Here is a 72089-nt window from a genome sequence, read left to right on the forward strand (position 1 = left end):
ATTCATTAGTAACAACTCATACGTATTCCCAGAGCTACCTTTAACAGTGGGGCTTTTCTGAACCACAGGGAGTTTTGCTCATGTGTAGAAAATCTGAGCCTGGTAAAACGGTCCTGGCTTGATGCTGAAATGCTCAGAACAAAATTTCTCCAACTAAGTCTTCCCTTTATAAGGAAAAGGAGAAGCTCATTTGTTTTGTTCCCTTTTTTTTTTTTTTTTTATTTTCCTTTGGTTTCAAAAGCTATGCTGAATTTCCCCATGCTACTTCATATGCAAATTTTGTAGATATCTCTGAACCTTTGCATTTCCTATCTCCGGCTGGCAGCCTAGACAGCCTGCTGGAAAGCAGGGAGGGTGTGAAAATGGGTGGGCTTAGAAGAGTGGCTGGAGTACATCTCTGCAGTTGCTTCATTGAAGCCAGCAGAGCTTGATCGATTTAAGGCCAGGTTTGGCTCATGATTTAATTTTTTATGTCTTCATAGCCAACACTGTGCATAGCACATGAAGCAAAACAGAGTACAATTATTGCTTTTCATCTCAATCTATTTCTTGCTCTTCCAGAATAGAGAGATAATGAAAAGCATGTACATATGTGCCTGCACACATGTATACACCCAAATCCTTTTCTTATAAAATTATCAATACTTTATTTGCACACTCAGAAATTCTGGATAGTTCAGATGAAGTTTCAGAGAAGCTTCAGAGAAGTGTAATGAGATTTAGATACTTATTTTAACCAGCCTGAACTTGGATTTTTCCCATGGCTCAGGGAAAGCTTTCCCTAGGGAAGCCTGCTTAGGGGGCAGCATCCATACAGGGAACAAGCTCTGGGTTCAGAGCTGTGGCTGTGAATCATCCATTACTTTGGGGAAGAAAGCTCACCATATGGCTGTTTTGTTTCCAGTAGCTATGTAATTGAATCAATTGCCCTCATATGATATGGGTGTACTAACTGCTCATACATCATTTCTTTCTGGGTTTTGAGGCTTGTAAAGAGTGGAGGGTAAGGCCCCTGAGAATAAATCAGTCTAGTTTGTCTTCAAGAAAAATGGGTTTAAATCTGACCTGTGGTACAGGCACAAATCAATTCAGTGCTTCTGACAGTCCCACATGGATACTTTCCTCATTTGGAAATTATCCTCTGATGAAGGTTGCTGTCAGTCTTTACACAGCAAGGCTACAAAAAGCAGATATCTTCTGAAGTGCAGGTCATCAGTAAATAACATGCAAAATTCAAATACAGCTAACCTAAGCTAGGTAAAGGGATAGCAGCAATTCTTATGATACTGTTAGAAAGTAAATCATGAGGTGAGAGGAGGGGAAAGAGAAGAGGAGGCTGCCAAAGGCTAACTTCTCATGCTGCTGAGATGTCCAGCAACTAAGGCAGCAGGCTGTGCCTGTCTCCCATTTTCCTGTTGCAGCAGGACCCAGGTAAGGTCAGTGTCTAAACCTACTGTGCCCTAGTTTTCCCAGCCCTCCACTGCTTCATCTCAGCTCCTCTCAGTAAGATAACTGGGGTTTGTGGTTTTTTTTTTTTGTTTTTTTTCTCTGCTCTCCTCCAGCTCTGTACCAAGAGCTGGGGTAAAAGCATTGCTCTGATCTCTCTGGCCAGACACTGATACTGCTGCCTGCTTTGTGTCTGCTTCAAGCTCTGTGAATCTTTCCAAGCAAAACCAAAGTGAACATCACTGCTTTTTCATTCATTGAAAAGACAAAATTTAGGCCTGCAGAGAAACAAGGCCAAATCCCAAGAAAAGATGGGACAGCTTTTGGAGGGTGAAGAAATGAAATGTCTGAACATGTCTTATCTAAGGTAACCACCTGGGCCTTGGGAATTAGGCAGCATGGGATGAGTTTCTTCCTGCAGGTGTTTTTATTGAAGTGGGACAATGTGTCTTCTGGCAGTGCCCATTTCTTTCTATTTACAATTAATCCTGGGTGGCTGGCTTCACAAAGTGCCAGCTAAACAGTTGGGTTAGTTGCATATATCTTGTGGTTGCTGATAAAGGGGTTATTCTTTGAAGTCAAATCATGGTTTCATGGGATTTTTGTTCTAAAGGTGAAGGAAGAAATCTGGGTTTAAATTTTCATATCCCCTTCCTTAGCATTTAAGGGACTCCAAATTTGGAGTGGACCATTTTAGAGCTGGAGACTATCTATCAGCAATTCATCACATTGCCAGGGAGTTTGGAAAATGTTTTTCAGATCTTTCAGCTATATTTGTGACCAAAGGATTGTTTTCTGCAGAATGTGTCCTGAAGCAGAAATTGAAAATCTATCCTTTCATTGCTATTATTGAGTATGTCCTGCCTTCTAATTTATTGACATTCTTGCTTTCCTATATGATATCTGGTAAAAACCCATCTTATTTTTTCTCAACTCTTCTATGCACCTTGCTGGTTAAATATACTTCTTCCATTTCTTGCTTCTTTCCTGCCTTGGTTAATTCCTTTCAGACCTTTGAGTTTTGTAGCCCAACAGCAGCAATTTGCCAACTGGCAAATATCTGTACAGCACAGAAGTCCTTACAGGAAAAAAGTTGAAGGTCATTGTGGAGAAGAGACAGCATTTCTGGAGAGACGGGATTGAAATACCAGCATATGGATAGCCTCTGGCTTGGAGCATAGCTGATGCTGCAAAGCTGCAGAGTAGGAGAAGACAGAAGCAGGGGAAGACAGAGCCAGCCCCTCTGCAAGCTTGTGAGAGTCTAAATTCCAAGGTCATACACTACTTCAGGTCAAGCTAATATAGTTTGTGCTTTCTTGGTAAATTTATGCCTTCACACCATTTCTTGCATTTATTTCTCCATTTCACTTTCCACCAAATTGAATTTTTTTTCTATTTCTGCTTCCTGGAAACTTAATTTTCTGCCATCTAATACCATTTTAGTGCAATCCCTGTACACATTAGGTCAGAGAAGAATTACACAGATGCCAGACATAAAACCTGTATCAAAAAAAATCATTTCTAGATGGTTGTGGACAAAATATGTTGGTTTAAGGAAACAGAAAAGAAGTCCAGTACCAACTCATGGCAGTATATGGTGTGTTATTACTAAAAATTGCATACTGCAAACTTTTCTGATTTTGTGTAATGTGGTTTTTTTTTTTTTTTCTTTAACAAAAGGCAGCATTTTCCTTTGAAACACCTTCCCTTTTTTTCATCTCTTCTGTCCTATTTTTTGTCCAGAGTAGCTCAGAGTGTATCTCCCCCAACAGGCCTCAGACCTATCCCCAGTCTCACTTCAAGACACTCACTTGAAGTGTCATTGTTCACAGTCACTTATTTGAAGCTGCACTCTTATTCATCTTTGTTTGTTTGTTCCCTACCTATTGATAAGGAGTAGAACAAGGGATGGCTTCTTTCCCAAGAACAGGCAAATAATACTTCTTCAAAATCAGGCCTGCATGTCTTCAAAAGTCTTTTCTGGCCAGGGATCCTTGATGTGCACCAGGGTATTGACTTGCAATGTAGAGTTTTCTCAGAGGGGTGAAATAAAAAGATGGATTAGTTGTTTTTGGGGGGGATCTGAATGTAATTGGCTCCCTTAAAACATCATCTAGCATTAAATTCTGCTCAGTAGTATAGCACTGAAGCGTAGGAATTTTTGAAGGCACTCTGCTAAGTCAACTGTGCTTCTAGATAATTAATTGAAATGAGGAAAATAACACATACCAAAAAAATAAAAGAATCACAGATTTTCAACTGTTCTTCATAGACAATGTTACAAAGACTAATTCACCTGATAGGAAAGGAAGTATCCCACTAAACAATTTGTTTCTTTGTCTCAAGCATCAGGTTTGGCAACCATTTCCTTTGGAAAGCCTCACACTTCCAAAGCTGCAAGGAAGAATTTTAAAACTACTGAAATATATTGAGCAAATATGTAGTGGTTGTATGTACATTTCAGTGGGTTTATAGACATTTTAGATGGTTTTATAGGTGTTTTAAACTTTTGGAAACATAGTTTGAAAGCAAAACACAAACATTCCCATTCTCTGCTGTTTATTTCTTGTGGTTCATGTTTGGATTTGTCTTTATGTACAGCAGTTCTTTTGACACTGATCATCCCAGGATCATTTAACATTCTGTGTAATTGTTTTCTAAATGTTTGTATTTATCCCATTCATAATCCTGTGCTAGAAACCCTTGTCCATACTAGGTTATATTCTAATATTGATTTTGTTTCCCTTTCTTGTGGTCTTAGTTACAAATTACACTGGCCTTTTTGCTTGGAATGTTTTAGGGTGATTGATTACTGAATGAATCAAGTGCACCCACAAGCTGAGGCTTGATTTAATCCCCTTAGCGCCAGGGATTTCAGAGCTAAAATTATAGTACCCTCTGGAAATAAAGGATGTTTTTCCTGGATGCTGGAGAGCTGTGCCTCTGAGTTCGCCACTTGGGCTCAAGTACCCTTTGAAGGAACAGAGCTGAACCACAGTTTCTGACATGTCAGTGGATTTCTGTGGCTGTCTGAGGAGAGTGAGGTGCTTGTTTGCACTTTATATGCATGCATCACTTTGGGGCTTTTGTAAAGAAGAGGGAGAGAGGCAGGGAGGAAGGGAGGCAGGGAGGGAGGCAGGGAGGGAGGGAGGGAGGGAGGGAAGGAAGGAAGGAAGTTGCGGAAGGAAGTTGCGGAAGGAAGTTGCGGAAGGAAGGAAGGAAGTTGCGGAAGGAAGTTGCGGAAGGAAGGAAGTTGCGGAAGGAAGTTGCGGAAGGAAGTTGCGGAAGGAAGTTGCGGAAGGAAGGAAGGAAGTTGCGGAAGGAAGGAAGTTGCGGAAGGAAGTTGCGGAAGGAAGTTGCGGAAGGAAGTTGCGGAAGGAAGTTGCGGAAGGAAGTTGCGGAAGTTGCGGAAGGAAGGAAGTTGCGGAAGGAAGGAAGGAAGGAAGGAAGTTGCGGAAGGAAGTTGCGGAAGGAAGTTGCGGAAGGAAGGAAGTTGCGGAAGGAAGGAAGTTGCGGAAGGAAGTTGCGGAAGGAAGTTGCGGAAGGAAGTTGCGGAAGGAAGTTGCGGAAGGAAGGAAGGAAGTTGCGGAAGGAAGGAAGTTGCGGAAGGAAGGAAGTTGCGGAAGGAAGGAAGTTGCGGAAGGAAGTTGCGGAAGGAAGTTGCGGAAGGAAGGAAGGAAGGAAGGAAGGAAGGAAGGAAGGAAGGAAGGAAGGAAGGAAGGAAGGAAGGAAGGAAGGAAGGAAGGAAGGAAGGAAGGAAGGAAGGAAGGAAGGAAGGAAGGAAGGAAGGAAGGAAGGAAGGAAGGAAGGAAGGAAGGAAGGAAGGAAGGAAGGAAGGAAGGAAGGAAGGAAGGAAGGAAGGAAGGAAGGAAGGAAGGAAGGAAGGAAGGAAGGAAGGAAGGAAGGAAGGAAGGAAGGAAGGAAGGAAGGAAGGAAGGAAGGAAGGAAGGAAGGAAGGAAGGAAGGAAGGAAGGAAGGAAGGAAGGAAGGAAGTTGCGGAAGTTGCGGAAGGAAGGAAGGAAGGAAGGAAGGAAGTTGCGGAAGGAAGGAAGGAAGGAAGTTGCGGAAGGAAGTTGCGGAAGGAAGTTGCGGAAGGAAGTTGCGGAAGGAAGTTGCGGAAGGAAGGAAGTTGCGGAAGGAAGGAAGTTGCGGAAGGAAGTTGCGGAAGGAAGGAAGGAAGTTGCGGAAGGAAGGAAGTTGCGGAAGGAAGGAAGTTGCGGAAGGAAGGAAGTTGCGGAAGGAAGGAAGTTGCGGAAGGAAGGAAGTTGCGGAAGGAAGGAAGGAAGGAAGGAAGGAAGGAAGTTGCGGAAGGAAGGAAGTTGCGGAAGGAAGGAAGTTGCGGAAGGAAGGAAGTTGCGGAAGGAAGGAAGGAAGGAAGGAAGGAGGAAGGAAGGAAGGAAGGAAGGAAGGAAGGAAGGAAGGAAGGAAGGAAGGAAGGAAGGAAGGAAGGAAGGAAGGAAGGAAGGAAGGAAGGAAGGAGGAAGGAAGGAAGGAAGGAAGGAAGGAAGGAAGGAAGGAAGGAAGGAAGGAAGGAAGGAAGGAGGAAGGAAGGAAGGAAGGAAGAAGGAAGGAAGGAAGGAAGGAAGGAAGGAAGGAAGGAAGGAAGGAAGGAAGGAAGGAAGGAAGGAAGGAAGGAAGGAAGGAAGGAGGAAGGAAGGAAGGAAGGAAGGAAGAAGGAAGGAAGGAAGGAAGGAAGGAAGGAAGTTGCGGAAGGAAGTTGCGGAAGTTGCGGAAGTTGCGGAAGTTGCGGAAGTTGCGGAAGTTGCGGAAGTTGCGGAAGTTGCGGAAGGAAGGAAGGAAGGAAGGAAGGAAGAAGGAAGGAAGGAAGTTGCGGAAGGAAGTTGCGGAAGGAAGTTGCGGAAGGAAGTTGCGGAAGGAAGGAAGTTGCGGAAGGAAGGAAGTTGCGGAAGGAAGTTGCGGAAGGAAGTTGCGGAAGGAAGTTGCGGAAGGAAGGAAGGAAGTTGCGGAAGGAAGGAAGGTGCGGAAGGAAGGAAGTTGCGGAAGGAAGGAAGGAAGTTGCGGAAGGAAGGAAGTTGCGGAAGGAAGTTGCGGAAGGAAGGAAGGAAGGAAGGAGGAAGGAAGGAAGGAAGGAAGGAAGGAGGAAGGAAGGAAGGAAGGAGGAAGGAAGGAAGGAAGGAAGGAAGGAAGGAAGGAAGGAAGGAAGGAAGGAAGGAAGGAAGGAAGGAAGGAGGAAGGAAGGAAGGAAGGAGGAAGGAAGGAAGGAAGGAAGGAAGGAGGAAGGAAGGAAGGAAGGAGGAAGGAAGGAAGGAAGGAAGGAGGAAGGAAGGAAGGAAGTTGCGGAAGGAAGGAAGGAAGTTGCGGAAGGAAGTTGCGGAAGGAAGTTGCGGAAGGAAAGGAAGGAAGGAAGGAAGTTGCGGAAGGAAGGAAGGAAGTTGCGGAAGGAAGGAAGGAAGGAAGGAAGGAAGGAGGAAGGAAGGAAGGAAGGAAGTTGCGGAAGGAAGGAAGGAAGGAAGTTGCGGAAGGAAGGAAGTTGCGGAAGGAAGGAAGTTGCGGAAGGAAGTTGCGGAAGGAAAGGAAGTTGCGGAAGGAAGGAAGGAAGGAAGTTGCGGAAGGAAGGAAGTTGCGGAAGGAAGGAAGTTGCGGAAGGAAGGAAGTTGCGGAAGGAAGGAAGTTGCGGAAGGAAGGAAGTTGCGGAAGGAAGGAAGGAAGAAGGAAGTTGCGGAAGGAAGGAAGGAAGTTGCGGAAGGAAGGAAGGAAGTTGCGGAAGTTGCGGAAGTTGCGGAAGTTGCGGAAGTTGCGGAAGTTGCGGAAGTTGCGGAAGTTGCGGAAGTTGCGGAAGTTGCGGAAGTTGCGGAAGTTGCGGAAGTTGCGGAAGGAAGGAAGGAAGGAAGGAAGGAAGGAAGGAAGGAAGGAAGGAAGGAAGGAAGGAAGGAAGGAAGGAAGGAAGGAAGGAAGGAAGGAAGGAAGGAAGGAAGGCACATGTATATAAAACAGTGACTTGTGATCAGTGGGAAAAACATGTGGCTCCAATTATCACCAAATTATCTTCTGAAGTCTCTTCCCCAAAGGTAATTCTGCTTGCTTTTATGCAAAGGTAGTCACTGTGACCCTGACATTGCAAACAGAGCATTTGGAAGTATTCAGTCTGCTTCCAACCTTTGTTGTGAGGTGGGGGACAAAGACACTGAGTGCGTGCTGAGGAGGACTGGATCAGGCACACAGGCATATGCAGCTGTCTCTGAAGCTGAGCTCTCAGGTAGACTCGGATGCAGAGGCAGGAATTACTTGGGGAATCCATTAGTATGGTTTCTGTGCTGCAGTGTGTGAAAGTAGAAGACAAACAGCACAGCTTGTGGGGACTTGTTGATGATACCCCTTTCATTCCTGTGGCTTGGCAGACTCTTAAAAATGCCATGTAATGTGCATGCCTTTTCCTAGCCTTTGGCTTGTTGTAACCACACTGTACTGAACCTTCAGTTACAAGTGTCATAATCATCTCCTCCTGCTGCTGCAAATGAGCAGAGAGGAAAAGTTCATCAATCAATTATCTGAATTTTGGAGAAAATCAGAGCTGTGATAGTCTCCTGTTTCCTAGAGATTTGAAATATGCCTCCTTCCTTCGGAAGCAGATGCAGCTCCAGCCTAAACAGGGAGTGGGGAGAAAAAGGAGGGGGAGAGAACAAAGGGTGCATACACTTCACCTGTCATCTTGCAAAATGCTAGGACAGAGAAAGGCCTGAAATGACCATATTGTGAAAATATATTTCTCACAAAAAATCTGATGTATGGATATATGAATGAGAGAAAAATCTTAGGAAATAAAACATCTCTGAAGAGCTTTCATCTTGTTACACCTGATGACCTGCCTTTGGAACTGGTTTTATGCATTTTACTTGCCAAAGTCTCTTGAACTTGGTGGCTTGGGAAGCTCAGCTTATTTTACTGGTTCTGTGAATACTTTATACAACCATTTCCCAGACCATTTCTCTCCTCCCAGCTGCTTTCTCTACCATTTGGCTTTGATGATGTGTTCCCACCTTTCCTTTGGTGGCCATTGTGCTTCAGCCTTGTTGTAATGTCCTAGCTTGCTTTGGTACCTCCATAGCATCCCAAGGATGCATTTACTGTGGAAGGGTTTTAGAAGAAATTGGAAAACTGCAGCTAAAAATTCAAATGGGCAATCTCAATGAAGATGTTAGGAGGAATTAGGATATTTATGTATCTCCATTTAAGAAGAAAGTACTGAAGCACTTCAGGCGGGATTTCTGGTTTTAGAGTAATATTTAAGGCCAAAGTTCAGCAACTGTGACTGGAGGCAATGACAAGTACATTTACCAATGTACAACATTGTGTTGTACAACAAACCAATGTAAAATACAGTGATTACTACTTAGTCCAAGTTTTAATGCAGTAAAATGCATAAGTTAAGCATGTGTTTAAGCACTGTAGGGTTCCAGCCAGTGCATGTTTTAGTGATGGGTTGAATTGATGGCTATAATAGGTACCTGCAGATACCAAATTCTGCTTTTTTGTCTCACACACTATATTTCTGTAGAGTCTAAATCCCCTCTATATTACATACTAAAAAAAAATGTGTTTAGGCTACACAATTAGTTACAGAAAAGTTGTAGAGAAAATTCTCTTTTTTCATCCAATCATTTTATTGTTACTGAAATAGGAAGAAATACAGTGCACTATAATCTGGCAAAACATTATGTGCCTTAGTTCTTTATATGGACTAGGGAATGAACTTCAAGTCTAAATACAAGAAAAACAAGAGGGTACAGTGGAGGCTACAAAGATGATTTGGGCTCTGGAGCACCTCTCTTATGAGAGACTGTGGGAGCTGGGCCTGTTTAGTCCAGAGAAGGGAAGGCTGGGAGGGGATGTCATCAGTGCATATAAACATCTCAAAGGCATTTGTCAAGAGGGGGGTGCCAGACTAATATCTGTGGTGCACAGTGACAGGACAAGGAGCAATGGCCATAAACTAAAACACAGAAAGTTTCACCTCAGCATGAGGAAGAACTTTATGCTGATGCTGGCTGAACACTGGAACAGGCTGCTCAGGCAGGTTGTGGAGTCTTCCTTTCTGGAGACATTCCAAACCCACTTGGACTGTGTCTCCTGTTCTAGGTAACCCTGCCTTGGCAGGGATGATACCAGATCCAACCTTAACAATTCTGTGTTTCTGAATCTTATTTTCATAATTTTTAATCTCTCTAGTTCCTAAGTTTATCTTCTATTCATAGAACAATATTAGAGAATGAAAGTAACTAATTTAAATTACATAAATATGCATAGCTATTAACTAGAAGACTTTCTGGGGATAGGTCTAAAATATCAGCCTTAAATTTCAAACATTTTATAAGTGTACAGTAGTCAGTTCATATAGGGTTTATTTTTCTTATTTAAAATTCTTCAAATCTTTTATTCTCTCTGTATCAAATAGATCACTATATCTTCAATACTTAATTATTTGCACTAAAGAAAGAAATCCCCCTTGACAGTTGAGAAAATATTTAAACAGCTTTTTTTTTTGTTATTATAAATGAACCAAAACATGATATATGATGTATAAGGTAATCTACTGATGTATACATGGAGGTCCAAATAAGAATAAGAGAAATGTGCTTTTTCTGATCTTTGAAAATTTGCATTCCATTTTTGCATCATTTTATGCGTGGTTTGGGAATCGAGACAGATTTAGTTACATGAATTTATTTGCAAAGTCATGCCATTACCAAATAGTAGCTACATTTCTTTATTTTTACAGAAGAATATAGGTCTGTTAGACCTAACATGAATACCAGCGTCTCATTCCTGAAGTCATAAGCAGAAGCTTTTGAAGTTGTTGAGGGTGGGATCCTTACCTGAAGTCTGTGGTGAGACAGGAGAGCTTTTTCAGTTCAGATATTCTTGGAGGAAGAGAAGCTATTTGCTTCCCCTGGGAAGCAGAGGAGTCTGAACTGAATGGGAGTGGGACAGAAAAGTGGAACTTAATTTTTTCCATCGAAAATCTATTGTTAGAGATATCTTAAGGAAACTGTGGCAGAAATATTTTTTGGGGATGTAGCTTAGTTCTAGTCTTTAAGGTATTTATCATATTTAAGTTAGATTTACTAAGAGTCTGAAATGAGTGGAACTTCAGTGAAACTTCTGGGAAGTTTCCCAAGATACACTATGATTGTTCAGCCAGCTTTATTTGTTTCCTTCAGAAGTGAATGACCTCTCCATGTTGTATATATCCTCATCAGCAGGAGTGGGATTTCCTGTTTAACCTGCTGGGTGACCATTTCTATGGTATCTGACATTCCCTCTCCTTGGCACAAATCTTTCCCATGTAAAATACAGAGCACAGGAGTGGGTCACAAGGAATCACTGGTGGCCCTTTCCACATTTCCAGATGTGACAGAGGATCCCACATTGGCTTGGAGTGTCTGTGATGATGTATTTAAAAGAAGTGCTTGCTGTACAACAAGATGTCAGAAAGATAGACTTACACACACCAAAAAAAAATTGTAAAAAGTGTGGAGATGAAAGTATGCGAAATTTGATCTGTGGACAGTGAGAGCAAGTGGGGGTTTTGACATAAATTCAGGTTTCCAAAGAATCATGGGTATCCTCTGAGAAAAACCTGCCTGTGCTTATGCATTTTGATTTCTGTGCTTTCTTAGTTCTGCATAAATCAGATGTCAGTTTATCTGGGGAAGAGAAGAGAAAATGCTAGAAAGGGGTTAACTGTGAGAGCTTCAGGCTGTGTTCTCCCACTGCCTCCTACAATAGCACCTGTGAAATAAGGGGAGGGGCTTCCCACTGCTGCTTGACTCGAGGTGTGGGCAGGTAGGTAAAGATGTGCCCACAACAAGCCAAGAAAGTGGTGGGCATTCTCCTTCTTCTTAGCACTGCATCCCCCTCCATGGTTTGAGACATGTCCCAGCAGAGCAGAGGCTGCTGGAGGAAAGGGATTTCCACATTCTCACCCAGATTGCACCCACTCATGGAAACAACCAGTGTCCAAATAAAGTTCTGTAGCATATTATGAAGCTGTGTGGGGGTTTGTGTTGAAACACCCTCCTCTGGAGAGTTCTGAAACACAAACTATGAGTGTGCTTGAGGACATGTTACTCAACAGGCTTTGCTAGGATGTCTGTTGACTCCCTGGCATGGAATGTGTGGGGCAGCCTTGCCCACGTGGGGTAACACAGCCCCCTTTTCTTGCCCTATAGACTGGTGCCCGGGAGCAGGAGGCAGCTGTATTAAAACACCAGTCCTTGCTGTGGGACATCCTTGTGAGTACTGAAATACTCTGTAGATTTAAGCCAAAGAGAGCCTGACACACCTTTTGCTACCCAGAGGGTGGAGTGCAGCCTGGGAAGTCCTCTGGGGTGATTTTCTCCCTCTCACTGCCTCCAGTAGTGTGTGCTGGTGTGTGTGACCCCCTACTAATGCCCCTCCCCAGGGGACAGCAGGAGAGGCAGGATGATGCCAGGTAAAGCTGCCACGGAGGAAAACTGTGCTTTGAGAAGTGCTTTGGCACAGCACTGGCAGTGAGTGACTTGGTGACCTGGAGACAAGGGAGAGTGGAAAAGGCAGGAGACTGGCAGGGAGGGAACAGAGAGGTAAGTGTCATGCAGCAAGGAAGAGACTTGACAGATCTGTGCTGGCATTTTGTGTTTATAAGCCATACTGTGACTGATGAGCTCCACCATAAAATCCCTACTGGCTGCAGAGGCTGCAGAAATGACCCTTTTTGTTGGGGGGAAGAAAGCACAGACAAAAGAGGGAGGGGGTGAATTTGTATTTCTCAACTTTTCATCTGAGAGATGTCTCCAATGCATTCTTATGAAAGAAAAGGCTCACCATCACCCAGTGCTGTGCTGGCTCACCATGACACAGAGTGAAGGTGACCAGTGCAGGAAGAGCCATTCAGCATTTCAGAGCCCCAAGGAGTTTCTCTATGTGCCATTTTCAGCATAAGGCCAGAGAGGAAGGGAAGGTGGGGTCAGAGGCGAGCATAGTCTCATTTCTAACAAGCGTCAAGGATGGCCTCCACCACTTGTATCATGATGGGCTGTAAACTGGGGGGTAGCTCTGAGATCTCACTTCTCATGATCAGCAGTGATAGATAGTCCCTACTCACAGGGGCATTTCTGAGAGAAATTAAATTTCTGTTTGTTCAAGAATGTACCAGAGAGGAAGGTGTTACTGCCATGCTGGAGAGGACATTGTAATCTCCATCTTCACCGGCCATCCTGCAGCGTCACCCTCACCAGCTGCTCCACTCCCAGTTGAGTCATTCTGAGAACCTGCATTCAGGGAGACATCCTGAGGAACCAGTGAAAGAACAGCAGTCACAGTTCCTCTGAGCAGTTTATCTGTCTCCCAGTCACTACCCTGGAGGCAAAATCCCCTTCCTCCGACTCCAGGGCAGAGCTAAGTTACACTCATACCTTTGGTCTGCCATCAGAAGGGAAAGAGAAACAACACAGAAAATGCTATTTGCTGACAGGTTGTTAGAGACAAAAGAGATGCAGTCAAGAGCAAGAATATAAACAGAAGTTATCAAGTAAAAAGATGTGAGAAAAGAGAGAAGATTGATTGTTTAAGTCACAAAAGAGAAAAATGAAGAGAAAAGTAAAAAGACTCTTAAATTAAATATGCCTTCCCTTTAGAATAGGGTTGATAAAGACTGTGGATGTGAAGTGTAAAGGTTGAGACACAGCTAACTGAGGGTCTCGTCTGATAATTTATGGTTAGAAAATAAATAGATCGTTTGGTTGATGTGGATATTGTTTCTAGACTATCAGATATTAGAGGGCTGGAAGGAACACATCACTAGAAACATGAAGCAGGTATCTGAAGACCATCCAGCTATGGAAAAAAATAAAAAAAGAGCTTCTGTTTATTGCTTTGCTTCCTTTCTTGCTTCCCTGTCCCCTCCTGCTTGCTGCAGAGAAGTCAGCTCAAAACTAAGTAATGCAATACACATTTTGTGTCCCCTGTTATAACTGGCAATATGAGAAAAATGCTTTAATGATGTCTTAGATTTCTAATGAAGATGCCTGTTAAGCTTTATGGTATAAATCCAAAAAAGATTTAGTAGTGTTCCTTCTTCAGGTCAGCCTGGGTCAGAGAAGGTGAGTGCAATTAAAAGAAGCAAAAAAATATTAGAAAAACCTGGATAGAGACAGAAGTAACCAAGAAAAGATTGATTATGCTGAATGAGTAGACTCTTCTATATAGATATGTTAATATTGTAAATTGTGTGAGCCTGTGCAGTGGCCCAGCCTCTTGATATCTTGATAGCTGCATCTGTTTCTTTTCTATCAGCTGCAGAATCAAATACAGTCATCAGGAAACAGACACATGCACTGTCATTTCCAGAGTGCATTGTACCATACTGGCTGGAGCCCACCAAAATAGCTGGATCATTCCCTCATTGCCTCAAAGTTCCCTAAATCTCCCTGGTTTTTTTGCCTGCCACTTTTCAAGTCTGCACATACCTGCTCTCCAAATCATACACGACTTTTCCTTTTCCTTGGATTGCTTTTTTTTTTTTTCTGAAATGTTTTCTTTGAGGCCTATTCTATGCAATCCCTTCACCCCATCAAATAGGGAGAAAAATGCAAATCTCAGAGTATAATTTACAAAGACAGACTGTTGAATCATTCTCTAAGCTCTTTTGCTTGAAGCCTATAATTGTATTCTCTAGAAAGCCAAACTGATTTTGCTCACCTTGGAGAGCATTGTGTTGTAAAAAATCAAATCAGATTTCAGCAGTTGATAATGGGAATAACTTTCTTTACCTGATGTAGAATACATTTATGTTATGAAATGTATGTGATTACTATGAAATTATGTATTTATAATATGGAAATTCAGAGCCTTCAACGAGACACTTCCATTACAGTTTTTCCAGACTCTCTCAATTGTTTGTTTTGGAGAAGGTATCGAGCACAATAGTCTTTTAGCCAGGGTCCCAGCATCACTGAAAGAAACAGTCTGTCATTAAATGGAAATGTGTACCCCTTCTTGTCATCACTTAGGACACTGGGGTAGTGTTGGGGATTCTGCACCAGCTTGTCTTTACAAACTCATGAAAGAAAGCCTGATGGATATGTAAAACACATGACTTAGTGAACTGAACTGGCCTCTTATCCAGATACACCAATGATTTCCTATGAGGCAACATTTGTGTGTAATTACACCTCTCTAAATTGGTACTATGGTTTCTCACCTTCATAAGTCTCTGAGAAGGACAGGGAAACCCTCTGACCTCTACAAGTGTTTGGTGTTATTGATAAAGGCAGAGCCTCTTCCCTCCTGAGTTATGGGCTCTTCTCTAAGGCCCTGAGGAATAGGTGGTGCTCATGATATCCCTGTCTGATCATCACTGCACTAAAGGGTGCTATAGCTCAACACTGCAAATGGCCACCCTTCTGCATTGAAGGATTAAGTGTTTACTACCATTTACACCAGTTTTGATCCAAAGAAGCAGAAGTGTGTATGTATAAAACCTGTATTAGTGTGCACATTTGTGCATATGTGTGTGTAGGACAGAGAAGTGATGATTAGCATACCCTTATTCCTTGGATGACTTTAAGGATTTTCTGCATGATCTTCTGAACTGACTGTGAACTTTCACATTTCAGAGTTGGGATTTACATAGTGGTCAGTGGCTTTTACTTGTCAGTCCTCTGGATTTTCTTTTCTCTTTTCATTAGATGGCAGACTCTCAGTACTCTTTTCTTTCTGTTCACTTACAAATAGCAGGACTAACAGCCAGAAACTGCCTGAAAACTGACTTGGGTCTTCCTGAACTAGCCCCCAAAAAAACAGGGTATTGGCGGAGTTCACTACTAAGTTTGTGTTTTTTTGTGGTTTTGTTTGGTTTTGGGGGGTTTTTTTTGCCTTTTTGTTTTTTTTTGTTTGTTTTTTTTTTTTGTTGTTGTTTTTTTTTTTTGTTTTGTTTTTGTTTTTGGTTTTTTTTTTTTTTTTTTTGCCATTCTTTGAGGCCTAAAAGTAAGCTGACTTCTCAGCACAGGATATTTCTCCTAGTCCATAAACTTCTTGATCTTAGCTCTAACCAATTTGGTGCGACAGATATTTGTTGCAGGAAAAAACCCTAGCTTCCTGGATTTTATGAAGTTGGTCCAATTTCACTGAAAATACCTCCCAAAGGAAATTAGTCTCTTCTTCCTGAATTCTTTCTTTCTGCTATGAATCGTTCACCTCTGGGAACCCATTGTTCCCAATGTTGGAAATTTCTGCATCTTTCCAGTTATTTCATGCTTTTGAAAGTAGCAATTTCCCTTACTTCACTCTGCTTTTAGGACTTACCCAGTAAAATTCCCAGTGGCTTCCTCTACTCGCGTCATTGATCTCAGCTGCTGTGTCATCCTGCTTTGAGTTAGTATATGCTTCCCAGTATATTCTTTTCTCCAGAGAAAAGAAGAACCTGCTCAAGGCATGCTGCCAAAGTCAATGACCTTTATTTCCAAATAAATAAGAAAAGGTAAAAAACCCAAACCCAAAGCCACTGTGGAGAAACCACAAGCCAGTCAGCTCTGAACTGTGTGAGAAAGAGAACTACAATTTCAGAGGAGGATGGAGTAACACTCTGACTACTGGTTGCAGCTTCTTTTAGCATGGGAGGGAAGTGTTACTTGTCATTCAATCATATGTGATAACTGGAAAATACATGTTGCAGTATCAACCCTTTTGTGATGAAAAATTCGTGACTGCATATTATCTCCTGGTGATACGAGGCAGGCACCAAGAAACTTCCTTTATGTATTTGTGCTCTGAGGTCAGCATGTTTGGGTTATTTCATCCCTGAACTTTACCACTTTCAGTACTGATAGATACATTTTTCAGCTCAAATCTTTGTCCTCCTACAGTCTTTTCTCACAATATGCCTGTCCTCCTCTCCATTCCTCCCCTTCTGTGGCCTTACCTCTTACTCTCCACTGGAATCTCAACAGCCCTTCACCAGCATCCACTTCATGATATCCTAGTACTGGAGCATCTCAGACCTCTATGGTAGTGCATTTCAAATTACTTTCCCACCTCTGCCTCCCTCCCTAACATCTGCCTTTCTAGATATTGTTGCCAGTCACTTCATTGTGGCAAAAAATATGTTCCTTATTCATAATCCTCACCCATGCTCTTCAGATGTATTACCTTGATTTTCCCCCTCTCTTTAACTCTACATCTTCAGGACACTGCTAAATCCTAAGCCACATTCCTTTACATCTAAAATTTGCGTTCCTACTCCCCAGTCTTCTTCCAAAACCCACTGTTTCAGTCAGATTTGGGGTAAGATTTTGTTTAAGCGATATTTTTTTCTAGAAACATAGAACAAAGTGTTTGGGTGTGACTTTTGTGGAACACCACAATGAACCTTCATATTATTAATTAAGAGGAAATTGTAATAAAATAAAATAGAAAACTTTTTCATTTGAGCACAAAGTAAATTTAGTCCAGCATTAGAAAAAATCCCACCATGTAATTTTGAAGTTATTTTTTATAACACAGGATGCTGTAATAGTTATAACACCATTCCCAATAATAAGCTGTACAACAGATGGATGTAGCATAAGAAAGAATGGGGAAGTTGCTTTTTCTCATTCACACTAGCTCGGTTTGAACTGTGCCCCAAGGCCTCAGTTCCTACACCAGCAGATGTGTAGGTCACTGCCAAATAGCTCTGGGTCTGGTTGCTAGTTGCATTGTGCCATATGTCAGCTGCTGTGCCTGTGCAAAAGCTGATGCAGGCTTTTGCTCTCTCTTAATGCCACCAAGGTAGTTCTCCCCTTATGCCAACTATGTTTAGCTGCAATTTCACTGTTGAACTTTGCAAAATTGAGCTGAAGAGGAAGAAAAAAAATAAAAAGAGGGTGGTAGTCGAGTCAAATGGGAAGTAGTAAATAGCAAGGAAAACATCACTGTCTGCTATTATGTCCAGATGTAGATGAAGGCTTTGAGGCTGCTGTAGAAACAGGAGTGAAATTAATGCCTAGGGATTATGCTAAAGGCCAACAGTGCAGCATGCCTGTGGATGCTGTTTTGAGCTTCCCAGAGAAACAAATCTCTGACAATCACCTCTGCTTCATACTTTCAAGGTCATTTGTTTGGTCTTGGGATGGGGTTTGAAGCAGAACATGAGGCAGGGTTTGCCAGCGAACAGCTTAAGGTGGGAACTGAGATGTACTTGGCTCTGAAAGGGACTTGAACATTCTTGGGCCTGGGAGATGTGAGGAAGAGGGAAAAACAGCAGTGCACTAGGTCATCACTGCTTGGAATGTGCTTGGTTAGGAGAAGGCAATCCTCACTCTGCTTGCTAATGTGTTGTCAGTGCATTGTTACAGACTTTGGGAAACTCAAAAAGGAAATCTCTTCTAAAGCTGTGGTTGTGCTCCTCACACGGAATCCACATTTCCTTTCAGCAGACCTTTTGGATCTATTTTTCTACTCTGCCAAAAGGGGGTTTATTTCCCTCATTATATTTTATGAATTCCTCAAATCCCAGCAAGAATCCCAGCAGTAGCCAGGGGATAACAATGGTCCTGCAGACCACTGATGCAAAAACAGCTGCCTGGCTGTGTGCTCCACATTGCCCACAACCCAAAGAAACCAATTCCTGTTCCCACTTACGCAGCTCTGGCTGTATATCCCCTTTTGTAAACCACACCAGCTCTCTCTTACAACTGCAACTGTTAAGGATATCTCTTTTCTTGCAGTCCAAAATAAGTCCTCCACCTCCTGCAGATGTCCCCTTGAGTAAATCTGTACGTCCTCCCCCCCCTTAATTCAGTTTTATTATCTGCATTCATCCACAACTTTCAAAAGCCTGACGGTAAGCTCACTTTTCATCCCTCCTACTCACACAGCTAGGTGCTCCTAGAGAGGGAAAAATTTAGATTGGCAACTGCTTCCTGAAATGCTTACTATTATTTTGCTTATTTTCCTGTATGTGTGTTCAGAGCAAATGTTTAGTACGGGGCAGATAATGTAGTTACCGATAATGGATCCTTGGTGCTGGAAGATTTGCAGTGATTTACCTCCATCAAATTAAATCAGAACAGGTGTTGTCAGCTCATTTCCAAATCAGAAGGTGAGCAGGTGCCACTAAGTTGCATCTGGCAGTAGGAGCAAACAAATCTCAGCCAGAGAATTGTTGAATGAGATGGTTTTTTATTTATGTACACAACCTAAGCAATTAGAAGCAGCTTTCCAAGGGTTCTTCTGTGTTGCATCACGGGTTCTGCACACCCCTCTTGAATCTACTTAAGAAACAGTGGCAGAGGGACACTGTCAGAAAACAGTATTTGGATTAGAGAGCATTGCAAATATTGCCTCTGCCACTTGAGGCATTTTCTCTCTCCTTGGTAGGGAGATATTAACGTAGATATGCTTCAAAGTAAGTTTCCTCGTGTTGGAAAGGCTGAGGAGGGCAGACCGCTGGGACAGAGAAGGGAGAACACTGTGATAAGTTGCAGTGATTCCACAAATTGTTGGATGTGGGTCTGTTTCTGCATTGCAAACGGTCTCCTGTAAGAATGAAACTTCATTGCAGAAATGGAGCATATTACTTAGGAATGCTCTGACACTCTGTCATAGCCTGTGGGTGGTTTCAGGGCTAGACCTGAAATGAGACATGTTTCTTCCTCAGAATATCTTGGGCCATTACTTTGGTAATGAGCACAGTGTCTCCATATTTGGCTAAAATCAGTGTTTTTGAAAGCATGGATTAAGTCCTCTCCCAGCTGTATGTAAAAGCATTTTTGACTAAGTCATTTTCAACCAAACAGTGCTCACTCAGAGCAGTAAATCACACAAACAATCACTTTTAATGATTTAAAGTTAATCACTTTTCGTCGTGTTAATGGCCTTAAAATGCCTCAGAAATTGCTTCACCTAATTTTATTTCACTGGGGCTCTACAAGGGGGTCCAGCTGCAAGTAACCACTCTCAGAATCAAGACTGAATTACTACAAATATCCCAGTAAAGGTAAGAAGGCAGATCCTCAGATGATATAAATCCCTACAGTCTTGCTGATATCTGTGATGTTCTGGTGATTGATACAAGCAGGGCTGGTTGATACAGGTAAAGTAAATTGCCTACAGTTTTAAATGCCTGCTGCTAATGGGTTCCATGGTAAATCAGTGGCTGACTTATTAGTTTTTCTTTAAAATGGACTCAAGAGGTACATTAATGGGAAAAAAAAAAAACAAAAAAAAAAACAAAAAAAAAAAAAAAAAAAAAAAAAAAAAAAAAAAAAAAACCCAAACAAAAAAAAACACCAGCTTAGCAAAGCAGTGGCCAACACAGGTAGCACTGCAGTGAATAGAGTTCACATTTGCATTTAGACACAGGGTCTGATTTGTTAGCAGAGTGATGCTTGTGCCAGTACTCCAAGTATCTAGATAAGGCTTGGCCTCCACACAAGCCATGTCCTGCTCTGGTTGGCCCAAGCTGAGGATATGACCTTCTCTGGTTGCGATCTTACCTGCATGTCTCTGGTCTCCTGAGAATTAAAGCCTGTAATAACTTCCTTTCTACTTTTCAGCCCTCTTAAGAGTCAAGAAACAGATGGCCTTGAGCACCCTTCCAGTGAAACTGGCACAAGAGAGGAATACTGAACCTGGATGGGGATGAGCTTCCTCACCCTGTCAGGGTTTTCAAGAATTCCAGTATTTTTCCTATGTCCAACCAGGGATGAAAGGTCCTTTTAAAACTTGGATGAAAATTTCCAAAATAAAATCAGGATGGGGCCAAGCTAAATATTTTACTTTAATAATGTTCAGAGAGTTTATTTAGATTGTGACCTTTTAAAGCAGTTGTCTCTTTTTACTACAAAAGGAACGTGGGGCTTTTTCTTGTTTCCTTCAATTAAAAAATAAAACTTTTCACTTTTAAACAGCTGTCCTTCATCATTCAATGGTCCTTTTGCAATTTTTTTTTAAGCTGAGAGACTTGTTGAGATCAAACCATTGCTGTCAATCAGCTTCAGTTTTGACAGATGACTGGGATTTTTTCATTGTATGTGAAAGGAAAAGAAAATTTTAGTCCAAAAATTCCTGACCACTGCTAGAAATTTTTGTCTCAGTTCTGAAAATCTTCTGCCTTACATAGGTTTCTGCCCAGTTAAATGTGGCTGCACTGGGCAGTGGAAATGCAGGAAGTGTAATTTTTTGTCTTTAGTTCATTTTTAAATGAATACTTTAATATTTTTCTTTTTTTTTCTTTTATCAGTGACCAACAGGATTTATAGAATTGCTAAGTGATTTATATTCTGTTTGCATGATTTAGTGTCCTGCATGAATGCAGTTTGGTTGAAAATGGCTTAATGAAAAATGGTTTCTTTATAGCATAGATGGAGTTTAATCCATGTTTTCAAAAAATGTTCTGATTAAAGCCTTATAAGGATCAGACCAAGACAGTGTCTGTTGCCAAGGTATCTACTACAAATATGGTTCCCAGGGAAAAACTTAAAGGCTTTATGTCATGAAAGAAGAAAGACGTTCTGAAAATGTACTTACTTTCTGAAATGTAGTGTTGATGAGAAAACTTTATGGATTTCCAGCTCAGAAAGCAACAAAGCAAGGCTTTAAGGGGAAAAGAGGGAAATAAAACCAACCTGATTAAAAAATTAAGAAAGCCTCCAAAGACCAGTTCACCTGATATTTTATGCCAGCTAAGATCACTGCCTGTATCCTAGTTTTTCAAATTCTGCATGCTTGGCCCTGATGTGATGGTCCTGACCACAGTTTATGGCCAGCTGTCCTTGGATGGGTGTGTGAAATTTTCAAATAATTTTGCGTAAGGTTTTATAAAATGGGTTGCACATCCAATGACTTTGTCAGGAGGTGGCAATAAGTGACACATTTAATTTAAAATTGCCTCATCTTCATTTGAGTATTTGTTTACACCACTTCTCTGCTAAATGGCACAAACATTGAATAGATCCTTGAAGGTGTTTAGGCTCCGTGAGGTGAAATGGAGTTAGAGTGCTTATGGTTTGCCTTCAGTTGGAGGCTGTCCTACAAGGCAGGATTTTTAGACCCAAATATACCCTACACTCAATGAAGATTTTACTTTTTTGTGGTAGTTCAAGCCAAAGTTTAAGGACAACTGAGCAATTGCAGTTCCTCAGCTGTGTCCCCCGAGAGCAAATTTGATGCAGGAGTGTCAGCACAATGCAGTGCTTGATGCTGGCAGGTTTTGTGATCAGCTCCCATGAGCAATGTTTTTTACCTCTGGCTTCATTTTTGTACACCAATGTGATGATGCAGGTAAGTTTTTTTTGTTTTAGTTGTTTTATTTTTTCATTGTTTTCAGGTTAAACGCCCACACAAAGGTGCTTTAAGTGTGTATCTGATTTTGTTACAGCCAATATAAACTGTATCAACTGATCTTAAATAAACCACATTTCTGTGTATAGAGTGATAGCAAAGTAGCAGAAAGCTCTTCTTAAGGGATGCTGCAGACTGTCAAGAAGCAGAACTTCCAGAACTTGGTTCTCCAAAGCAAAAGGAGCAGTATTCCCACAGTATTCCCAGCTTGTTGTGGCTGCCCTGCTGCACCACTTTGGCACCGGCTTTGCAAGCACAGTGGCCCTTCTAATGCCATGGCCTCTCCCTTCCCACACCACTGGTGAACTTCTGGGTCCACTGGGTACAGCTCACTGAACGTGGGTGTGTTGTTCTGACTGCATATGCCTTTAGAGCTGAGCTGATCTGCCTATATGCATAAGTTAAGAGAAATCCATGTTTCTTGATGTTTATCAAAGATCACTGAGTGTCCAGAAACCACAAAAAAAAATGGCCTCCATCTGCTTCACCTCAGAATTTCAATGTAGAAAACAAGATATAATGGGGGAAATGTGGAAGAATGGTGCCTTGTCCTACTGCACCTTTCTGCCATCTGTGTCACACAAAGGAAGCCTCTGATCAGACTTGCCAGAGTTGTGTCACACATAACCAGGGTGTGACTGTGTGTCCAAAGACACCAGAGCAGCAAAACACCAGTGATCCTGCCCAAACCCTGTTACCACTCTGAAAATAAATGCACTGCTCTTGAAGCATCTGTTGGGGGGCTGCTGCCCACTAACCTACTTATCTTTAAGTCTTACTTCACCTCCAGGTAATGAAGGGCATTGTCCCATCCTTGGAGCACAGATTTCTGCTCCTGCAGCAGTTTGGAGAGGGGCAGCACCACCAGCTGCAGAGGGGTGCCCACCTGCCTGCCAGTCATACCTGTGCTTTTCCAGCCAGCATCTTGCTCACCCAGCTGCAAATCAGAGTGGTTCTGCCAAAGAAGAGCAACGTGCAGCAGGTAACCGCAGTAGACCAAGGCTTCATGATTATTGTATTTTCACAGCCTTATAGCTTACTTTGCCACATGCATCTCTGCAAAGTGATTCAGAGCAAAGCTTGCAGAAACAGTGTTAATTTTGTGCGTTTAATGAGGTGGTGGTGCAAGTGATTATTCACAGTGCAAGTGGTAAAGAAGCTGAAGCTTGTATTTGCACTTGTTTTATGTGGCTTTCTATTGTTTTTACAGTCCCTCACCCTTCAGCAAATGCAGTTGGGTGACTCTTGGTGCACAGGAAGGGAAAGTCGCAGTCAGACAGTAGAATTACATTGGCAGGTTAGACATCTGAGACATGTCTGTGTGGTCAGGGGAGGACAGTCAGGCACACAGGTGAGTTTTCCACAGGTAACCAGGATAAGCGACAAATAGGAGGGATTAAGTGTCAAAGAAGGCATTGTCTCCTAAGATGCCTAATGAAAAAAAGACTAAACAGTAAAATAATTTTAAGGACATTTACCTTAACATGCAAGGTATAGGCTGCAGTTCAAAGGAATGCCTTTAGTTAAGCTGCATGCCTGCTGATCTCTAAGCACATGTTCAGATGTTCTCAGTAAGGATGAACATACCTGCCTCAGTGCTGTCCTGAGGAGAGGCTTGGATGATGAAGTAAATGGTGAGATTATTTTCCCTGCGGCAGCAGAATTTTGATTCACTTTTCACCTTCTTTTTCAACAGTCTGTTTATTTTCATTGGGCACTGGTTTGAATTCTTGTGTTTTGGCAATAACAGTCTTGACCATTCCTCGTTCCTTGTGTTGTTCTCCCACACCACTGCCACCTCTGAAGATAAGTCTGTTTTTTGTACTTTCTGTGTTTGGAAGTAGGGGAGTGGAGGAGTTGCTGACAGAGGTAGCCAGTGATGGTTACTAAATGTGTCTGCTTGGTTGAAAGTAAAGAAGTACATAACAAATGTTAAAGGGAACAAAATGGATTATTTGTTATTCTACCCTTAAAGTGATGCCCCAGAAATCCAACTGGAATGTTAAATAAAAGCCAAAGGCTCCCCACAATTATCTTAGCAGAGACAAACTCCTCACAGTGAGGCCTTTGAAAATTAGAACTCAAAAATAATACTCCATAAAGGAAAAATTCTAAGAAAACAGAAAGCAAGGAAATTTAAGGCATAATAAGGACTGGTCACAGTACTTAGGTTGTGCAGGATCTATCAGGCAAAATACTGTTGACACAAAGCCCTGACTATTTTCACTGTACAAATACACATGCTCACACTTTATTTGGAATGGCCTTAAGTTTGCCTTGAGATCACCTACTGAGCTTTTAAATTAACACAGGATGTTCACACTGCCATGGGCCATCCTAATGGCCTTCCAGAAAACTGCTCTTTACATACAGAAAAGCATGTGGGACTGCTTCGTATTTCCCTTTCAGTCTCCCTGAAAAGCATCAAGAAATTTAAGAAAACATTAGGGAAAGGAACGTGCACCAGTTATTATTCTGAAAAATTATATGCATTTGTTTTTTGGGGTATTTTTCCTATGCTCTTGAGGTTACCCTATCTGTCTTCTTCTCCCTCCTCCCAAGTGATTCTCATTGTCCTGCATGTCAGAAACTTTCTTTAGTAAAGAATAATCTTGCTGTGTTGATTTAACACCAGCAAGGCTCTGCCCCTTTAAACTCAGTGAGAATTCATTAGTAAGATACAAAGGATATGAGTCTTTCCTTTACAGGCCAGAGGATCTGCATGTCCTAAACACAAAGCTGTGGAATGATAGACCTGGAAAGTTATTCTAAAAGTAGACAGAACATTAATAGGAGTTGTACTGACTTATCACTTTGCTCATATGCCTCAAATGTCCTGCTGTGTGTGAGAAAATGGACCATATTTGCGTTTGCTGGGTCACAACCTTCCCTTTTGAGATACTCAATGAGTTTACCTGATGTTGCCAATTCAGATGTGTCAGTGACTAGACAATTGGATTGGCCATGACAATCCTCAAGTAATAAAGCTTGTCCCAGTGCCCTAAAGTCTTTGAACACAACCTTGTACTGGTTTTTTTCTTCTGGATACAGTTCTCTTCTTAATTATTTTCTCTCAAGCTTCCATGAAAAACAGTCATGCATTTTCAGAGGGTTGCACAGAATGATGGAGGCTAAGACTATTTGTCTCAGCTTCCATGTCAGGTCCCACAACTGGGAGGTAAAGGGGAGAAAGTGCATTCTTCCCATTATGTTATCTGGTGCCTCCCATCCTCCCAAAGTCTTGATAGACTAGATTTGACTCTGTTCCATTAAAAATATCTCTTGTACATGTTTGATTTTAAAAGAAAATATCTGTAAGATATCTGTGCAGTGGCTGCCAGTGAGTGAGTACGAAGGGGGTGTCACATTTGCAGACACATAGACTCTCTTCAGGCTGGAGTGAAATTTGCTCATCAGATGGACCATAATGATTGTGACAGTGGATCTGGATACATTCCTACCAAACAGTGAACTGACACCATTGATCCATTTTGTGTGAGTCATGAGCAAGTCTTCATGAGCAGGGATGTTTTGTCATGGACCAAAATGAATCACTTGACAGAGCATTTACGAGGCCTACTCTCCATTTCCAATCAGCTGATGACTAATCTGGACCACTAAAATTTGTAAAGTAACAAATACTTGCATAGTTATGAACTTAGTGCCCTCAGTCCAAAATAAACGAGGGATATGTGCGCTAATTACCTTCAAGTAATGCTATAGTGATTTATTAGTTCCTCAGATTTGCAAATTAAAACATACATTCCAGAGAGAAAGACAGATTATCTGTCCACTTCATCATAGCAACTTTTAAGAGCCTTAACCAGGATATTATGTTTGTACTGTGTGGAAGACACAATACCCCGGAGCCATAATGACGCTTTATATGAAATTAAGTGTACTTCAAACTCTTCTTGGGCATCAGCTCAAATCTGTCATAGAACCTGACATGGAAAGTATCCTGAATAATAAAATGCCTTCAGTAGTATAAAATTATGGTACCCATTCAACAGCCTTTCAATAGGTCTAAAGAAAAAGGTTTTAATCCACTTTTTAGTGTTCAAAACTGAGTTGGTTATGCATGGCTTTTTGTTCATTAATTAAAATTGGTGTGTCTTCATCTGCAGAACTCATAAATGGATCTTGTTGGTTATTCAGTGAAATGCATCAATACTCTGCCAAATCTATAATGAATCAGCACCTCAGCATGAGATTAGGAGTATCCATATTCTACAAAACATGCAGTGTGCTGTCCTTTGGAGTAGGCATAAAATCCACGAACACATTGACTATTGGTCATTAAAGAACCCCAGGAAACTTTAGGCATAAAGACCTTGTAACAGATGGTCTGGGTAAAAAATGATAACTCATGTCTGATATTCATCTATTGGTATAAATCAGCATTTTTGCTGTGGCTTTGGTAATTCAGCAGAAATTTTCATCAAAAGGTTTCCTGGCCCTGGCTGCCTAAACAGTCCCCTGTTCTATTAATTGGATATGTTATTTCTTCTCCCTTCCTCTACTGAAAACAGAAAGCAGCTTCCAGTGTCTGCATTTATGGATGATGGGAATCAAGGAGTGTATCTTTTAAATGTCTTCTTATTCCTTGTGGTCAAGTTATCTCCCATTTTCTTTATGGTGTAGGAACTTGCACAGGAAAAAACAGATACAAATGCAAAGGCATAATCACCCAAGCTTAAAGCAAGTTGTTTTTCTTTATGCACCAGCAGGGAAATAGAGGCCTGAAGTGAATTTCAAGTTCTACAAAATCACAATGTTGGGCATTCTAATATTCAGTTATCCTGGTGCATATAATTCAGCAAATTGCAGAGCAATGCATAGCCAGGCTTCAAGTCTCACTTACTGCTACTGAAAAATTGTCATTCATAAGGAGCTACCTAAGTGCTGGATATCATGCTGGAGTATTTAGGATGTACAATTAATTTCAGGGTAATAATTATAAACAGTATCTCTAACACTATTGCTGATAACTGAGCTTAATTTTTCAATAGCTGGTACATCTCTGATGAGGTGATGTCCAACTACACCACTGAGAACCATCTGAAGATAAAGCCACCTGCATGCAATTTGGTGCTAAACCATAACTTAGCATTAAAAGTATTGCCTTCTGAGGTTTCAGCAGTGTGGTGTCATTTGGAATTGTCTGCCAGTGCAGAAGTTCCTAGAGAGTTTTTCCAGCACTTCCAAAGGGAATAAGCAACTTAGAGGCATTATCTACAGCCTAACTTAGACCTGCTTCACTGCACCAAGGGAACTGACCCTTTCACAAGCGTATTCAAGTTATAGGTTTATGTATGCTTATTCTATTCCTTTTCTCTTGGGTTTGTTGGAAGCCTGGGGACCCTTCTCCTAAGGAAGCAGATTCAGACACAGCCATTTAAATCAGTAAGATAAAACTAGCTGGGACTGATGTTTGCCTCTAGATTCTAGACAGCAATTTACAGTTAAATTAATCATAATTAATATCAGTAACATCATCTTAGCATTTCCCAGGATAATGAGTTGGCTCACTTTAAATCGCCAATCCTGTTATCAAGGCAGCATGTGCACCAACAGCTGCAGTGGGTGCTTCCCATGCTAGGGCCTCTTTTGTATGGCCTTTGGTGATTAGGACCAGCACACTGTCTCACAAGGGCTGCTTCCAAACAAGCATAAATGGGAAAACGGTGGTTCCAAAAAATGGAAAATCTGCAAATGCAATCCTGCCGATGTTTGACAGCAGAAGGGAGGAAGGTTACCACCTTCACTTTATCACATTATCTTTTATACCTAATTATTATAAATTGCATCCCAAGAGCTGAATCAGTAGCACAGAAGTTGATCATGCCAATCTTCTTTTCATGTATGACACTGTTCTGTTAGGGCCAGTGGACCTTCCAGAGGGGAGATCCAATTCACCCAGGAAGACCTAACATTAAATAACTTTCACAGCATTATTATTTTTATTACTGTAGTGCATGGAAGTTATAGCAATAGAACAGACTCCTACTGTGTTAGGGACCTTAAAAACAGAGCATAAAAAGACACTGTTTTCCTGAAAGAGTTTCAAATTAATTATCCTTCTTCATTCTGGACACAGTCTCTGTACCTACAGCAAAGAAAAATCTTGTTTGCTTATTTATTTTGCTTGATTCAATTTCGAATAGACAGCTTAGTTTATTTTTCCATTAAAAAGATGATGCCAAGCTGAGTGCTAGCATACATGAACTACAACCCCTTTGTTTTTAATAGGGGAGGAAGGAGGTAAAAGCTTGTGATTAATTTGGCTCATCCTAGTTGAAAAACAATAAAGATTTGTCTTAACTGGCCATAAGTAGAGTGGATACTTCAAACAAGTAAGCTACCTCTCAAGCTGCGGGTGATAGATAATCTGGGATATGGTATGAAAAATTAGCCAACACATTTACCACATGTACCATACCATCTAGGAAGGCCTGTGATTAAATTTAACATAGCTGACCTTGTTATCCTAAGTCTAATGAGCCAGAATGGATAGAAACGTCCTTGATCCAGCTGGTGGTTTTTAGTGTCAGGCTTTAGTCTTATATAATTTATCCACTTTAACCCCAGCACTGGTGCAATTGCTTAATGCACTGGCCTGTCACCTTTCAAATGGAATTTTTGGTCTGCTTGATGTAAAGTGAAATTAGACGCAACTGCTTGCTGAGGCAATGATACATGGCTTCAGCCTAAGACAGCAAAGTCAGGGTTTTACTCTGAGACCTGTCCTGGTACAAAGGTGGGGGCTGAGCACTCCCCAATACACTGAAATTTGTTTCAGAAGTGGAGGGAAGTATCTTGAATACAGCTTCGGCAGGAGCTGCCAGTTAGAGAAAATGCTCTCTTGTGCTGTGATAATTCTCTTTTGTGACTGTTCTTTCAGATAATGCATCCAATTTCTACAAATTTGTGCATGACTTAACCTAAGTATTGTGCATCATGCATCCAGCACGCTACCCAAAACAAGTAGAAGAAAAGAATTCACAAACAAAAGGATTACAAAATGCATTTTTGCTGCCTGAGTTACATTTCCAGTCTAAAGCTGTAGTCTTCAGTCTGTTAAATCTGTCTCTACAACCATGAAACAAGCATGAAACTTTTTGTAGCAAAATTTTAAGATTTGTCTGGCATGTCAGATCTTTCACCGTGAAAAGAGATTCAACCCTTCCTTGTGCAGATCCTTTCCCAGAGTTGCAGGAGATAGTTGGCTTTGCTCAAACAAAGCTAGCCAAGGACCCACAGGCTGTGTTTAGCTGAGACGCAACAGCACACATTGGGGCAACTCTGGGAGGAGCTCTGCAGAGCTGTGAGGGAAGGAAATCAAATCCCAGCAGATGCCCAGCCTTTCCTCTGGGCAGCTGGGACACAGGAACGGGCATGAAAGATACCACCAGGAAGTGTCCCATGCTGACACTTTCTTGTACTCAGGGGCCAACAGACAGCAATGGAGGACATACTTAACTCACAGTGTGGAGGATATTTTTTCTAACAGAAGAGATCACACCTGTGTTTTTACATCCCACAGGAAGCTAATAGAGTGAGACACAGCACTATCATGGCCACTTATGCAATTTCTTCTGCTTCCTACACTCAAGACCAGCAGAAACCTTTAATGAAATCCTTGGTTTCTGTCTTTTTTTCCCTGTCTCTCATACCATGTCTTGATAGGATATTTTCTGAATAAGGTAAGGATAGTTTGCCAAAAGGCTTGACCCAGGAACCCTTCATTAGGCGATGAAAATTGCAAGGGATTTTTTTGTCCTAAAGCTGGAGTGAGGATGTCCCTCAGTTCCTTACACTGAAGCAAATTTTAAATGCCTTCTGAAGTTGGGGACATTCATATTTAAAGCTAAAGCTGTTCACTTAATCATAACAGCAGTTTTAAGTTTTTCAGTGGGGTTGCATTGAAGCCATAAGCTATCCCCTGGACTTTGTATATCAGATGAGTCACAAGGGAAAATCTGACAAACTTTTCAGCAGGGTGAATCAAAGCAACAATAAATCAGCTGACTACTAGAAATAAATAATGTTTCTGAGTATACCTCTATGCTGGAGCACTTCACAATGCATATGAAATGCGCACACATCCTTCTTGCTATTCCACATTTTTGGACTCAGAACTGACTCAATATTAAAATTGGGTTCTTCCTAATTCTTACACTGTCTGTAATTAAGAACACAGATTCAAACAGGAAAAAAAAAATCCTGTTTACTAGAATAATAATTTAGTGTTTTTATAAAAGAATCCAATTGATTCAAAAGAGTTTGCACATATATTTCCATGCTTTTCTTCCTGCTGCTGATCATGTGATGGTATGTATATATATATATATATATATATATATATATATATATATATATATGCATATATATGTGGTTGGATTATTTTCCCCAACTATATTGCATAAAGCAGGGATCAACAACATAGCAGAAGCTACAGGGAGCAGCCCCTGACTGTTTCCTGAGCATGGAGCCAGTATCTGCCCCTGAAGAAATCCCTCTACACTCAGTCTTCACTGGATGCAATATCAGGCACCCAGTGAAAAAGATAATTAAAAGACCATATTTTTTTTTGCCTCGGGGGTTGTACTGTTTGAAAGCAAAGCAAGGCAGAAGTGAGATTCTTCATAAATCTGAATGGCAAGAGAAACCTCTAAGAAATACCAAGGTGGCACTCTCAAGCAATGAAGGTGGTGATCAATGGCCTAGGATGAAATCCTCACTGATGGAAGTATGGTCATCAGCTCAGTTGAGACAGAATTTCTTTCTTGTCTTGAGAAGATGATCTTCATAGAGTGGGCTTGAGACATTTGCGGAACATTATTTTAAAGATATTTAGGTATCTGATTTAGATTTTAGATGTAGAAATGGCTCTACATGTCTCTGACCTAGCAGTTTTGAAATCACTGATGTTTAATTATTGACTTAGTGACTGAAAGTTTAAAGTTTGCAGCAGAAGAAAGATGAAGCTTCCAGAACTGATAATAATGTACTATCTACTCTCCATTGAGTCAAAACAACACTTGTAGAGCAGGTTTGCTGCTCCTATACTTTTTTGTGTAATAAAGTTATGACAGGAACAAGTATGTTCAGACCCTTGCAAAGGTATAAGGGCATAGGTGTTATTAGAAGAATTAGTTTTCTTTATTTTTTTGAGAATAGAAAATACTGTTAATAGTATCATGTCTAAGAAGACTTAAGTTTTCAGACAGTCTCAGGCTCTGGTAGCTTAATTTTTCTATCATTTCTATTTTAATTGTGTTGGTTATGGGAATCCAAGAGTGACTGTTGTTATTCTCATTGTCTTCCCTTGGCTTGCTCATTTTGCTTTTTGGCAGTCAGTAACAGTAGTTCACATCTTCCCAGCAGTTTTCTTGAGCCTAGCTTTAGATAAAGCTTCAAGACCTTGATAATTCTTGTTCTTTGATCCAAGTGGGGTTTCTGTCTGAAACTGAAGAGACTGTTCTTACCCTCCAAGTCAGACTCTAAAACACTGCAGTAGGGTTTCCATTCTCATACATAAATGGCAAAGGACCTGGCCAAACCTCCTTAATTCAGTGAAAAGACTCTCTTTGACTTCAGCCAGGCCTGGATCAAAGACAAATGAAGGGGGTATTTTTCTTGCTAGGCAGCATTTCAGTGTTGATACTGTAACTGTCAGACTGAAGTAGATGACGGAAGGAGGAGTACTGAAAGTAAATGTCAAAGGGATAAAATATGGGTAGAAGTAATTTAATTTTCCTTCTTTGCTGGGTCAGTTCATTTCATCTTGAAACTGAATACAAGCTCAGCTCAAAGATCTTTGCAAAATCTTCCAGACATAATTTGATTTGGGAAAATAAGTGGTCCACATTTGCTTGATGTGACAACATATGGTTATTAGCATTTTTTCATTTCACCAATCAATATATGTAAAACATGGAGAAGGAAAACAACTCATGCAATAGGACTTGGATTATTTTTAATACTGTCAAGATTTTATCAGTCAGCAAATGAGATAAAGAAAGGATAAGTCAATTTGAAATTACACTGGACAGCAGTGAAGCAGACTCTCTCCTCTCAATTTGTGTCAGATTTTGGATTTCTTTTGTAAAGAAATCCTAGTATTTTAGTAAGCACATGGAATGGAAAGAGAGAAGGACTCTGCATTGCTTCTCTACAATCCCCTTGCAAGAGCTGCTGTTTTAATTTCCCAGAGGTTACCAGCATACTAACATCTTTTGTTTTTTTGTATTTTAATTTGTATTATGAAGAGTAGGAGCAGAGGGATCTTGTTCAAAAATCCTTTTATTTTGCTCCTTGAAAAGAAAATTCTTCACAATTAAGAATGTCTAATTAAAAAGTCTTTTTTTTGTGTGTGTGTGTGTGTGTGCATGTGTGCGCGCACGAGTGCGTTGTTTTTTTTTTTTTCTTTTCCCCTACTTCATACATCAGTTTCCCTGGCATTACCACAAAAGATAAAACTTACTGTGTAATTGGATTGTGACATAGGAAAAAAAGGTAGCAGTCTCTATTAAGTTATTATTTTACAATGTTCCCAAGCATTTATCCACCTGAAATGGTTCAAGTGTGGCAACAGAATTAAGGGAATATAATTTGACTTTGCTGTAAAGAAAACATTAGAACACTTTTCTGCTCTCCAGCAAACAGTACAAACGAAAAACAGAGGCAAAAAATCCTAAGATACAATTAAGGGGATACAATACATGTATCTGTAACTTGTAATTAGGGCTGACTTAAACAGAATTTAATAAACCAGACACATTGCATTGCAAGTGAATTCTCATTTCGACAAAATACTAACAGATGTTTAATCAATAAGATGGACCATAAAGGGCAACACAATTAGTAGGTCTGAGAAATGTTCTCCTGTGATGTTAGAAAGCTGTAATTATGGACCAGATCTCATAAGTGTTTTGCACAGATGACACATAATACAAGTATTCTAGCTTTTAGAAAAGGCTGCATAGCACTTTTAATACAATTACAGGCACAAAGATACCACAACCCTGATCTTAGAGAATCTTTTTAAACAAATATCAAAATTATCTCTGAATTAAAGGAGAAAAAAAAAAGCTAAAATCAGCTCCTCTGATCCAGTTCCCTGCTGCATTTTTTTTGTCAAAACTGTGCCATCCCCCTCCTCAGGATGGGAGGTCACGTACAGCTGATGCAAGCCAGGGTTCTGCCAGCATGAGATGGGACAGAAGGAAGTAACCAAATCAGAGGAAAGCATCTGAAAGCTCTAATTTTGCTTGAGGAGGAACACTTCTAGGTTTCACCAATAACATGTTTTTATATTACATACTCTAATGTGATTGGGACACCAGCTAATCAGCAGCCCATCATAGTCCCTCTACTATCTGTTACTTGGATTCCATGGTAGGAGGGAGAGGTTCCCTGCTCCTGGAGAAGCACAGAAAGGAGAATTACTGCAGTGATTTTTTGAATCCTTGAGTCCTTGATTTTTTGACAGTGCAATCATAATGGTGAGCAGAATGGCAGCTGGGAACATCATTGGGTTCATGGCTGTGGTGAGAGTTTTTTTTACCCTATCTTCCCCTCATAATTCTTTGCCTTTGTCAGAATATGACTAAAAAACAGTCGAGGAAGTTAAAAAAAAAAAAAAAACAAACCACATTATCCCTCTTAAAATAAAATAAAAGTCCTAGTTGTGCATCCTGGTCTTGAGTTTCTGCAGCAGAAAGAAGCCATTAATTAGACAAGCGTTCTCCCATCCATACCACATTCGGAAACATAATCCTCCTAAATTGCTGGGATTTCAAAAATGTCGCCTTTGTGCATGAATTTGAACTACCATATTTAATGGTTTAAAAGAATCAATATAGAAATGGGGAGCAGTCTGGATTTGCCATACTTAACCTGTAATTACAGCTCCTTACTGAAAGTTATAGCTGGGCTGTAGCTCTTCAAATCTTAGATTAATCAGACTCAGCTTAGCGTCCCTGCCTATAAATTCCAGAAAGTTAAATTTATTTCAATATAGTGAATCATGAAGGTTTTGGCAACAACCTGAAGAGTATATTTTTCCATGGGAAAGTAAAGGAAGAAATATAGTCGGATGGATTATGTAGAGGGGAAAAAAGTCCCCTTCAAATGCATGTTCTACAACTTAATTAATAAATAGTCCACTGATTGGCTGGTGCAGTGATAGGCTTCAATGTAGCTAATGAAGCTTCATCAATGTATGCCAGATGAGAATCTAAAAAATAATTCTTCATATAAGATTTATAAGTAGTACAGAGGAAATATGTTGTCAGAAAATATGAACAGTAGCCCTATTAATGCATCCTTTTAATTTAGTTATTCCAAAGGAACATACATCTCATTGCTCCAGCCCTGATGTAGTGGGGATCATTTTATCCTGTGATGGATGTCCCAGGCACATCCCATAACGTGTGTCCCATGAAGTGCAGCTGCAGGCTAACCCACAGGCACACACAGATGGGTCAGTGGGCAGCAGGGCTGGGACAGGAAACAGCATCTGAACCTGCTGGGCACAGCTCCCTGGACTGCACCCTTCTCCTAGCCCACCAATCCCTGGGATGAGGACTTTCATCCCTACCTCTTGTAACAGTGGCACCTGAAGGAGGGAGCACCTCAGTCATCAAGTGGGTGTCTCTTTGTACCATGAGACAACTACTGATACAGGAAGAGATGGGGAGGAGGAATGTGAGGAGAACAGGGGGAATAGAGTGCCTGCCCTATGAGAGCAAACTGGGAAAAGCTTGGACTCTTTAGCCTAGCAAAATAAAAGCTGAGATGGGATCTGATTGCTATCTATAAATGCATTACCAGGGTAAACACCAGGGTGGGAGAAGAGCAATTTAAGCCAAAGGACAATGCTGGCACAGGAACAAATGGGTCTAAACAGGCAATGAATAATTTTTAGCTGTGTAATAGAGCAGTTTCTGAGCATTGGAAGAGGGAGACTCTGGAGCAGCCAGAAGGGACAAGTTGGAGCTTAAATCCTTTGGAGACAGTGTACTGACATGGCACAGAGACATGTGCCAGCTGTGAGTTGAACCTGGTAACCCACGTCATCACTTTTCACCCTCTGCCTGCCCCTTCTGAGTCATCAGCAGGTGGAGGGATCTACCCCCCAGCTTAACCACTTTGTGTACTGTACTCAGAGTCCTGTCCCATGCACTGCTGTCTTTCACTGGGAATGTCAGTAGTCTTCAGGTGTGAGGCATGCTTGGTTTGGATAGGAATTGTGCTGTCTTCTATATATTCTCCGTAAGTCAGAAATTCAACTTACCCTGTGAATGAATATATAGATTTTCAAATAGGATGCTTTTTTAAATGGGATCAATTTTCTTCAAACTAAAGTAAAAAAGCAGTAGAAAAAGTCAGAAGTTTGAAAAATTGATGAAGAATTTGATGTAATTCTGCTGCTGATTTGTATTCATAAAAGCCTTTTTGGAAGCAGTCAAACTAACTATAAAAATATTTTTGGATTATTTTTGATTGTTTTTTTCATGACCTTGCATTTTTCTTTCCAGCAAGTATATGAAAACATAATCTAATTTGATGTACCTCATAAGAACAGATTTAAATCAAATTTTTGTGTATGGAAGCATCTTCTAATATTTGAGATGGCATATAGTACTTGGGCAAAATAGCTGGGATTTTCTTACCTCTGTTTTACTTCTTTGATAGTCTTTGCTGCTCATAACTACAAGTTGCTTATGTGTACATATATGTGTGTCCATACATGTAGTTAGATTTTATTTCATGTGTTAATTTTTTTTTTTGAATGCTTTCAAGGAGACACAAATTTGTTCTCAACTGTGTTTCAAATTTTCAACTATCAGCAAAGGATACCAAAAACCAGTTCAGATGTCAGCACTTTCTTAAAGTCATCAAGTCCCAGTTTTATTCAGTAACTCTCTGTTTAGGACATTTACCTTGTAGGATATAGGTACAGATTTAAATCCTTCTCTGCCCAAGGGCATCTTAACACCCCAGCACCTCTTTTTCTGGTGACAGGTTCCAAGGCTTAGATTTGCACCCTATTCAAAATGCTGGGGATGGAGAGCTGTTCTCAATCCTTCCTGTTGGTGTTAGTCCATTTTGGATAAACAACTGGGTCCCTGATGTTTTAGCATTCTGACCAGCAGCTGCAGAATCGTTCGTGTTCCCTTACCAAATATTTAAGTATGCTATTCAAAGTGAAGCAGTTTGAGCAAACCAGCCTGAGGGAGGCCAGCTTCAGTGTGCACTAATAACTTAGCAGCTGAGAGAGAGACTTACTTGAGAGGTAAGAAACCTAGGGTCAAATCATTGCTCTGAATCTGTAAAGTGCAAAATAATAATAAAATTACCCACTTTAATCTTGTCCCTATTTTCACCTGTTGTAAATGGGTATTATTTATTATTTTAATCAATTTTATTTTATTATTACTTAATCAAACCAATATTTTTTTCCTGGCTCAGCTGTCAAACTGAATCTTTCCTGCTGATGTGTTCACATGGAATATTTCATGATGCTGCAGTACCATTTTGTTCCATGATTGCCTAAGCACAGCAGCTCTATGCCACTCCACACATTGCAAGTCTCAGGACATGCGGGCAGTACACCACGTTGTACAGTACACAAACATTTGAACAGGTTTTAGTTATCTCAGGTACTGAAGCAGAATAGCCACATTAGCATGATACAAAAGTAGAGTAAATTAGCCCTGGAAATGTTGCACCCATTACTGTCACTACCAATTACAATAATTAATGTTCTTCATCTCTAGTGCAGTGGATTAAAACTGAACTAACCCATTAGTAACTGAATGTCACTGCGACTGGAGGGGTGTTGGATTGCCTGCATGAAGGTGGTGATTTCATTTCAGTTCCTATTGGCAAATGGCCATGTTCTTTAAATGAATAATAAATGAATACACAACAAGCAAAATCTGGGCTCCCTGGAGCTCTCCATTAACTGAAATGGTGCAGGACGCAAACACATCTGTGTCAATTATTGAAAACTTTATCATGATATTTCTAGGTTTTAGTACAGAAAGGAGTCGAGGATAGAATGGATCATGGAGACTGAGGGGCTCCATTTCTCCTTTACAAAATCCCACTAGAATAAGGGTGTTCACGTGCCATTTATAAGATTTTAGTAGATGAATGAGTGCCTGCTCCACTGCTGCTTGTTTGCACTATTTCCTGTTTGTTTATTAAATGATCACTTACAATGAAACACAGGACACAGTCTGGGCAGAAATCACCCCTCAGTCACAGCATATTGCATTACTATAATGAGATTATTTTATACATTTCTGTGTAAGCACACACTAATCAGTTCTCCAGGACTGTTCCAAAAAATAAAATAGAGCCTAAGTTTTAGAAATCCATTAGTTGTAATTTGCTAAGCATGGGAAAGAAAACCTTATATTCAGTTCTGTAAATAGCTACTGCAATTAGACAATAGTTAAGCCTCTTCAACTGATTTACTTCATTTGTCTGTAGGGTGTTTTCCAAATCTGATGTTTCTCTTAGCTCCTCTTTAACATATCCATTGGCAAGATGACACACTTTGACACCCAACCTCCCAATATGGTTTCTTCTTGCTTGCCCCTTGGTGAATGAGAAATAAGCAAGGAGAATCAAACTCAAAGGAAGAAACAAGACTCATGCAATTTATTAAAGAGAACTATGAACAAGGTCCATCTGGAGGAGTTTTTTTGTTGGGGTGGCTTTTAGGGAGGGTTGTGTTGGATATTTTTTGTTGTTGTATTTTTTAACATGACTTTTTCTATGCAATGTACAGGACTAGAAATGGGCCAAAATGTTAACCCCAGTGTGGAACTGATAGCATCTAGCTACTAGTCTGCAGAAAAATAAATATTTGTTGTGTCTGATGCTGGAGCCCATAGCAAAGATGAGAAGTTAACCTTGTCATCTTGATAGAGGGGTGTTGAATGGGAAAGAATGACTTCTCTGAGCTGCATATGATATAATTATCACATTTTGGATGAACCCAGAGCAAAAACAGCTTCCTCTGCATCTCACTTCTTGGATGCCTTGCATGCTTTTCCTCTGGGAGAAGATAAACTCATATGGAAGAAAATGTAACTTTCATTTTTTTCCCAATTGTGGCACCCAATTGCCATGGTTTTGTCCTCTTTTTTGAGCTCCTCAGCATATAGTCATGTCCTCTTCCACTCTAGGCTGTCATGTAAACTGAGCAAGACACTTTCAGGTGTGGAATTTGAGGGAAAATCAATTATGCAATGATTAGAGCACAAGCCTCTCAAATTTCCAGGTTATAGTCCACGAACTCCCAGCACAGGATAAAGGTGTAAATAATTATTAGACTCCTACTGCTTCTCAGAAGCTTATCTCTGCATTTTGTCTACATCATTAATAGAGACAGAGCTTTCTAATTGCATTATATACATTATGTTACATTTCAGTCTTGGTAAAGCAAATTAATCGGCTGTGTCTAAAAATAATGACCATGGCTCTTTAAGCTAACTGTGCATCCCAGCCATCTAAAATCTAACTCCTACGTGGTTTGCAGTATCACCCATGCTCATAGACAAGCAAGATGTTCATGCTGCAACCTTTAGATTCTGTAATTATTTCAATATGTGAGGTGCTAATCTGCTAAAATGCTCCTGATAATAATTTTTTCTATGCTTTTTTTGTCCTTATTAAATTACTGAAACCCCTCGGCTGAGACTTTGGAATATTTGCCTCTGTCCTACACAATCCTCTTTAGCTCTAAGAGCTGACCCATGGGATGGAGCTTTAGACCAGAGTTTTAGATACTGAGAAAGACTTATCTGTGTCAGTCAAGGTAAGCACCATAGGTCTGTCCAGGAGGCTACACAAGAGACAAGGGCCCTGCAGCAGGCAGCTGCATAAGTGGCAGGGAACATGACGGAACATGATGGAACATACACACATCTCTAGTTCCAACCAGAGGAAGATGCCTTTAAACTCTTTGTGGGACCTCAGTTGTGGAGACTGCAGGAATGGAAATGGTTTGCGTCCCATGTACCCTGCATTCACCATCTCTGCACAGTCCTGCAAACCTTCAAGATAGATCCATCTGGTCGACAGTGGCTTTGCCTGTGCCAGTAAGAATATATTAGATTGCTGAAGGGCAGATTAAAGAAAAGGGTATTACTTTTTCTCCCTGTGTTGCAAGAAAAGGATATGTTTCACAGTTTGTGCCAATTGGAGAAGAACTCTCCTGAGACTGTGCTTTATAATGGAGTTTGTTTACTCTCCAGCAGATGAGTTGCCCAGCAGTCAAAACTCCTGACTCAGCTGTGCCCTTAGTGCTGCTGATTCAGAGCTGCAAGTTTAGTAAGCTGCAGAGAAATCTCACTTAAAAGATATGGGTATAGAAAGGCATACTGAGGCTCTGTCAAATACAGGGAAGAAAGTTTTTGTTCTTAATGCAGCAGTAAATCCCTCATTGTATAAACGGCAGTAGCAATAACAGCATCCCATATCTCTACATGGGGCAATAGCATGACCTAGTAGGTGGGAAGCTCTCAGTAATCCTTTCAGCTGTTTTCTTCCCTGCAGACCCCAAAATGTAGCTGAACTCACAAAGTCCTTGTTGAGATTTTTTTTTCTGTTGCCTCTTTTTTTTACAAGACACATCTGGCACTTCTATTCAGTATCCATCAGTACACCAGTTGCAATGCCTTACTTCAATCTCTCTGTCTCCACTGTTGACCTGTTTTCTGTTGTATTCCAGTAAATGAACCAATTTGTGCAATTAGCACTGGAGCTGTAAAGTGCCTAATAACAAGGAAAACAGGAGCCTGTGAACTGAGGAAACTAGATGCACAACCAGGCTGGGCTGCATTTTCTTCATGAAAAAAAAGCAGAATATACTCATTGCAGCTTCAAGGTATTTGAAAGTATAACAGTAAAGGTCTCAACCAGATGATTCTGTAAGTAACTGGGAGGTACCACTGATAGTAAACTTAACACTGACCTTTCAGGGTATGTCTTTTTACTTCAGTGTCACGTGCTTGAGAATCAGCAGAATTGGTGTTCAAAGTGGTCATTGGCTAAAATAAAACTTTACATAAAACCAAGACTCTCCAAGGACTTTTTTACCTAAATAAATTGAAATGTTCAGTCTTTCTCCCAGTGAAATATGGCAGTCTAGGCACTTTGCTGGCACAATGGAAACAATGTGAGAGAACACACAGAATGCAATTTGACAGCAACTAGGCTTGCATTTGAAGCCTGCACTAGCTGGAACTTAAAGGGGCCACAAGCTAGATGTAAGTTGTACATGTATGATACTAACAGCATGTGGCAGAGATCCAAAGCTTCAAAAACTCATGCAGAAAATGTAGGGCCACAGCTCCATGTAATGGAACTCAGCTGTATTGTGTTTTCCTGTGTGGTGAGGATGAGGAAGCTTGTGCTAAAATGCTGACCTGACCTTTAGAGAGGATCTCAGACTGGCATATTCATGCATGGCTGTCTGAATTTAAAGGATATAGCACCAGTATCCACTAAATAAGATTTTTTTATAGTTTTCCATTGAATTCAGTGGAACTGCTCAAGTGTGTAAATGTTACTCAGCTGTATATATAGTGTCAGGACCTCAGACATGATGGACAAGTTCATTATAAATAGATCAAAATATTGATGAAGCTCAAGTTGCAGTTGTAAATTTGCATTAGTTTTTAAGACTACTCTTATATATTCATATTCATATTCAGACTACTCTCATACTTGGACTAACTGCTCTAAGGTAAAGCAAGTCTAATATTGATGACACATCTGTTCACTTCTTGACACTGTGGAGATGAACTGATGGAGACAATGTGATGGATTTTTTTCAAGTACCTATAACCCTTGTATCTTAATGTTGGTATATTGCAGAAATGAAAAGCAAGAATTTGAGGACATCCACTTTAGGGCTACAAGGTTTAAAACCTAACAACTCTTACTTAGTGGTAGAGATACACATACTCCACACAGTGTGAATACTCACTCACTACAGAACTGATATCTCATGCTATAATACAGGATCTTTCAAAATTTTCTAGGTTCCTTTTTTCCTCTTTGTCCTATGCTATCACACAAAATCCATTTAACTAGAAATAATATGAGTGAATGGGAGATTCCTAGATTGAACCACCATTTTTATGTCAAACATCCATTCTCTTTCAGCTTTTAAGAGGAGAAACAACCTCACATGTTTAGCCTTTTACTAACCCACAGCTGACACACACTGCCCCTCCCAGCACCACCAGGTTAAAAGATGTTCTGATATTTATGAATGCACAAAGTCGTGTCCCATTTATCTGCAGACCTGAGGCCCCATTATCATGTTAGCTCACTTGCTCAACCTGAAACCCTTATGGAGAGAAATTAAAGAAAAAGCTGTAACAGAACAAATATCCCTTAATCAATTGCCCTCTGACACCTCTCACTCAGAGGCTGGCGCTTGCAAAATGAATTGGTGTAATAAGCTCAATATGTACAGCAGATGGCATGGACATTATAATAAAAGTAGATGAAATAAAACCTCAAATAACTTGTAATGATTTATGACTATTGATCCCACTAAAGCATTTCTCTTCCTTCAGGGATGGGTGTAAGGAAGGAAGGAAACATTAGCTAGGTTCTTTCTTATATATTGTATATTTTTTTCCACTTCATACTGAGGTGTAAAAAGCATTGAATGTAGAACACCTCTAAGCATTCAAGTAAAAACCCTTTTATATAAAAGTTTAAATAAATTTTCTATCTATTTGAAGGAGTTTAAATAGGATTTCAAGGTGATATTTTAAACAAAACTGCTTTATGAAGTGATTTTTTGGGGGGAAACTACATATCCAAATCTCTCAGCTTTATGGGGCATATCCATCTGCATCAGTCACGTTGTATTATGTTGGTTCACAAAATGTCATAACATCTCATAGGACACATTTTTTCTGAAAACCATTTTTGCCTAAATGGTAGGGTATGCTATTCACAAGGAAAGTGAGATTAGCTGGCAAGATATGACAATACAGAGCTGAAGGGAAAACAGAAAGGCCAAAGACAAGAAACTTAATTCAACTTTACCATAGAAATAATATATTCTGAAGAAAGGGAGGGAACAAAATCTAAAAAACAGTGTTCCTGCACGTGTATTAGCAGGCGATAAAAAATGTCTAAGCCTTGATTTATGCAAGTGCAATCTCAGATCCCAGCTCAGAAAATATTTTCTCCTAATGGGGGCTGCACATATGTCATTGTGATTGCTACAGTGAGGAGTTTAATTTCCAAAGCCCAGAAGATGAAAGAAATAACATCTATAAAAAGTTTAAGTATAACTGAGTTATCTGCTGGTTACGTGCTTCCCAGTTCAGGGAACTATTTGCACAGCTTAACTCTGTCTTTAGGCTAGCATTTGTTTAATACAACTAACCTCGAAACTACTTCAGCACAGAGGGAAAGTTATGCACTAAATTAAAGCTGTTGTGCAGACTTAGGACCTTGTTAAATTATTTAACCTATTAGTGTAGCTGAGAATTAATTTTGGTAAAAGCAATTTACCCCTGTTAATTTACAGACCTTAACAATGTCTCATATTCAGAATACAGGTAAGTTACATGTGGCGCTTTTATTCCACCAAACACCATTGATTTACACAAACAGCTGCATTTTCACTCCTGGTGAAAGGAGAGAGCCTTTCAGATCCCTTGGACAGGTCCCACTGACAAAAAAATGAGATTACTGATTACTGGAGATAAAGTTTTTATAAGATTACATGATTTGCCATACCATTTAGGACACCATGTGTGAAATTGGGTGGTGACTGAAAATTGCCAAAATTGGTATTAGTGGGCTTATTAACAATTTCAACAAGCATCTGAAGTTCCTAACTGAAAAGCAGCACATTGTGACATTCAGTGCTGTACCAGCCCCTCAGAGGGTCATCTGTTGAAGGGCAGTGCTTATCTGAAATGAGCTTTACACTCCCTGGTGCAAATGAAGGCTTTTTAAAGGAGGGGAGCATCCTTTCTTAGGAAATTTTTTGAGCTGTTTCCATCTTCCTTGGTAAAGAATGGTCTCATTTTTTTTTTTTTTAAAAAGCATTATCTGTGTCATTTCATCAGTTTTAATCACAGTGGGATTTGAAATTGTTACAGAATCATTTTACTTGTTGTGATTAAAGAAAAAGTATTGAGAAAAAATGGCATTTTTCTCACCTGAAACTATAGTGAAAAACCTCTCTTTAAACCTACCAAAACCAAGCAAAAAAAAAAAAGGCATGAGGCAGTCTGTCATTATAACTATATAGGAGAGGAAAGTGATTAATCAAAAGAGGCTACAGTACAGGAAGGCTGAGGCTTTGCTGTGTTCACCTCCTGGAATGTTATTTTTACCTCACCGCATGCTGTAAGCCTTGTGGTGGGCTACCATCGTGCTGGGGGGAAGTGAATGTCCCACACAGATGTTGGCAAGGAGGGCACCAAATCCAGCTGCCAGCATTGCCCTAGAGGGAAGGAATGGTCAGGCTGGGCACAGTGGGGCAGGATGCTGGGGCTGGGTAGAGCAGTTTGTCTTTGGGTGGGTGTCAAGGTCCCCACCCTGTGCACACAAAAAGCAGTATCAGCACAACCGGCTCCTTGATGGATGGTGGTGCAGTTGAGCCTCCCAGGCATGTACAAGGAAGACACAGCTGCTCTTTTATCTTCAGGGTGGTTTGTGAGACACCCTTTAGGTCTTTGTGGGGAACTTTGCAGAACTCCTTGCAGTATTCTGCCTGTAGAGATGTTTAGGTGTCTTTAATAGCATTTAATTTAATGGAGCTGTATGCACCACAGCTTCCAAGCCCAAACACTAAATTCTTTCAGCCATCAACAAAATTTTGTTAATAAATTAGAAGCCTGCCCTTCCTTTTAAGATGAGTGGAGTGAAACCTAATAATGTCTGTCCTTTTTCATGCTCTGATATACATCGCTATATACAGACCTCTTTTGCCCTTGCAGTCCCTTAGTGGCCCCCAGCCCCTTGCCAACATCATGTGGCACAAAGGTGACTTTATAGGCAGTGCCCTCAAAAAACATGAATTGGGTTTGGTCTAAGCAAAACTTTACTTTCAGTTGAAATACTATTGAGAAATTGCAACATGTCATTTTGGAGAGTTCATTTGGAAACAGCTGGGAGGAAACTTGCTCAAGCTTTATCAAGCAGGCCTGTCAGACCAGTCAGCACCCCTTCAGGAGGATTTCCATAGATTTTTAAGGGACTATTTGAGTGAGACCAGACTACCTCTCTCTTTTAACCCAGGCCTGCTTTACATAGTTGAACCTGGATTTTGCAAGTAGATTTTTTGCAAGACCTTGTAGTGTGTGTTTTTTGATGCATCCCCAGGCAAACAACAAGATACCTGCTGTCTCATTTGTCATGATATAATTGTTAACCATGGCATAGCAGGTTATGCAAGATTTGCAGTGTGAAGGGGGTGTCCTCCGGAAAAGCCTTTCAACGTACTTCTCATTTAGAAGTCATGGTGTGAATATAAAGGAAGGGTAGAATCCTTTTCTTTTGCCTTTGAATTAGAAAACTAAAAAAATCTAAGCAACACATACTAAATTCTGACCCCAACCCAACAATGAAAAGCAGATATAGATTAATCTCTAGGAGAGAAAAATTCTGCTCAAATTCTGAATGAAAGAGAGACTTTTTCATTTTCCATTGCCATTTTCTTTTTTCTCTTTTATCAAACATTTTAACTACCTTTCCTTCCACATATTTAGCTTTCTGTTTAAAGCTTTTGTTATTGAAGGTTTAAAAAAAAAATAATGCATTAGAGAAAGACAAAGAAAACAACAAAACTCCCCACCTTAACGTAGACACATTTAGTCACACTTTATTTGGGCTGAAAGATGGCGGTTTTATGAAAATCCTTGAAGAATGTCTCCTAAGATATCAATCCCAAGAAACATGGTGGCTGCAAGGGTGGTAATCACTTTGCAGTATGATAAAAGCAAAATAGCTTAGGTTGAGTGCTGGCAGTGCTCTGACTACATCCTTCTGCCCCACCTGAACCCTCAGCACACCCACTTTCACACAGGTAAGCTGTACAGTGATACAAAAGGTAGTCACCCTGAGATAATTCTTACTTTTCCAGAAGGGGATTAGATAAAAATCTCCTGTAGCTCAAATAAATGAGAAAATAGTTTCTGTGCTTTGGGATTCTTAAAGGTTGGGAAAAGCAGAATTCACAGGCAGTTAGGAACAACTGAAAATAAAGCCATTGAAAGAGACAAAAAGAAATAAGGTAAAGAAAGGGAATCATAGCTGGGTCTTGGGTATTATTTAGATTCCAACAAGCTTTCATGGCTGTTTTTACAATCTCATTTTTCAGACCTTCTCCCTCCCACTGTGTTAATGAGGCGGGAACTGACCTGCCTACTTATTTTCTGGCTTCATACTTAGCAGTAGGGCAACATGCTGAACAGCTGACTGCATGCACTGCATTGTGGATCAAATCTATGCTCTTTTGTGACTGATGTTTGTTATATCTCTGAAAAAGTGTACACCAAGTTCCACATTTGTATTTGCTTTGGGTAGATAATGGCATTTTCTCTCAAGTAAGCTTTTCTTTCTCCACAGCATGATCATCAGTAATCATGCTGAAGTGACATATATTATTCTAATTACCTCCCTTAGATTTAAGGAAGAATGCCTCTGCAACTGCATGGAACTCCATAGAAATTCCCCATGAACTCCATGCATTTCATTCAGTGCTTGCAGGCTATGAGCAGCTCGCGGATGTGCCAACGCTGCTTGCAGGGCAGCTCTGCACCCTCTCTGGGGCAAGGAGTTTCCCCCTCATTTCTTTTTCTCTTGCTGCCTGTGGCCTTGGTCTCCTTCCCATTTATGAATGTTACTGGGAAGCCTTGAGTACAGACTGAGGTGACATTGCCACTGGTGGCACATCTAAGAAAAACTGCTTTGGATGTCAGAGCTGTGAGTTGACACCACTTATGGGATTCTGTGCCCTCTGCAGGTGATGTTTATTCTGTCCAGCAGGTGTTCACCATGCATGTCTCAAGAGTAGCCCACTTTGAAGTATCTCTGAGAACACAGTAAATCAAGAGAAATGTGGGACTGCTGGTGGAAGTTTCAGGCAGCTGATGTGGACACAGGATCAGGTGTGATTATAAATTATTTAAGCCAGGAAGAAGGAGCAAGTATGAAACAGAGAAGGATGTAACCCATGATTTGGAGTGATATTGGATTTGCCCCAGTCTGGACACAACTGCACTTTCCTTTTCCTCTCTAACAAAATCCCACAGGGATTCACCTGGAGAGCAGAGTGGGCTAGGAAGGTGTAAAGCCTCAGCTGGAAACCAATTGCTTTCCAGTTTTATGAGCTTTCCAACTACTTTCTAGATCAACACAGTAAAACAATACAGCTGCATACCTGCAGACAATATAATGGCAGAGCAAATTGCTTTCCCAGAATAAAAGCTGTATTGCTCTACCAGAAGACGCTTTCAAAACTCCGTGGGAGAGCTGTGTGGATCACTTTGACATAGACAGGAAAAGCATTTCTTTGTGCAGAAGGTGAAATGACAGCTTTTAAACTATGAAAGCAGCTACAAGTTACATGTATAAGTTTCCTGAGATGTAACAGGCTTTCAAATCTAGTAACAAGCCTTAAACTGGGGAACATGATCAGACATAGTTGAGACAGGAGCTGAACCTAATGCAGGATTTCTCTCCATAGTGCATACTAAGTTATGTTTCACATCCACATAGCCTGAAGCTTCAGCATTTCTCAGGAGGAAATATATGTATGGGTGAAGTTCTGGAAGAACATTAATTTATTTCAATAATTTTCTTTGAAAATATTAACTATTTCCTGACTGAATTTTGTCAAAGAATGTATACTCGGCTGTGTATAAATGCTCAGGGCACCATGTACAAAACAGAGTATACTCCTTTGGCTACATCAGACAGGTTCCTGAAAATAGTTAGTTCCTGTTTCTGGCTCTTACTTGCTGTTTTGTGTCGCCTTGCAGAGGGCACCAGAAATTTTTATCTCCTCAGAGGTTAAATCCTTGGAGATACTGTGACTAATTCAGGGGAACTCTGACCTCCCCTGTCACACCACAGTGATGCTGTAATCTAAGTAACAGCAGCCACATCTTCTAATTAAAAGACCACGTTGAGCCATATGACACTGCTACACATCAAACTGCTGCCATGTATAACTCTGGGTGCTGTGTACCCATGTATGTGCTGCTTCAGCTTTTCAACCATCAGATTCTGAAGAACAGCAAAGTTGATGACTACACTGAATCTTTGTTAAAGACCAGCAGAAAAGACCCCTGAGGAATGCCAACTTCATGTGGAAAATGAAAAATGCATTATGTTAATTTAGTTCAGTTTAACCGCACATTGGGAAGGCATCATTTGAGTTTTTTCCCCAGTTAAAGGGTTCCATGTGCAGTGCACCCAACCAGCCAGGATTTAGGGAGATCTACCCTGGGACTTCTCACAGACAGTGAAGGTTGCAAGCAGTTCTCATTAGCATGCAGCCTACTAAATGAAGTGTAAGTAAGGCTTTGCATTAAGAAAGGAAAGAGTCTGTGTCCCAGAATACTGATTGCTGTGAACAGAAATGCTACAGTGGAAGGCATTAGATGGGAGAATGCTTTTGAGAGCAGAGTATAAAAAGGGTTTGACTGTTTCAGGTCAAGCACTTGATTTTAAGAGATTCCTAATCAGTTTATACCCTAAAACTGGAGTAAGCATCTTTCTACTTTGTACAATGAACGTCTTAGGAATTGCATTTTCTCTTCAGGACAAGTGTGGTAAAAAATAAGGGGTAATCTTGAGCTACCAAGATTGTATATCATATAACTGAAGCTGAACTTTCCTTGTAAAATCACTTCAGGATTTTGGTGTGGCCCTTTTGGAATTTAATGGGATGGGGACAGAATACAGGCAAACAACTGCCTGCCAAGCAGGCATGAGGTTCAGATCTCAGCTTTTTCTCCAGAAGTTCACAAGTCCAGGGGCTTAGGCTCACCTTCCTCACTGATCCAAGGGGGCATGACTGTTGCTCTCAGTCAATCCACAGCTTTTTCATGAAAGCAATCCAGAAAAAAAGCAATCACCACCTCAATCCTGAGAGCTGTAGTCAATAAATACAACTCCATACAAATTTCTTCTCCCCATGCAGTGTGTCCTTGCATCTGTCAGAACTGATGCCTCTCCTCAGATAATGCTGGAGCTCCCTGGTGCCACCAGTTCCCAAGAGATTTGAAACAAAGGGGAGGGCAGTGGAGCGAGGCATGCTACACACATTCCCACTCTGCTAAGCTCTCAGACTCTCCTAGAGCCTCCAGGAGTGTCTGTTGCTTGTTTCAAGACCTGACAGACATTTTGAATAGCACAGTTCAGTGCTGAGTATCAAAATACATGTGTGAATGAGGTAATATATTTGAAGAAGTTGTGATAATGAATTACCTTCTGCATTGTACTTAGCCTTAAGGTTACTCAGGCAACCTGGGTATCAATATACACATAACCAACTGGGTACTGGAACAATTACTGTTTTCCACATAGCATTTACAGTCTGTACATTGTTTTGAAACTGATCTTCTGGCACCATCAAGCAGTACTTGCCTCGCCTACATAACCCTATTACTAGAAATAGAGTCTTGTAATTAATACCTAAAAGCATAGGTATTTGAACTACTTTCCCATTTTGAGGCTGGTTTTTAAGTGGCATGTTTTTGGTTCTTATTGATATATTTCTGTAGCAGAGGATTTTCAGGGGTTCCTTTGGATGTATTATAGGAAATTTTTGTATTAAAAAAGGGAAGTCTGCAAGTCTTGCTCAAAATTTTTTCTCCATCACCTTCTTCATCAATGATGTTGAAATTGAAAGGTATGATCCTTGAAAACTCTCTGCCATTTACAAGGAAAAAGTTTACAAGGAAAAAGTTACACATATTATGTGTGGTTTTTCATAGGCCTCCTACAAAGCCCTCTAAAGCTTTTCTACATACCAGTTTTCCTTCAGAGGCCACAAAAACAGTGACAGTGGTTGATGTTTGAAGATATCTAGCTGACTTTGTCCTGGAGGTGTCCTGCTCTGGGATCCAGATGAAACAGGCCACATTTTTTTAGTTTCATAGAGTCATGGGATAATAGAATAGTTTGAGTTGGAAAGGACCTTAAAGATCATCTCATTCCAACCCCCTGCCACGGGCTGGGACACCTTTCACTGTCCCAGGTTGCTCAGAGCCCCATCCAACCTGGCCTTGAACATCCAGGGATGAGGCATCCACAACTCTTTTGGGAAACCACTTCCAGTGCCTCATCACTCTCACAGTAAAGAATTTCTTCTGTATAAACCTAAATTTCCCCTCTTTTAGCTTGAACCCATTAGTCCTTGCCCTATCAATACAGTTCTTGATGAAGACTCCCTCTCCATGTTCCTCACAGGCACTCTTCAAACACTGGAAGGTTGCTATGAGGTCTCCACACAACCTTCTCCTTCAGCCAGGATGAACACCCTCAGCTTTCTCAGCCTATCAGACAGGTTTGTTTTTCTCTGATTGAGAAAGTGCAACAAAAATGTAATAACATGCCTGTACAGTCTGAGATGCAACAGGCAGTTGCAAACACAGCAGCTTAGAGAGTGACATCTTCAGCTGTCATCAGAGATGGGGTCTGTGTTTTGTTGAGCCCTACAAGTGGCAGAATGGACCACCCCTCTGCCAGAAGTGGTAAGGGTTGCCTACCCATGCCAGAGGTCCTGTGCTTCTTCATCTGCACTCCAGGGGAAACAAGGTGTGTTAATGACACCTAGGTGTACATTACTTGCTGGTTTTCCCTCCAGAATTCAATAAGAGACAGGTTTTTAAGAATTATCACTGAACCTTGCTAGTGCACATTTGCAAATCTCTCTGGATGTCATTTTGAGTAAAATATGGTAAGATAGCGAAAACTTGTCCCAGCTCATTTTCAGGACATGCTTGATTTTATGCACATGAGCAGTCTTACTGTGTTCAGTGGAAGTACAGAATTCTTTAAATGAAGTATTGAGATGAGTTTCATTACGGAATCTGGCCCAGAAACCTGTGAAATCTGATCTGTGAAACTTTGACTGCTAAGTATCAAACTTTTCTTTCCCTGTAAACAAAAAAAGAAAAAAGAAAACAAAAAAACAAAAAAAAAAAAAAAAAAAAAAAAAAAAAAAAAAAAAAAAAACAAAACAAAACAACAACAAAAAACCCAAAAAATAAAAAAACACCAAACCATGCCAGAATCACCAGAATCACCTGTATAAGAAAAACAAAGTCAATAAAAACTAAATTATTCTAGTACTGAGATGTATTTTTAAAGAGGATTGATAATGTTCCATGGTCATAGATTGGTAAATGCATATATAACTTCTTCACCCACTACATCTCTGAGCAGAAACAAAGCTGTAACTTAGTATAACCTGTTTTCTTTATTTGTTCAGTCTTTGCAACACAATGATTTGCAATTAGAACAGTCTGAAGACTGTTTGTAGGCCACCATTAGTGTGCATTTCTGATAAACGGCTTTGGAGGTCACAGGTATTTTCAATCTAATATCTTTGAGCAGACTGATTTTCAGATGGCTGGTAGCTTAGAACTTTCCCAAACTGGAGCTCCAGCAAGTAGGGATTTTAGGGAGTCTCCAAATGGACAGTGTGGAGCATCAGAGCTTTCCCCTCTATAGCTAGAGGTACAAATTGAAACAGATGAGAGACAGCTATAGACAGAACAATTTATTCAGCTATATTTATCTTCAGAGACTTCCTAGATATTGCGATCTTAAAATTTTCCTGGAAAATTTTTCCAAGGAAAGCAGTGAAAAACAAGACAGAACAACAAAAAATAGCAATGTGGTGGTGAAGCAAGTTAGCAGGTAGGATAGGGAGACCTTGATTGTTGGGAGAAAACTGTTTGATACATTGAATTGTTTGGGTCTGAGCTGTGCAGTTCATTGTCTTGACCAGCCAAGATGGTGCTACACGAGGACTCTGCTGGTCTCAGTTTTCAGCAAGAGGTGGTCAGGAACACCCAACAGAGCCAATGTTTGTACAATTTATTACAACTAATCATTACAAATCTTGCTTGCTGTATACCCTTTCCATCAACCTTTTTCTAGCAGTAAAAGAGGGAATTATTGCCCCTTTAGTTTTGTACACATGCTCTGGCGGTCATTCATACTTGAGAAAGGGATGCAAACCATAACGTATCTGGCTGACTCAGTACTGAGCCCCCAGGGCTTGGGGTCTACCTTTCTGAAGCTGGGTTGCCTTGTGTCTTTAAATGCTCAGAATGTGTAGCCCTGTGCATAAAGATCAGAATTTGTAGCTGATTGATTTTTCTAGAGCTGGTCAAATTAGTAGTCTCTATCAGTTACACAGACAGGAAATTACCAAATATTTTGTAATTTATATCTCGTACTCCACTAGTATAATACTTTGAAAATAATAATAATTTGACAACAATTTATGCAAAGAGATATCATTCTGTGTAATTTGATTTTGATTACTCGCTGCTTGCTAATATTTTTTACAAAGTACAGGCATCAAAATCACATCCTACTCTTTTTGCTTCCTTATTGGACACCTAAATGTATATAAAATTTTGTGTGTTTGGTCTGAATTTTCAGGCTAATCAGCATAAATGTCCATAATATGGACATTTCAAATGTTTTATAAACATTTCCAGAAAAAATACTAGAAACATAGAAACTCTAAAGTACTGTGATTATAGCAGCTCAAAATTCTGAATTAATGTAGGAAGTTATGAAAGAGTGAAAGGTTTGTTCTCACTTTGAAATGAAAATCAAAATATTTACAACTGCTGAATGAAGAGCTAACACAAAATATCTCATCTGAGAATTGTTAATTATGGAAATGAATAATCAGCACTTCTTTATTTGTGTTGTAACCTTGGCCATACTGAAAGATTAAAGAACAGCCTGAAAAGCCCACAAAGTGAAGTGGCTAAGTGATCTGGAAATCTGAGATATGACTGCACTTTTCAAGGCTTCTAAAATTCCTTTCACAAAGTCAAAAAAAAAAAGAGTTTCTGAAAGCTTTGGCTGAGTAAAGACTGATTGAAGTGTCACTGATTTCAGCTGTGCTTTGTATTACAAAGTTACAAATGCTTTATTCCATTTAAGCAAAACAATCCCAAGTAATGGAGATGACAGGATAAAGGTCAATGGTCAAAGATGTGAGCTCTGTAGTGAAATTTACTGCAACAGGAAAAATTACTGATTATATCTCTGTGCTTCTCATTCATTTATTTATTTTTTTTAATGAAGTAAAATGTCCTGGAACAAAGAAATTTCTTTCCAATGTTGTTTGGTGTGATTTGGCAGAGCCCTGAGATAACTGCCCTTCTAACCCCTCATTAGCTCAGTGAAACTGAGCTATTTCTGTAAACATTTTACTTTCAAGTGACAGTGTTTTCTTTAAAGAAAACATTGAAATTGTATTGAAAAATATATGCTAAACTCTGATGAGTGATGTCGATCCATAAACAACTTTGTTGACTTGCATAAATATTGACTGTCAGTGTAATGAAAAATTCTAGTTTTTAATGTGTATTTTAAATAATATTTGATTGATTTCTACACATTCTTTAGAATTTCAAACAGTATTCTGCTTTTTGTGTGGAGAAACATGTTTTCTCCATAAAAGAGGATCTTTGCAAAAGATCCATTTTCACTTCTTGAGGTAAGGTAAATGAGTGTACTGTTTAATTATTTAGGAAGTGAAAGCTAATGGACTTCCTATAATGTGGGTTCTTATAATTTCCTAAAGCATCCTTCTCTGTATACCTGTGTGTGGTTCATCTCTGTCCTCATAAATCAAATCTCCTGATCAATTGCAGGAATATTTGGGAAACAGAATGCAATGTTTTAAAGAAATTTCTTTGTGCCAGGATATCATTCACTTCATTTAAAAAATAAGTAAATGAAAGAGAAGCACAGAGATATAATCAGTAATTTTTTCTGTTGCAGTAAATTTCACTAAAGAGCTCACGCCTTTGATTATTGACCTTTATCCTGTCATCTCTGTTTCTTGAGATTGTTTTGCTTAAATTGAGTAGAGCATGTGTTACTGCGATGCAAAACACAGCTGAAATCACTGGCACTTCAATCAGTCTTTATTGTGCTGAAGTCACGGTTGGATATCCCTTACTTAAACTGGGGTGTCACAATAAAGCAGAGTTGATTCTAGCAGAAGAAGGAATGGCAATCGTATGTAAATATGTAAATGTCAGTGCAAACAAAGGGCAATATGCAAACAGATTTGCTCTTGGCAGAATTTGTTTTAATTTTCAAATGTAATAAAATAGAGTAGATGAAAAGAATCACAGAAAAGAGGCAAGATTAACTAGATATATCACCTCCTGGCTGAAGTCTTCAAAGTCCTGCTGTTCAGAGCATTGAGATCAGTTACCTGAAAAGTGTGAATGCTGCAGCAGAGCCTAAGTTAAGCTTTCTCAAGACATTTAGAAAACATATTTAATCCTAAATGTTCCTGGTCCAAATGTTACACAATTGAGTGCAGATCTGCAATGTGAAAACAGTATGCTGGCTTCCATCTACAAAAAAAATTAATGTTCAAACAAATCAGAGTGTTGTCTAAAATGCATGTTACAAAAGTAAGTAGCAGATGACATTAAAGCACTCCACAAATGTATGTGATCAAATAATTTCACAGGAAGCCTGCAAGCACCTCAAAAAATGCTAAATTAGCAGCATAATAGAAAAATATACAATGAAAGTAGAAAAGAAAATGTGAACATTGTCACAGTCCAAAAATGGCAAAATTCAAATTGTATAAACAGGTGGAGAGGGCTCAGCAAGGAGCTCTGTGGATTATTCTTGGATTACTTTTAAATCTATATTCAAATCCTCATTTTTACTGCAACTGAAATAAGCAACTGATGACATGAAATTTGTCTGCAATTAAAAGTAGTAATCCACGTACTAAAGACTTCAGGACCCAGAAGAGGTTCTTCATGTTTCTAGGTGACTTACAATAGCCAGATTCTCCATCTGTCTTTTGACATATAATCTCACCTCAGTAGATAGGCAAACCTGACCATTTTTACTTATTTACAGCATATCTGTGGGAGAAAAAAATATGTAGGAACTGAAAAATATTTTCACATAACCTGGACAATAATACAGAGTCTGTGAGGATGCTGAATTTCAGATTTAAAGGGTGATCCAAGGTGTGATATTTACATGCAGTTCCTCAGGTCAAAATGGCTGCTATGTCTGTGAAGCATGAAGAAAATGCATGCACACACATATCGATGGATACACACTCTCCAGGCTTTCAGAGCAACTGTAGATTAAGAGCTCCTCACCTTTGAGTTGAATGCACATCCAGCCTGCCAAGTTGAACTGCTGCTGTGAGTAGGCAGGGATCACACATGGGAGGCCCAGTCCATGTTATGGGATACATTCCAGTCCAGCCCTGGGGCCATTCCCATTGAAACCACACTGCTCACAGGCAGAGATATCTTAGAGCTTACAGCTCATTCCAAGAAGTGATATATCTCTTTCAGCCAAGTATATTTCCATTTCACCACACCATTTCTTCAGGGTGAGACTCGTCCTCTCCCAGGGAGATGGTGCCATTTTCTGGGTGCATTACCTTGACTGACCCAAGTGACAGAGCTGCTGTGAGGGCTGTGATGCATCAGCCATGAAGCACACAGGAGAGCTGGTGGGTGTTGGCTTGGTGACTCCTGCAGAACATGCCCTGCACACCACTGCTGGCCTGAGCAGAGCCTCCCTGAGCCAGACTCAGGCCACTCCTTCCTCCCTTGCCTGCTTCTGGACGAGTAAGTAACACATCCTGAGCGTTGTACAGGCCTCCAGGTGTATTTACCTCAGGGGATTTCCTGACCCTGATGTTGTTGGCCTGTAACTCCCAGCAGCTCTAATCTCCAGTGGCTTTTCTCATATATGTCCTTGGAATCATGTCAAGTTTTTCATCCACAGACTTGTTTGCATCCTTAGCAGTGTGGCTGTTGTGTTTTGACCCTCAGCTGGGACTGCTTTTTTAGATTTGTCTTCTCCTGACATTTTTCTGTGACCTAGCATAGGTTAGAAGCTGTAAGAGGAAAGACATAATTAAACAGAAAACTTACATGTACTGACAAGGGGTGGTGGAAGAACCGAATCCTTCATAACAGCTATATGAGGCCAAGAGGTACAAGATCATGTAACCTCAGCTGAATTTGGCTTAATATTTGATAGAATCTCTTCAAAGCAGTGCAATAAACTCAGAACATCTGCTTTTCATTGTCACTATTAATGTGGATTTTATATGTGACTGGCTTATAAAAAAAAAGGTTCTGCTCTAAGGTGTTGTTTGTTCAGCATTGAGCTGAGGCACATGCCAGCTTTTCTACCCCCTGATGCAACAAGAGCCTGACCCCTTTGCAATGTAGTATTTGGAACTTAAGCAATATTTGTTTCTAAGTGCTCACCCAACTGTCGGCGTTTCCTAGCATCTTAAAAGTTGCACAATTTCAGGGTTTTCTGTTGGCTGTAAAATTTATGCAAGTGCATGGTTCTTCTTCATCTTTTTGCTACATTCATTACATAGTTATGTATCATAGTTATGATTACATAGTTATTTATTTTACATTTGCTTTCAAAAGTACTTTTCTTCTTTCTTTCCAGAAGAATTTCTCTACTGAAAGGATTGTCAAGCATTGAAACAGATTGCCTAGGGAAGTGATGGAGTCACCATTCATGGAAGCATTCAAGAAATTACTGGAAAAAGGCAAAAAGTGCCACAGTTTTGTTGCCAACATGGTGTTCAGTCAAAGGCTGAACTCAATGATCTTGAAGGTCTTTTTGAACCTTAATGATTCTATGATTCTATTCTATGATCCTTGTCTCTTTTCTGGAACTCTTATCCCAAATCATGCCAGGGATCAATATTTTATCTCTTTCTCATCAGCAAGCTTTATTTTCAGCATTCAGCCTGGCCTCCCTTTTCAGCTTTCATGTCAAACACCTGTGTAGATGCCTGATAAAAACAGGGGACTTCATGTTTTTAAAATGAAGCTAGTTCTTAAAACAAATATTTGTAGCTGTCATTCCCACCCCTCCCATTTTGCAGAGGCAGACTTGCTGTTTCCTTCTCTGAACGTTTCACACCTGTTGCCCCTGCTCTCTCCTTCCCCCATCAGTACATCCCTTGTACCTCCCTGGTGGTCTTGGCACAATATCAGTTCATGTGCAAGTAAAAATAAGCAAGCTGTGTGACAGAAGAGAGTCATGGCTGTATGTCAATTTTATTTTGTTCTTTGCTTTCCTATTCTTTAAGAGGGAAAGGGAGTCAGAGTTACCCTAGACAGGAATGTGGGGTTAAAAAAGCACTTGCTTTTCAGAGGTACATAGCTATTCCTGTATAGTTTATGGCTTTGCCATTGCTCTAGAAGCACTCTGGCACCACAGTCTTGTCCTGTTCATGCCCCTTGTTCCATATCTGCATCCTTTAAACCTTTCAGCATACATCATGTGTGAATTACCAATCTAGCAGCAGAAGTTCACAGAAGGGACAGTGTATTTTAGCAAAACTTCTCTCTTTATACCCTCTTATAAAAAACATAGCTAGCTAAATCCTATCCAATATCCTTTTCAACATGGCATGCATACCACATAGAGAAAGCTAGGCCATTCATTCCTTGGGTGAGCAGGATTTTATGGAACAGAGCTAGATGATTCTTACAAATCAGTAAGAGTAAAAAGATGAAAAAAATGAAGTCCCATTTAAATTATCTGTTTGGAGGAAAAAAACGAGTCAACATTGACAATATATTCTTCTTAATGAGGACAACTATTTATACCAAACAAAATTAACATATCAGAAAATGCAAGGAGGCATATAATTAAACAAAAGGCAAGGGAATTGGCATAATGCTGTTAAATTCTTCATTAATAAAATAACTGTTTTAAAATATCAAAATGAGTATATTTTATTCATAAATTATGTAGAATTTAGCACACTAATTAAAGACATAGACACCGTAGATATTTACATGGCAATTAAATCCACAATGCCGGTGACCCAGTCAAATTAATGTTGGCCCCAACTTAAAACTAGACTGTATAAATAAATAATTCACACAATCACCAATGTCTTTGCTTAACCAAACAGTTCAGTGTAGAAAATTCTGGGAATTATGAATGACTTTGATGTGCATTAAAAAAAACCACAACAAAATAAAATGCAAAATAAAACACTCAAATGTTTTATTAGAGACTCAGATTCCAATCTAAGTTATATCAACAGTGATGGTAAGAATGCAGGCACAGCAGGTGATAAGTGTCCAGCTGTCTTTTTAAAGCAACTAAATCTGCTTTACAGATTCTTAAGCAGCAGAAGGTCTCTGCTTATGATTCCACACAGGAGTCCTCCAGATCCTCAGGCATTGTCATTGGTTTTGATTGGGCCATTTATCACATAAGAGTTATCAGGCTTGTGCCTTACCCTAATTCTTGTTCCTAGGAAGAAAGGGAAAAATCACCAGCAGCATGCTAAGAACACAAAAAGAAAGGAATAGGCACATTTTATATTACCATTTGATGGTGCATGTTCATGTGGTGGCATGTGGAGTTCCCTCTTTCCAGGAATTCAAAATTTGACTGTCAGCAAGGAACAGCAACATACAAAGGAGCTGTATAACAGTAGCTTGATCACAGCTTCCTTGAAAGTAAAATCCTACAAGGAGATAACAACCCTGGCAATGTTCCTGGAGAATCAGCTACCTGCTTTTAGAGTTGGGTGCAAAGTAGGGCACTGCTTCATCCTTGGTCAGGTTGAGAAAGAAAGGAACAGTGTTAGCTGAAGTCTTGGCATGGCCCGTGCACCCAAAGGTAGAACTGCTGTATGCTGATGCTCTGTATCTGCCTATTTTTAGTAAGAACCTCAGGCAGAATCATTGGTAGATGAGACTGACTAACTGAAGGAAGCATATAAACAGAAGTGCTCTGCCAAGCACAGGTCCCAGAGCTAGGTCAGGATGTTCAAGGTGATATATAAAAGGAGGGGCCTGGATTGATGTTTGTGTTTTATTCTTCCCATTACAACATCCTGTCTTGCTCCTTCCTGGTGCCTGATGTAAACCATACCCCACAGGAAACATACTACAAAAGAGGGAAGAAAAGAACCATAAAATTGAATTTAAAATCAGCTTTATTATATGCTGTGGTCTGTTTGCACAGAGGTGACTAACTTTTGTAACTAATAGAGGTAAACATACTGGCAGTGTAAAGCATGCAATCCATTCTCAGAACATCTCCTACCTCAAAACAGGTCTCAAAATGAAATTTAGGTATCATGCAGGTAGTGCACAGAAGTCAGTCTCACCACCATATCTATTCAGTACTTGATTTAAAAATTGGACTAGAAAATATCAATTAAGTGTTTATAATTTTCACAAGTCAAAAAGGCTGGAGGACCATGAAGCAGGTCCAGTTTGCTCTGAGCATCAGGGTTTTTTTCCTAGCTATGTCCTTTGTGAGGTACACAGTGTCATTATACATGCCATACAGAACAGACCACCAATATCTTATGGCTCAGGGTTACTGGAATGTAGCATTTTTAATTTTTTGCAATTACTTTCAGGACTTAATAATCAGCAAAGTCCTTCTGAAGTAATGATTCTCCTAAAGCACTGGATATAATCCTGGGTTCTTTTGTTCCAGAAAGATATTGATAGGTTGGAAGATTTTCAGAGAAAAGTAACAGATGTGTTTAAGGCACTGGAGGGACTGATTTACAGAAGGAAATTGCCAGAAATAAAAATGAACATTATATTGAAGCTTTGACCAGCCCAGAATGAAATGGGGGGCTGATGTGACAACAATGTATGGGGTTTTTGAAAGGTGCAAGGTTCATTTATGGAAAGGAATTAATATGCAGATCATCCAAGGGCTAAGAGAGTAGGATGCAAAATCATGGGTAGAAGTATCAGGAAAAAAAAAAAAGAAATACAAATTATATAGTTAGCAGAGTTGCATCCCACGGGAAGCCACTGAATTATTTTAAACAAGCTTTGATAATACAAATAATACTGGGGGCTGTACCATAAGGGAAAACCCTACATAATCAGGGAGAGAGATTTTAGTAATGTTTTCTCTTTCTCATTTCAGTGACTTAGCACCGCACTTCATAATATCTGCTGTCGCAATTATCCTTTTCTTTCACTTTTTCAGATTTCTTTTTTAACTCACACGTGCCACTCAGCCATGAGTTACAATGATTTCATACATTATTCAGCAAATGGCTTCACATCTCCTACACACAAATGTCCAGTTATCTGTCATAGCAGTCCCTTGACCATGAGGAGTTACACCAAGTCTCTGGAGAGAGTGCCAGCAGTCAGAGCCACATTTTCCCATCCAACCTCTCCTCTGCAAATTTGATTATTTGAAGTTAGCTCAGCTTCTGGGCCCACACCATTGAAATGCTGAGTGTGCTTGGTTTGGGTTCATCCTTCAGGACTGGCCATAGTTCAGTATAGAGGGCATGTCACTAAATCATAATATATCGAGTCTGGTACTGAATTTATTCCATAATAACTCTTCCTGATACAACTCTACTGATCTTGTCTCAGTCTTTCTTGAGTTTCAATACTTTAGCTGCATGATTGAAAGCTCTCATTTTTGGGACAGAATTTCCAGAATAGGAAAGTGATCCTGATATTGGCTCCTTCTCTGCTTTCAAGCCATTGCTGCAATTTTTCTTGTAATGTACTTTTCCAGTAATGGATTCAAGCAAACATCACTTCAGGCAAGGTCAAAATTTTGGACTGAGCAAGCTAACAGATCTGTTTATATGCAATTCCAACAAAAGCTCTTACAAAGACAGCAGTTTCTGGTAAGTATTAGCAGAACCAGTTGCAACCTGATCTTGCAAGCTCATCCAGACTCTATGACTTTGTCCGGAGTTTTTGATACACAAGGGAATATTTCACTTCACAGTCCCAGTTAAAATGAGGATCCAATTCCTGAATGGATATTTTGAACATTCTTCCAGGAGTAAAACATAAGTAACAGTTTCAAACTCAATTCTTTATATAAGCTTTAGAAAAACACTTTAGAGAACAAATTAATATCATTGCCTCTATATCCCCTTAAGAATTCCCCTCCTGGTCCTGAATGAAAGACCAGTGGTATTTTTTTCCTTCATCACACATATTTTTTAACGTGTCCCTAAAGACCTCCAACAAAACTCATCTCCAGGAAATCTATTCTGCCATTTTAGTACTCTCAATTTTAAAACTTTTCTAAATTACAGCTAACCCAAATATTTCTTGTTGTAATGTAAGCCTGTCACTGCCTGTCTGCCTTGCTGGGGGCTTTGAAGAGTCACCCATGCCTTTGCTCTCTGCTGCAATCAGAACTCATTGAATCTGCTGCCAGAGACTGTGCTTTTCTATGCTTTTTTTCATGAACTCCACTGCATTCCTTTCTATTGATCCCTACATTTCTTGAGGTACTCTGCCCAAAACTGTACAGTTGTTCTAATATTCAGCTGAAGCTCTATGGAATTCTGAATAGAGGTCAAAGTCTATTTCACCCATTCCTAGTTATACCTTCTGATACAGCATCAAATTTTTACAAAATAGCATGAAAATACTTTTTTTTTTTTTTTTTGAGTGTTTGGATCTCCAGATCTGTTCTGTAGAAATGCTATCTGTAGTGTTATTTTTGAGCCTGAGTTTATTCATGGTGATGATTCCTCTCCGTGTACTATCTACTTAGCCCCACTGAATTACAGTCTTTTTATAACTCCAGTTCTACCCCCCTTCTAGGGCTTTCCAGATTTATCCTGTCTTCTGACACACTTGCAGGTCCACTTAGTTTGGTCACCATCTCCAGATTTTAATAATCTCCATCCTAGTAGTCATTGATGAAAATATTAAGTATCACTGCATCACAGACAAACACTTTTAAAACTCCAGAAGTACAGTGTAATTTGTCCAAAAAATACTCATGTTTTCCCTCCAGTTATAACCTTTCTACCAGCTTTATTACTCTGCTCTGATACGTTCATCCATTCTGTACTCCTCTAGCTTGTTCATGTGGTCTTCCTGAGATATCCCACAAAAAATGTGTTAAACTTAAATTACATGATGTGTGTATTTCCTCTAACCACAAAGGAAAAAACATGTTATCATCTTCCTGAAATGAATGAGTTGTTTGGTATGGTTTCTCTCTAACAAATACTCACTGGCTGTTGGCTCATATTCTTGTTTTCTTTCATGCATTTATAGTAGGTTGTGGGCTTCTTTCTTTCAATAATTTTCCTTCCTTCCCTTTCTATGATGTTAGATGCTTTGTTTGCCATTCTCCTGTCATTTGCATATGTTGTTTTCTGTGAATTATTCCTTCCTACAATCTCTTTTGTGAGTTCCTTTACATCTTTTTTTGTCAGAAGATGTGATTTGTTGCATATAGACAAGCAGAGATGTTGTATGTCTTGGAGCATGTTCTGTGTTGAATCAATTTCTGCATGATTTTGAATAAGTAACCTTAATGGAGAAGGCATCATAAAGCTGATTTGCCAGGATCATTCTGATTTTCCTGATATTTTTATACACTGACTGAAACAGAAGCATTTAAAAATAATGATCTTTTAAGCCACAAGCATACTACTTCCAGATCATGCTCAAGCATAGCTAAGACTAAGTGTTCTGGTATATCTTGGTTCTCTCAGGGTCTGAAACAAAGACAACGATTGTTTCCAGGAAAATGTAGACTCTACATTAAAGACAACTTTCTGCACTATTTTGCTTCCAATAGTTCACTAATTTCTAGGGAGGAAATAAAAAATCCAGTAAATGGCAATAAAGCACTGCCCTTTTGACAATGAAAGTTGTCATTTCACCCCCAATGTTACTTTTATAGTTTCAAAACTTGTTCTTGGCTACATTCCAAATATTTATAGCTCTGATATAATGTGTCTCAAGCAAATAGCCAATCTTGCCAACTCTTGCACATGTGCTAAACTCTGATATGTGAGGTAGTTAAGCACGGGAGTGTTAGCAACAGCAGAGCCCCAGCATTAGAAGACTACAACTTAAATCACACTGACAGACCAAAGCAACTTCTGCATGTTTCATAGACACATGTGGAGATCTGTGCAGGACTGGAACCTTTACAAGGTGAGAAGAAAGGGAGATAATGCAAGACCACATGGAAAAAATCCAGCATAAAGATGGGACATTGGATAAAGTGACTTCACAAATTAGTTAATGCAGTCTGTACTTATGTTGCTGTTTATATTCCCTTTTTTTCAATGGTCTAAAGTAAGTTTGTCCTCTTTCAGCATCATGAGGCACTCAGAGAAGAGTAAGCTCCATTTCTCATAAGCCACTGAGGATTTTGAAACTGACATTCAGGACAGTCAGATCTCTGGAACAGAGAAAAGGAATAAATAAATGCATTTTTCTTTCTTATGCATCGACGTTTCAAAATGGAAGTCTTTTCAGCAATCTTGGTAGTTGAAAAAAAAGAAAACAAGCAAATGGTGGCAGTTTGCTTCCTATTGATCTGGGGTGAGTTTGAGAAAGGCTAGCTGGCTGTCTCAGCTCCATGGGCTTGAGGAGAGTGGAGCTGGGTGCCTGGCCTGTCCCTGTCTCAGAGGTCTCAGTGGTGAAGTTACTGCTGCCATCAGCACTGAAGAATCAGGTCTGCACAGCTGACTGTGACTCCATCCCTTGGGGGGATCTAACCCTTCCTGGCAAACACACTGAGCAGTTCATCACCCCTTAACCTTGCCATGGCCTCTGGCTGTGGTCTTGTTCATTGATCCATGCTGTTGACCATTTTGTCCAAACAGCTGCTGCCCTCTCTTGGGATGTGGTGCAGCTTGGCCTGAGCATTGTGTGACGGGTGGACACATCATCCTATTTTGGCCTGGAGGTGTGTAAGCAATTGACTGTAAGGCACTGGTTTCCTTCATGGCTGCCCAGCTAAGTGGCAGACGAGACTTTGCATACCAGCTTTGGACCTCACTTTTCTGCCCCTTTACACACCTGCACTTTCCCCTGTGTTTTCCTGTGTTACCCACCTCTTTCCCTGCTGCCACCATGTCCCCTACCATATACCTCTGTGTGATCTGCTGCCACAGACCTGTCTCCCTACCTCCTTGCAGCCTTTGTCACAGCTTCTCCTGCCTCCTGTTCATGGGCAGCCTTGTCTGAGATCACGAGCATCCAGCACAGCCCCACTGCAGGCTGCAAACAGAGCAGGTGTCCCCCAGCTAGCCAGGCTGAGCAGGAGAACCTCCAAACCAGCCTGAGACATATCTGCTCCTGACTGCCTGTCAGGCTGTGAGACATGCTGCCACTCAGCTGCTAGCACACCATCTCCAGACCAGATGCTCTGCGGGTCTGCTTTAGTTTGGTCTGAGCTGTGGTGCAAGCTTTATTTTTGTGTCTATTTTTCAAGTGCTTCTTTGTCCCTCTGTGATTTTTATACACCAGTTCCTGCTTTAACCCTTAATCTACCGGTGACTGTTCTGCATGTACACTGGAGACTCTTGCAAACACACTTACCACACCATTTTCCTGCATGCTGCTGCTTTCCTTTCTGTTAGTTTAATGTCAGTGTATAGTGAATTTGCATTTGCTTTCAAACCATGTCAGAGGAAAAGCAATTCCTGCAAATTTTTTAAGGCACCTTAGTTTTATAGAAGACTAAGCCTCCCTTAGATGCCCAGGGACTTGAGTGAATTTAGATGAGAAAAAGGAGTCAGCTGCTTAAGGCAAAAAATCTTCAAGATGTGTAAATAACTTTAGACTAGACTAAAAAGAGTTTTTTAAACCCATACCTCACATCACCTACAAAACTTCCAGTAGATATTTTTAATCCCACTAGACATTCATTTTTATGTATCAACCTTCATTTATAAACCTTCAGTTTTAAATGATCCCAGGATACTTCTGAAAATGTTTTCCTTATACTTTTTTTTACCCAGTGTTTGAGGCATGACTTTTCCCCCCCTCCCAGCTGGTGGCCTCTACAGATGTTTAATATTTCTTTGGGGGTAGAAGACTGACAAGTCTGATAACAGCAGGTTCTAACCTAGTTATTAAATGTTAACCTCTTGAGGTTAAACAATTTCTTCTGATACCATTAAAAATGCCCCAGGAATCCTAATGTACCCTCCTCACATTTGCATCACTTGTTTAAGGAGAAAAATATTGTACTTCTTCCCACTCCAGCCACCTTGTGCAGAGCAGTCAGACAAGAAGTCTTTGTGCCCTTAATTCATTTTTTCTTCCTGTTCTGACAGGACCCCCTGCCAGAAAAACTCCCCAAACCATCTGCAGTTTGCAGGGATTTGAAGGTATAAGAGTCTAGGAGGGCCTGTTGTGAAACACAGTAAAACAACCTCCCTTTACCAAAACTTAGTTCAGAAAATCAGGGCCACTTTCAATCCTTCTGCCAACAATCCCATACCAAGGTGTGCTCCATCCCTGAACAGTTAACCCCTTCAGAGATTTTGAAAGCACTGCACCCTGCAATGTCAAGAAGCATTACAGCTGCTTGGTCTTTATGACTGCTGAGCCATTTATTGATGTGCCTGTGTTCAGACTTATGTGTCTCACTCAGATAGGAACAATTTAGCTTATTACTCACCCTCCCCAAAATGATACGTCTACAGACTGACATTTAATGGTACATTCATCCAGAAGAATGGATGAGATGTCCAAAGCAGTTAAAGGAAGAGATATTTTAATTTCTAATAGAAGTCAGGATATTGGGAACGGATGACACATCCATTAGCTAAGTCAAACCTCTGGATTTTCCTGTTGCAGTACAGACTTCTATTATAGCCTCATTGATAGTGTTCAGTAATCTCTCAATGAAGTGCACTGTGTACAGTAATTGGCATGTAACCTTGCTTCAGGATGAAAATGAAGTCCATTAATAAAAGCTAGCTGTTTAGGGCTGCACACCAAGGTCTGGGGTATAGTTCTGCTATCTCTCATTTCCCTGGTGCATGCAAAAGAGGGAACACCTGCAACTGCTTGGCAGGAGGGTTTTGTGACTAAAATATTCTTTCATAAAGGTGAGAAGCTTCTGACTTAAAAAAAAACTACTTTTGCCCTTATGTAAGAGTCCCTCAATGGACTGGCATCCTGTAGTTGCTTTGGTTTGTGCTGGGTTCCTTTCTTACCACACAGTGGTGTCACTGCCCTCCTTCTCCCATCATGGCATCATGCCAGAGCCAAGGAAATAGAGGAAGGCCACATTTCCATGCCTGAGTACATGAAGGTGTCAGTGGAACATTTGTGAGCATTTTGGGCCTAGCCAGTTTATTCTCCCTCACCTTGCTTCTGTACTACGCATTGACTATTTTGAATCTGCAGGACCTGGAATTAGCCTTGACATGCTGCAAAAATTGGCTTGAATTCCTTCCCTGGGATTTTCTCATTGTTCCTTTTTTAATCAGGGATGGCTTTTGTCTGTTTATCACTCAAAAAGATTGTTGTAAGCAGCAGACATCATAGCTGAGAAGAGGACTGTAACAGAAACATGCTTTTTGACCAAATGTTTGTAAAATTGGAAGTCAGCGCAAAAAGTATTGCAGAAGTGTTGCTTGGCTGTCTGACAAAGTGATCACTTTTACTGTTGCTGCAAAATTGCCATATAAGGTTACTTTAAAGTTGCATACTACATCTAACTTTCTCTTTAAATAACCAGGACATAGGGAGAGGAAAGCTAGAGGGTGGGGAGATTCACCAAGGCTGTCTGTAATAACATGTTTGATGATGTTTACTTTTCGCTTTTGAAAGAGGAATGAAGTGCCTTCTCTTTAGAGAGAGACAAGAAAACTTCTTTCTAAAGTACCTGGGGCCAGGATCAACTTCTGTTTACAGACACTGACACACCATTTCCCTTGTCTTCAGCAGGAGCTGCTCATGCATCTGAAGAGAGCCCCTAGGCTCTACAGGTTTGATAACTTCCCAGCCAAGGAGTGCATGTTTCTCCCTTCTCAGTTTTTATCATTTACTCACTATCCTCCAGACACATCCTTTGCTAAACTTAAAGCCTTGAGAGAAAGCACCCATCTCTCCAAGCCCCTGCTCATGTGTGTAAAAGGCAATTATGATTCTTCCATGTGGAAGATTTTAATAGACATCTTCTGCCTACAGCTTGATTTGTACTCTCTGCCTAGCCTACCTAAAAAGCCAGAAATGAGGAGTGCACAGTGATTGCGTTCCTGCATGGGTCTGGATTCAGCACACTGTGGAGCAGAGTCCACGCTCAGCACTGTCAGTCGCTGTTTCTAACGGACCTTCCCTGCCTTTACCCTTGTAGCTCTCTGTTACCTAACCTCTGAATAACCATTAGCAACAGCCAGACCCTTGAATTTTCAGTAAGGGTGTAGGGTATTTCTCTTAGTTGACAGCTTTAAAGGCTTCTTGCATGTCAAAGGGCTTTCTGCCAGAACCACCTGTGTGAAGGGTGGGATCAGCTGAGAGACTGGGGGCATTCTCTACAACAAAGCCCCAGAATTACCTGACATTAATGCGGCTCTAGCATTTTGCTTCTGGCCACAGGTACAAGTACACCTCTTTTGACAGTGCTGCAGAGTTTGTCACCTACCCTACAGCTGTGCCCTGGCAGATACACATGTGAGATGCTCTTCTGTTTAACCCTCCTGCCAGTCTGTAATGTGGGAACTGCTCTTTAAACTCCTAGCATGATAAATTCTTCACTACAGGACATCCTGTCTACCTTCCTTGAACACAAGAGAGAAAAATTATGATCTTCACAACTTAGAGTTAAGAGCTGTAAGTCATGAATGAAACCACACATAAATCTTAGGAAGCACCAAGATTGAAGATGCACCTTGGCTTTCCCTTTTCCTGTTGTCTTTCTTAAAAGGTTTCCTGCTTAATCTTCTGCATGTCTCAGACCCTGTTCTGTGGTGTGGAATTCTCCCTGTGCACATACAAGATCCCTAGTTCGGACATCACAGAGCCCACAGGTGCTGGAGGGGAATGGATATGATTAACAACATGGGTGCTGCTTTTCCCAGTTTCTGAACACAAAGCATTCATTGTGTCATTAATACTATATATCCTTGTGTGTAGTATGAGCCCGTTCAAGTCCCTACTGCTCTGGGATTGAAAGCATAGACTAGTTTTTCAGTCTTACCACAATAATGTGTGCTTTAGCATACTTTAATACCTTCAAAATTTTGTCAACATTTCCTAGCTGGGGGATCTTTTCTGCTTCACTTGTTATCCATATGACAGTAAAATAAATAGTCTATTGGAATTATACAAAGAAATTTTAGACTTAAAAGTTGGAATGCAGGGTTTTTTTTCTTTAAGGGAACATTTAAATTTTGTTTTAGGAGATGTGAGGTTTTGCCAATTTCTTGTTCATATTCATAAGGTATGAAGTCTGAGTAATACATGAAAAATGCAAGTATCCATGTAGCTAGGAACTGCAAGCTGAGAGTCATAGATAAGAATATGAATAAGGATCCCAGTAAAATGTTTCCATGTTGTTTAAACTCTGACATTAAGTTACTTCTAGTGAAAGATGCTGCAAAGTGAAGTTTTCCAATTTTTGGAAGAAAGAGACACAACACAGTCAGTGACAAAGTAAGCCTCCTACAGATTTTTCTTTCAGGCTGTCTTCACCAGCTGTAAAAAACTAAAACAATATGGAGCTGAAAATCCTGTTAGCCCATTGAGGCACTTTCCCACCATTTCCAACAGTAGTGGCAATTGTGACTCTGGATCCAAAGAGTGAAGAAAACATTTCTTGCATGTTGGCTTATTAAAAACCACCATTAACATCTACCAATATCCCATCTACTGCAGAATCCAGAATGAGAGCCTGTGAAATTTGTTCAATAAACATGCAGAAAATCAGGCACTTTTTATTTTTTCCACTGAACATTTTGTCAAGGGTGCTTACAGATCTGCCTCAGACATAAAGATCAGTAAGCATGGCAAAGACTCCACTCCAAATATTTTCATATTTTTTCCAAAGCAATAAGTATCTATTTGGGCTCAATAGCAGCCAGCATCAGAATGTTCACTGAAGGTTACAATGCTTACAAATAAACACACGATCTCTTGGCTTTGAGGGAAGTCTGTCTGTAACCCAGGAAAGCTGGAAGTTGCTAAGGGCCTAATGCAGGAGCAAGGATTTTCTTTAGAAAATCATCCCATGAGTAGTATGATATTATTTTTTATTCTTTCTATAATAAATATTTTTTATTATAAATGGATATTTCTATTATTTTTAGATATTACTAAATCCTTTCAGTAGCCGTTTTTTTTTCCCCCTCAGTTTTGCTGAGGTCAGCAAATACAGGAATTTTCCCTTTTATCACTCTGACAGTTATTACCTTTTTTATTTCCTCCTAGTTCTTCTATTGCAAGATAAAGCCAAAAAAAGGGAGCTTCTGACCTTTGTAGAGCCAACCAGTATTTTCTATGCTCCTATCTGCATGGCTGCAAGGGCTAACAAATGCTTATTTAAAAATATTTCTTTTTCGTTGCTGTAAAGGCGAACATTAGTCAAATTTAATGTGAATATTACATAGAAAAGTATTCTGGTGGAACATGGCCATCAACTGGAAGAAGCTCAATGAGTTTCTAGCTCTGTATTAATTTATTTGAATGTTGCTAGAAGAGCATTATCAGTATAATGTGTCTGAACAAGGTCTATTTAGATTGTATTTCATTTCTAGAGGTGTAGGAAAGAGTTGTCCCTTCAAATTGTTGATTTCCAGCCATGGTTTTCATGCATTGTCAGCATGTCTTGTTCTGCAAGTATTTTTTGAAAGACACACCCTCAGCTGTAGCATTTGTCCATTCCTCTGAAGTATGGCATTCTTAGGGAAAAAAAATTACTTCAAAAATCTTAGAGAACCTCAGCTGGAATATATGATTAAAAAGATTCTGCAAAGATAATAGATCTATTAATGCTATCCCAGACTGATCCTTCTAGAAACTAAGTATTTTTCTTCCAAATTTTGGTTATAATTTGTCTGAGCTATCTCAATAACCATTTACTCATCTGTCTCTCACCAAGAAAACTCATACACCAATGACTTTCAGAAGCTGTTGTCTTGTGGGTGCCATGAAATATTCACTAGAGAGCTCAAGCTATTTTCCAAATATAAATATCTGTCTGTGGATTGTTTCCAGAGGTGGATGGGGCACAAATGAAAATTCATATGAATCTTATTTAAAAAAAAATAGCCCTATAACAAAAGAGCTTGTTTGGATGAATTACAGAATAGATAAAGGAAGTTATCACTGCAAATAAAGTACTCATTAAATTAAATCTTTTTCAATTATTGAAAGAAATCCATGTTAATTTACTAGGGAAAAGTTATGTGCTAAGGCACCAATGACATTGATTTATGCATAATTGGCTATAAAAGAGCAAAATAACATTGAGCTTTCAGATGTGAAAATATATCTTAAGAACAAACTGAAGGATTCTTGGACATTTTTACAGACTAACAATAGTCAGTGCCCTTACATTTAATCTTTAAATCATAATATCAAAGGATGCAGTCTACTTCCTCGAGCTTCAGGAATCCAGCAACATGGCACATAGCCCATGCTTATCAAGGAAAAAAAATTGGGCATTTTCAGAGAATAATTATTGCTTGTATTTAGACTCTTGTAATGGGGTGGAAGAAGGCAGCTGCCTTTTCTTGAGCTCAAGAATGCTGAAAGGTTACACTGGATTGCCAAGTGCCTGCACTTCTAGCTCATGATGAAGTAACAGAGACACGTGGTGCACCAATGAAAACATGGGCATATTCTGAGGATTGAGACATCTCAATTTTACTGTACAGGAGGGAGGTGAGTATTGGAGGAGGGGAAAAGCGTGGGCCCTGTGCAGTGAGAAATGGGCCTGGTTACTGGTATTGTTCTGGGAAGCTAGGAGAGCTTATGTTAACAAGTACCAGTTCATGATGTTCTGGTCAAAAAAGGATTACCCTTTAAGGAAATCTAATCTGTGTTTATGGGTGTATGTGTTGTGTTTAGGGGAATTTGGGTGGTCCACAGAGCTGTACTAAATGTTGGTCTGTAAACACCAGAACTAGGCAGAACTGAGCAACCCTAGCTTCAGTTTCTCTAGATCCCCTCTGCTCCACTCTACAACAAAAGGAAAATAGGAAAAGGGGTGGGTGTGGGGCTGTAGGCAAAGTATCAGGCAGCTAAGACTGAAAAACTTGAATATGTCAATTTAGTAAGTACAGCCTCCAGAATAGTGCTGTATATCAGTAGGAGCATAACTGGTATCCTGCTCTCAGATAAGAACCATTTTACCATGCTTTCATAAATATATCCCCTTGAGAGGATGTGAATACTGGGTGATAATATCTTGGGTATTCAGATAATGGTACTGGGTGATAGTGGATGGTATCCAGTGTATGAAGCAAAACATATATCACAGGCATTTTTATCTTGTTTAAATTATGAGAGATAATGCTGAGAATACATCCTCAGTTATTTATCCTCTACACCTTTTCCACAAAGCTTGCATTATCTAATTTCAGAGCCATTTTCACTTGCTTTTTAGTCCATACATGTTCAGGGCACATCTTTGGAAGGCAAAAGAGTAAGTTAATGGCATAATGTCAGCAGCACTGGTAGCTAGCACAGCAGCACTGGTAGCTAGCACAGCAGCTAGAAAGGTTAAAAATAAATAAATCCTTTCTGAGTATAATCTGCTCCATTTGGGTATTGTGTGAGTTATGAAGATCACCTTTTGCAGAGCTTGAGAAACGTCAGACATCCTTGTGATCATCACAAAGCACAACAGTACTTTCCAGTCTGCAGGAGGGACTTGGTATCCCCAAAAGTCTTTCTTGTTCCTTTGATTATTTAGTACCTGCCAGCCACTAGCTTAAACATTGGTGACTATAGGATGAATAACCAGAAATTGACTATTTTTCTAGGGAGACAGGGAGAGAGCGGCAGGAATTTGCCTGCATATAGTTTTCCTAACCTGTTTTCCACCACTTCAGTGTTTGGGTTATATGGTGTTTACAGATACTGTTTCAACCAAAGGGAATGATAAAAAGGAAAATAAAAGCATAATTCACAGATGGGAACTAGTCTACCACCAGCCTGCATAAATGTATGTCAAGACCTGTGGCTGGGGGAGTACAGTTCAACTGCTCAAATGAAATGACTCCTCCACCGACCAGTTATGGTTAGAAAGCGAAGGAGAGATCAGAGTCCCCCTAAATGGAAATTATAAATGCCTTATTATGCCACAATAAAAAGCCCATACTCACCTCTCCGTCAGTCTTCTCCAGCAGGGAAAAAAAAAAAAAAAAAAAAAAAAAAAAAGGATTTTGGGGGTTTTTTGAGTTTTGGTTTTTGTGGGTTTTTTGGGTATTTTTGTCTTTGAAAGGGATAATTGCACCAGATTTCATCACAGTCCTCCTGTGGCGGCTTTCTTTGAAGCTGAGCAGATAAACAGTGTCTTCAGGGACTCTGTCTAAAGTCTTTACACACATTTGTTCAAAATGAAAATGTGAGCTGGCAGCAAGCCAGATTTCCCCCGTCTTCTCCTGCTTTCTTTCTGACCCCCAAGAGACACCATGGATGTGTACACACACTGCATGTGGGCTTTTCTGCCCAGAATTCTGATCATCTCAGAGCTGGGCTACTGCTAGAGAGAGAGAGCCTAGCTGTTCAGCTAATCCCTGGATGTTTTTACATTTTATGGCTACTAAATTTATTCAGAATTCACCCTTCCTTTCCTAATTGCATGGCAACGTAAGCCTGTACATTTTACGGGGTTATGTACCTCGCCTTCAGAGGCGATTTGCACAGCTTGTTTCCTGTCATTTGCTTTACTTGTAGAGCTCAGTATAAATCCCTGCTGCAGGTCCACTCAATTATTGTGGAAGGGTCACTGAACAGGCAGAGGCAGGAAAAGTTGGCCATCAATAAAAACAATAAAAATTCAGTAGAACTTTTGATGCCCTCTGCAAATCAGTGACATTGTTCTTTGAAATGTCAAACAAAAATGTGTTACCATTTACAAGATAAGCTTAGAGAACAGCTAAAAATCAAACAGAAATTTCTTAGCTACCTCCTTGTCAGCTGAGAGCATCACTGAGACCATTGTTACCAGCATATCTAGTAAGCTTGCTGCATGCAAATAGCATTTCATTTCATTTTATTTCACAAGCTCCCAGATAAACCCAGTGATCATTT

This window comes from Vidua chalybeata, chromosome 2 (genome assembly GCF_026979565.1).
Source record: "Vidua chalybeata isolate OUT-0048 chromosome 2, bVidCha1 merged haplotype, whole genome shotgun sequence".
Classification (NCBI taxonomy): Eukaryota; Metazoa; Chordata; class Aves; order Passeriformes; family Viduidae; genus Vidua; species Vidua chalybeata.